The sequence below is a fragment of the Bubalus kerabau genome, chromosome X (assembly GCF_029407905.1).
Source record: "Bubalus kerabau isolate K-KA32 ecotype Philippines breed swamp buffalo chromosome X, PCC_UOA_SB_1v2, whole genome shotgun sequence".
In the NCBI taxonomy this organism is placed as follows: Eukaryota; Metazoa; Chordata; class Mammalia; order Artiodactyla; family Bovidae; genus Bubalus; species Bubalus kerabau.
Genome location: NC_073647.1, coordinates 114,805,399 through 114,877,487, shown reverse-complemented (window position 1 = coordinate 114,877,487; position 72,089 = coordinate 114,805,399). Strand labels below are relative to the sequence as shown.

The window sequence follows — 72,089 nt, the reverse complement described above, 5'->3', positions numbered from 1 at the left end:
GCAGGCAGATTCTTTACCAGCTGAGCCACAAGGGAAGCCCAAGAATACTGGAGTAGGTAGCCTATCCCGTCTCCAGCGGATCCTCCCGACTGTTATAATTATATAGTGTATATATTTTCTCCACTTTTATTATGTGTTAACAATATACTCAAAATTAGAGACATATATTGACATCATTTTGAAACACTCATGTTTATTATCACTATTCTTTAAATTTTTTTTGCTAAAAGCAGATTCATATCTTGGCTTACCAGCCAGATCTCAGTACTCTGTAAAATGAGGGCAATGTTCTCTATCTGTGAGCTGCTGGCATCTCTGTAACTTGAAAAGGTAGTATTTTTAAAGAAGAAATTACAAAATATGCTTTAAAGCTAATTTTCTAATTTTTTAGTTTCTTCCCAGCTAAGAGGTTGTTTTGAAAATTGGACCTTAAAATAAACAGAGAAACCAACAAAACTGGGTCCTTGTAACATTGGAAAGTAGCCCAAAGACTTTAAACATATCTTAAGCATGCATAATGCAGAACAGAGGGCATGTTGATTGTCAAATTCCTGTAGAGGGATTTTTTTTTTAGCTATAACTCTTTCCACAAGTGGCATTAGGATTTGGATTTTAAAACACTCCATATTTGCCCTTTCATTCAAGTGTTTTCTTAATGTGATGTACAACTTAAGAAATGCATAACATCAACTAAGACATATATATTACAGGTTAAAAATTTTCTTCAATTCTATGTTTAGTTTTGGGACTGATTAAAATGTGAATACTAATGAACCATGGGCTGTATGTAGATTCAGTCCTTGAAAGGGGAGAGGACATTTGTACAAGAGATCAAGCATATGCCCAAATGGTAACTTTGACCAGAGGCCATGTAAGCCACGTAACAAACATCTCCCCCTCCAAAAAAAAAAAATCTTCTTACATTCCCAAACAGCAGAAAGTGTAGCTTATGTGTTTGTTATCTTTTAAAAGTCTGAAGAAATGAATTTGAGGGTATTTTCTTACATTTCTGATCCAGAATCCTAAAATATACAATATTATTACCAAAGAAAGAATTCTATTAACTTAATAACAGCCATGCTGTAGGAAAGGACAAAATGGGAATGAACTTTGCTTACTCCTTAATATGAGGACTCAGACTCAGACCAAACTCCTTGCATGTGAGCTGAGTTCAAATGAGAAAAATCCATTTTGCCAAAAGGACTAAATACCAAAGAAGAACTCGTAAAACTGATGATTTTTTTTTTTTAACTTCAACTCAACTGCCAAAAATGCAGGACATTTAAACTTGCTAAAGGCATTTTCAGGGCAAGGAGTAAAATTTGGGGCATATGAGCTAAGCCTTCCTTGGCTTATGGGTGAAAATCCTCTTTGGTGGCAGCTATCATAATAGCTAGAGCTCACCAGTTCTGCTGGGTAAAAGTTTCTGAGTTTGATTCGTCTGTACCCACAAAAGTCTTCGTTTAAACAGCAATTTGGAGTGGCAGCTTAAAAATGGAGAATATTCAGGTTACTCCTTTTGGTCACATATTATATTTTACAAATGAATTATTTAGTTATTTATACCTTGATGACACGCTATCACTCTGTTTCCAGTTATTCATCTTTTGAACTCAGTTATGTTTGCCATTTAGAGGCTAAAAAAGTATTCTCTACAAACAGACTTGCACCAAGCACTATGGTCCTTGTAGCATCCAGCACAAGGCTACATGAAGGTCTTGAGCACCTTATAAGTCTTTAAAGCTCCTATAACTAAACCAACCTACACTATACGGACTCCTATTGTGTTCCATTCAATGGACGTGAGTCTGAGTGAACTCCGGGAGTTGGTGATGGACAGGGAGGCCTGGCGTGCTGCGATTCATGGGGTCACAAAGAGTCGGACACGACTGAGCAACTGAACTGAACTGAACTGAACAAAGAAACAAAATGTATTACTGGGAGAAAGGCCATATGCAAAGTGAGAGGACAAACTCTCTAAAATTGCAAGTTTCTGTATCATTTATGCAGATCAGGAATTGCTTAGAACTAAAAAGGTGTGATGTTAACAATAATATTACTGGTTGCAAGAGTAATAAATGGCTTTTGCTTAAAAAGACTCATTTGGACATTAACATTGCTGTATTCCACAAACACTAAAGTCAGACATTTGGGAGATTGTTTTAAAATTTAATGCTGGATGATCTTTTGACCAAACATAGGATCAGAGCCACTCCAGCAAAAGGAGTATTTTACTGAAGCCCGGGGACAGACTGTAGGGAAACAGGCTTTCCAGGAGCCTGGGAAGATGGATACAGAGAATGTCCATGGAAACCTTCACACTCTGTATTTTCCTTTAAATGAGCATAGGATCTTGCTGATGCTGAGTTTCCTCAAGAATCACTTGCCCATCTACCCTACAGGTTGTCTTTTAATGGTCTAGGATTGTTGTTGTTCCTTCACTAAGTTGTACCTGACTTTTTGCTACCCTATGGACTGCAGCACTCCAGGCTTCCCTCCCCTTCACTATCTCCCAAAGTTTGCTCAAACTCATGTCCATTGAGTTGGTGATGCTATCTAACCACCTCGTCCTCTATCTCCCCCTTCTCCTCCTGCCTTCCATCTTTCCCAGCATCAGTGTTTTTTCCAATGAGTCGACTCTTCACATCAAGTGGTCAAGGTATTGGAGCTTCAGCATCAGTCCTTCCAAAGAATATTCAGGGTTGATTTCCTTTAGGTTTGACTGGTTTGAGCTCCTTGCTGTCCAAGGGACTCTCAAGAGTCTTCTCCAGCACAATTCGAAAGCATCAATTCTTTGGGGACACAGCCTTCTTTATGGTCCAACTCTTATATCTGTACATGATTACTGGAAAAACTGTAGTTTTGACCATACAGACCTTTGTTGGCTAAGTGTTGTCTCTGCTTTTCCTAGGATAGCTCTAAATATTTTCCTCTAAAAGCATAAAGTCTTCTTCAATGGTACTGTGGTGTGGTTTATTAAAAAATGAGTTTCTCAAGTCAAAAAAGATATCAAACTAAATACTTCAATTTTGCATGTTCAGTGTCACCTGCAGCTTCCAAGAGGTGCTGGGGTGGAGACTGGAAGGACAGAGTTACAACATATCTGAACTGCCTTTGTCCTGTTTGGCCAACTTGCTTCCAAGATGATTCTATGTTCTTCCCTAAATACAATAGGTGTTTAACCTAATCATATTGTGTGTGTGTCTGCATATACCCATGTACACTCAAACACATTTGGTTTCTTCCAACAGTTGCACTGAAATATGCAACTGCCCTTCAGAACCTTATGCGTGCAGCATAAATGAGGTCTAACATTCGAACATATGGCGAGATTGAGGGGAGAGAGGGATGATGGGATCAATGTGAGGAAATGTATCAGAAAAGCACAAGAATATTATACTGAATTTTACTAAAAGGAGGGTTCTGTTTTGAATAATGATGACCAACCAAACCAACATTATTGACCAACATTATTACATCTGCCATAGAGCCATGAGAACAAAGAAAAGAGAGAGAAGACAACAGCAATAAAATGAAGGAAGGTGGATAACAAATGGATAAATGGTAACTGACTTAAGAGGCTCACTTTAGCTGAATTCTAAGCCAGCAGTGGGAAGGCCAAGAAAAAACCCATTTTGCACCCCAGAATTTCCTAAGAGCTCAGGGATTTGTGGCATATGTAGATGAGGCAGATAAGGTAAGGCTAAAAACAGGAGGTTTCATTAGAAATCTGTGTAAGAAGTTAGATCCTAAACTGTCCCTCCACTGCAAACAGAAAAGAGACAGATCTTACCTCATCCTAGCAGAAGACTGAAGTTTTATTCATTTTAGTAGATGAGAAGGACAGCAAGTTTCTGAACTTGGGGACATCAAATACAGCAGATGAAAGAGATACTATAATGCACATAAGGAGAATAAAGGATACTTTACACACTAAATGCCAGCTTTCTTTTCGCAATCAGATTTCCAAATGCTGGAAAGAGGGGATAGGGTCCTTTCTTGGGAATCTGACCAGTTCAAGGGGAAAATATATTATCACTGGGGATTTCCTAATGAAACAGATCACATAGATCATCTTATATAATGCTTCCACAGTTGAAAAACCTAATCACATGAACACAGATTTATAATGTATTCAGACAGTCAAGGGCCATCAGATATGAGAAATATGAAACAAAGTAAACAAAAAAAAACAAAAAAAAAAGTAGGATACAAACTTTGCAGGGAGAGGAAAGCTTTTATAAAGGATATATAGTCACAGAGAGGTAAGATACTATATTCATAAAACAAGAATGCAATGATATGAGAAAAGAGCATTCAGAATACACGAAGAGTTGAAGAGTTATTGGAAATAAAATTAAAATTCAATAAAAGATTAGGAATATAAAGTTGAGAAAATCTCAGAAAAGAAAGCAAAATGTGTGAGATTAAAAATCAGAGAAAATAAGTAAAGGACCAGTTTCAGTTCAGTTCAGTTCAGTTCAATCGCTCAGTCATGTCTGACTCTTTGCCACCCCATGAATCGCAGCACGCCAGGCCTCCCTGTCCATCACCAACTCCCGGAGTTTACCCAAACTCATGTCCATTGAGTCAGTGATGCCATCCAGCCATCTCATCCTCTGTCGTCCCCTTCTTTCTTGCCCCCAATCCCTCCCAGCATCAGGATCTTTTTCAATAAGACAATTCTTCGCATGAGGTGGCCAAAGTATTGGAGTTTCAGCTTCAGCATCAGTCCTTCCAATGAACACCCAGGACTGATCTCCTTTAGGATGGACTGGTTGGATCTCCTTGCAGTCAGTCCAAGGGACTCTCAAGAGTCTTCTCCAACACCACAGTTCAAAAGCATTAATTCTTCAGCGCTCAGCTTTCTTCACAGTCCAACTCTCACAACCATACATGACCACTGGAAAAACCATAGCCTTGACTAGACAGACTTTTGTTGGCAAAGTAATGTCTCTGCTTTTTAAGATGCTATCTAGGTTAGAAGATCCAAATTTGAATAAGCTGAGTTACTTTTGTAGAAGGAAATTGAAGTAATTTAAATCATTTGCTGAGGTATTCTAATGAGTTCTTAAGTTTTACAAACTGTTCCTTTTAAAAGTTTTAGTTGTTTTTCATACTTATAGCTTAATTTTGTAAAAGTTGCAGAGGAATTGTACATAGTTTAAGAGGCAAATAGTTCTATAAGGCTTACAGAGAAGAGTAATAGCAGTCTCTCTTTTGCATTCCTGTCTTCCACAAACACAGGGCAAGGAAAAACAGACAAGAAGACATCATCAACAAAATAATTCCAGAACATTTCTCAAAATTGGAAGACTTGAATTTCCAGTTTAAAAAAGCTCATCACAAAAGAGAAAACTAGATCCACATCAAGGCACAGTTTTAATCACTTGAGACAAAGAAAACATCTCTCCAGAGAAAAAAAGAAGAAAAAAAAGTTCCTTCATATAAAGGATCATGAATCATTATGGCATTTTATTTTTCCACAGCAATGCTGGAAGCTACAAAACAATGGAACAATGCCATCAAAGCTTGAAAGAAAAAATAATTTTCCAACTAGAATTCTACATTCAGTGAAACTAGGAAATAAGTATGAGGGCAAAGTAAAACACCTATAGTCTTATAGTCTTAAGTTTTATCTCTCATGCCCTCTTTCTTGGTAAACTACTGGAGGATGTGCTCATCAAAAAAAAAAAAAAAGAAACAAAACAATGCAATACAAAAGAGGAAGATACAAGAAAAGGCAATAGGAGAACTAAGTCAAGAAGACAAAAAAGCATACCTAAGATGGTATGAAGGGAGATTCTAGGATGATGGTTTTCAGCAGATATAAGGAGCAAGCTGTCTATATTTAAGCAGATCGTGGGAGAGATTCCTCTGAAAAAAAAAATAAACTGAAAGAAGAGCTAATGTACTCAAACTTATTGAGAGGAAGGATAGAGAAGAGTCTGAGGGTGGTGTTCTTAGGTACATAGAAAACAAAACAAACAAAAGAGAGAGGAAAATTATTTATTCCGGGGGGGGGAAAAGTTATGCAGTAAGAAAAAAAAGTAGTTATTTATATACCTCATGGCTTGTCTGTGACTAGCTTTTATTACAAAGCCATAATTATTGAACACTGTATTTTGTTTCAGGTGAGATTTCTATTAATATAGGAATGGTAAAGAATCTGCCATCTCTAGAGATTTCTTTAAGAAAATCAGAGATACCACGGAAAGATTTCATGCAAAGATGGGCACATTAAAGGACAGAAATGGTATGGAACTAACAGAAGCAGAAGATATTAAGAAGAGGTGGCAACAATACACAGAAGAACTGTACAAAAAAGATCTTCATGACCCAGATAACCATGATGGTGTGATCACTCACCTAGAGTCAGATATCCTGGAATGTGAAGTCAAGTGGGCCTTAGGAAGCATCGCTATGAACAAGGCTAGTGGAGGTGATGGAATTCCAGTTGAGCTATTTCAAATCCTGAAAGATAATGCTGTGAAAGTGCTGCACTCAATATGCCAGCAAATCTGGAAAACTCAGCAGTGGGCATAGGACTGGAAAAGGTGTTTTCATTCCAATCCCAAAGAAAGGCAATGCCAAAGAACGCTCAAACTACTGCACAATTGCACGCATCTCACACGCTAGTAAAGTAATGCTCAAAATTCTCCAAGCCAGACTTCAACAATAAATGAACCCTAAACTTCCAGATGTTCAAGCTGGTTTTAGAAAGGCAGAGGAACCAGAGATCAAATTGCTAACATCCATTGGCTCATGAAAAAACAAGAGTTCCAGAAAAACATCTACTTCTGCTTTATTGACTATGCCAAAGCCTTTGATTGTGTGGATCACAACAGACTGTGGAAGATTCTGAAAGAGATGGGAATCCCAGACCACCTGACTTGCCTCTTGAGAAACCTGTATGCAGGTCAAGAAGCAACAGTTAGAACTGGACATGGAAGAACAGACTGGTTCTAAATAGGAAAAGAAGTATGTCAAGGCTGTATATTGTCACTGTGCTCATTTAACTTATATGCAGAGTAAATCATGAGAAATGCTGGGCTGGAAGAAGCACAAGCTGGAATCAAGATTGCAGGGAGAAATATCAATAACCTCAGATATGCAGATGACACCACCCTTATGGCAGAAAGTGAAGAGGAACTAAAAAGTCTCTTGATGAAAGTGAAAGAGGAGAGTGAAAAAGTTGGCTTAAAACTCAAAATTCAGAAAACTAAGATCATGGCATTCTGTTCCATCACTTCATGGCAAATAAACAGCAAAACAATGGAAACTGTGAGAGACTTTATGTTTTTGGACTCCAAAATCAATGCAGATGGTGACTGCAGCCATGAACTTAAAAGAAGCTTGCTCCTTGGAAGAAAAGTTATGACCATCCTAGGCAGCATATTAAAAAGCAGAGACATTACTTTGCTAACAAAGGTCCATCTAGTCAAGGCTATGGTTTTTCCAGTAGTCATGTATGGATGTGAGAGTTGGACTATAAAGAAAGCTGAGCGCCGAAGAATTGATGCTTTTGAACTGGTGTTGGAGAAGACGCTTGAGAGTCCCGTGGACTGCAAGGAGAACCAGTCCATCCTAAAGGAGATCAGTCCTGAATATTCATTGGAAGGACTGATGCTGAAGCTGAAGCTCCAATACTTTGGGCCCCTGATGCGAAGAACTGACTCACTGGAAAAGACTGTGATGCTGGGAAAGATTGAAAGCAGGAGGAGAAGGGGACGACAGAGGATGAGATGGTTGGATGGCATTGCTGATTCGATGGACATGAGTTTGTGCAAGCTCTGGTAGTTGGTGATGGACAGGGAAGCCTGACGTGCTGGAGTCCATGGGGTCACAAAGAGTTGTACAAGATCGAGTGACTGAACTAAACTATGAACTGAATATCTACATGATCTGCAGTGATGTCTCCTTTCATTTTTCATATAATTTGTGGCTTTATTTATTTTAATTGGAAGCTAATTACTTTACAATATTATTGAGGTTTTTGCCATACATTCACATGAATCAGCCATGGGTGTACATGTGTCCCCCATCCTGAACCCCCCCTCCCACCTCTCTCCCCATCCCATACCTCTGGGTCATCCCAGTGCACCAGCGCTGAGCGCCCTGTTTCATGTATGGTAATAGACATGTTTCAGTGCTATTCTCTCAAATCATCCCACCCTCGCCTTCTCCCACAGAGTCCAAAAGTCTGTTCTTTATATATGTGTCTCTTTTGTTGTCTCGCATATAGGGTCATCCTTACCATCTTTCTAAATTCCATATATATGTGTTAATATATTATATTGGTGTTTTTCTTCCTGACTTACTTCACTTTGTATAATAGGCTCCAGTTTCATCCACCTTATTAGAACTGACTCAAATGCATTCCTTTTAATAGCTGAGTGTATATGTACCATTGTGTATATGTACCACTGCTTTCTTATCCACTCATCTGCTGATAGACATCTAGGTTGCTTTCATGTCCTGGCTATTGTAAACAGTGCTGCGATGAACACTGGGGGACACGTGTCTCTTTCAATTCTGGTTTCCTCGGTGTGTATGCCCAGCAGTGGGATTGCTCAGTCATGTGGCAGTTCTATTTCCAGTTTTTTAAGGAATCTCCACACTGCTCTCCATAGTGGCTGTACTAGTTTGCATTCCCACAAACAGTGTAAGAGGGTTCCCTTTTCTCCACATCCGCTCCAGCATTTATTGTTTGTAGACTTTTTGATAGCAGCCATTCTGACTGGGAGTTGGTGATGGACAGGGAGGCCTGGCATGCTGCAATTCATGGGGTTGCAAAGAGTCGGACACAACTGAGCGACTGAACTGGACTGAACTGAACTGAACTGACTGATTCTGACTGGCATGAAATGGTACCTCATTGTGGTTTTGATTTGCATTTCTCTGATAATGAGAGATGTTGAGCATCTCTTCATGTGTTTGTTAGCCATCTGTATGTCTTCTTTGGCGAAATGTCTGTTTAGTTCTTTGGCCCATTTTTTGATTGGGTCGTTTATTTTTCTGGAATTGACCTGCATGAGCTGTTTGTATATTTTTGAGATTAATTCTTTGTCAGGTGCTTCATTTGCTACTATTTTCTCCCATTCTGAAGGCTGGCTTTTCACCTTGCTTATAGCTTCCTTCGTTGTGGAAAAGCTTTTAAGTTTAATTAGGTCCCATTTGTTTATTTTTGCTTTTATTTCCATTACTCTGGGAGATGGGTCATAGAAGATCCTGCTGTGATTTACGTCAGAGAGAGTTCTGCCTATGTTTTCCTCTAGGAGTTTTATAGTTTCTGGTCTTACGTTTAGATCTTTAATCCATTTTGAGTTTATTTTTTTGTATGGTGTTAGAAAGTGTCCTAGTTTCATTCTTTTACAAGTGGTTGACCAGTTTTCCCAGCACCACTTGTTAAAGAGATTGTCTTTTCTCCATTGTATATTCTTGCCTCCTTTGTCAAAGATAAGGTGTCCATAGGTGTGTGGATTTATCTCTGGGCTTTCTATTTTGTTCCATTGATCTATATTTCTGTCTTTGTGCCAGTACCATACTGTCTTGATGACTGTGGCTTTGTAGTAGAGCCTGAAGTCAGGCAGGTTGATTCCTCCAGTTTCATTCTTCTTTCTCAAGATTACTTTGGCTATTCGAGGTTTTTTATATTTCCATACAAATTGTGAAATTATTTGTTCTAGTTCTGTGAAAAATACCGTTGGTAGCTTGATAGGGATTGTACTGAATCTATGATTGCTTTGGGTAGTACACTAATTTTCACAATATCGATTCTTCCAATTCATGAACATGGTATATTTCTCCATCTATTTGTGTCATCTTTGATTTCTTTCATCAGTGTTTTATAGTTTTCTATATCTAGGTCTTTTGTTTCTTTAGGTAGATTTATTCATAAGTATTTTATTCTTTTCATTGCAATGGTGAATGGAATTATCTCCTTAATTCCTCTTTCTGCTTTCTTATTGTTAGTGTATAGAAATGCAAGGGATTTCTGTTTGTTAATTTTATATCCTGCAACTTTACTATATTCATTGATTAGCTTTAGTAATTTTCTGGTGGTGTCTTTGTTTAATCTATCTAGCTGGAGGTTTTCCCATTTTAGTGGTCTTTTCAAAAGCTAGATTTTGGTGTAATTGTATTACACCAAAATTTGATTCTTTGTATTGTTTGTCCATTTTCTATTGCCTTACCTTCTGCTCTTATTTTCATTTCTAGCCATCTACTTATTATGGATTTACTTTGCTCTTCTTTTTCTAGCTTCTTAGGTAGAATTTTAAGATAAACTGACATTGGACCATCATCTTTTCTAATATAAATATTTAAAACTATACATTTCTAACTCAACATTGCTTTTAACTGTATCCCACACTTTTAAAATATTTATTTACTTGGCTGCAACCAGTCTTAGTAGTGGCACATGGGATCTTTTTTGCAGCATGTATGAACTTTTGTTGCAGCATGGCATATCTTTCAATGCAGCGCACGGGATTTTTCATTGTGTTGTGCAGGTTTCTCTCCAGTTGTACCATGTGGGCTCTAGAGCATGCAGGTTCAGTATTTGTGGCATGCAGGCTTAGTTGCCCCGTGGCATGTGGAATCTTAGTTCCTCGACCAGAGATTGAACCCAGGTCCTCTGCATTGGAAGGGAGATTCTTAATCAGGGAAGTTCTCCCACAAATTTGATACATTATATTTTTATTTTTATTCATCTCAAAATATTTTCTAATTTCCTTTTTATCTATGGATTATTTAGATGAGTATTAATTTCCAAATACTTGGTGTTTTTCCAAATATCTCTTGTTTATTTCGAATGTAATTTTGTCATACCAGAAAACACACTCCATATGCTTTCAACCCTTTAAAATATATGGAAACATGTTTTATGGCCCAGAATATGGTCTATCTTGGTGAATGTTCCATGTGTATTTGGAAAGAATGTGTATTATATTGTCGAATGGAATATTCTACAAATGTCAATTAAGTTGGTTGATAGTGTTATCCAAGTTTTTTATATTCTCATTAATTTTTTGTATTCTCGTTCTATCAATTACTGAAAGAAAAATGTTGGAACAAAATCAAGAAAAAAAAGTGAAAAGACAAAAATTCTTTGGAATATACAAATATAAAAACTGACTCAAGAACACAGAAAATCTTGACTAGTATCTATTAAAGAAATTAACTTCTTAACTTAAAATCTTCCCTTAAAGAAAACTCCAGTCTCAGATTACTTTAGTAGTGAATTTTATTAAATATTTAAAAAAAGAAATAGTACTAATCTTATACAAACTATTTAAGAAATTAAAAGAAGAAATACTTCCCAACTCATTTTATGAGGTCAGCATAATCCTGATGTGAAAGTCAGAAAAAAAAAAAAAAAACTATAGACCAATATCCCTCATGAACATATCTGCAGACATTGCCAACAAAATACTAACAAGGATTATGCATTTTGACCATATAGAGTGTATATAGCAGGAATGCAAAGTTGATGTAATATTTGAAAAATCATTCAATGTAATTCATCTTACAGACTAAAAATGATAGGCCATATAATCATCTTAATACATGGAAAAAAAAGAGAAAAAGTATCGTTGTTCTCACAACATGTATTCAACATTGTACTTGAAGTCTTACACAGGGTAATAGGTCAAGAAATAAAGATATATATATATATATATATACACATATATAAAAGCAAAACTATCATCATGTGCTAACAACATGGTCATGCTTGTTATTTTAAAAAAATCCTGAGATTATCTACAAAAAGCTACAAGAATACTGAATTGAACTGAATGTCTGTGTCACCCACAACACCAAAATTCATACTGAAATCTTAATCCCCAATGTGATAGTATTAGAAGGTGGGACCTTTGGGAGGTGGTCAGGTCATGTGTGTAGAGCCTTGAGGAAGGAGATTAGTGCCCTTATAAAAGAGACCCTAGAAAGCTCCCTAATCCCCTTCTACCATGTGAAGACACAGCAAACAAGGAAGCAGACCTTCATCAGACACCAAATCTGCCAATGCCTTGATCTTGGATTTCTCAGCCTCTAGAACTGTAAGAAGTAAGAAATTGATTTCTTACATATGTATAGCTGAGTCACTTTGCTGTACAACAGAAATTAACATAACATTAAACCAACTATATATCAATAACATTTAAATATACATACACTATATATATATATGGAATAAATTTATTCTGTTTATAAACCACACAGTCTATGGTACTCTGTTATAGCAGCCCAGACAGACTAGGACAGATGTGTAAGTTTAGTAATGTCACAGGAAATGAGGTTAAATATACTAAAATAAATTGTATTTTATATATTTAGATAGTAGAATTGGAATCCAATATTAATAAGACCAATTTCAGGACTTCCCTGGTGGCACAGTGGTTAAGAATTTGCCTGCCAATGGACGGGCCATGGGTTCAATCCCTGGTCCAGGAAGATTCCACATGCTGTGAAGCAACTAGGCTCATGTACTACAACTGCTGAGCCTGCACTCTTGAGCCCATAAGCCACAACCACTGAAGCCCATATGCCCTAGAGCCCACATGCTGCAACTACTGAAGTCTGCATGCCAAGAGCCTGTAGAGCCTGTGCTCCATAATGAGAAGCCTGCAGACAAAAACAAATAGTACCTGCTCCTCACAACTAGAAAAAGCTCGTGCAGACAAGGACCCAGAGCAGCCAAAAACAATAAATAAAAATTATAAAAACATAGGTATTTTTATAAAAAAAAACCAGTTGCAATAGCACTGATAAAATATAAAATATTTGGAATAAATTTAACAAAAAATGGACAAGATCATTACTCTTGCAAAGTGTGAATCATTGCTGAGAAAAAATTTTAAAGCCCTAAAGGAGATATCTGTACCATGTTCATGCATCAAAAAAACTCAACATTGTTAAGATAACAATTCTCCCCAAATATATCTACAGATTTTATGAAATCTCAGTCAAAATTCCACTTGGTTGTTTTGTAGAAAACAAAAAAGATGATTCTAAAAGTTGTATGGAAATACAAAGGATCTAAAGTAACCAAATAAGATTTGAAGAAGAATAAAGTTGATGGACAAAAACTACTGATTTTAAGTCTTACAATAAAGCTTCTGCTCTCAAGACACAGTGGTATTGATGTGAAGATAGATATACTTAACAGAAAAGAATAGAAAGCATAGAAATATACCCACACATGTATGGTTAATTGATTATCTAAAACGTGGACAATGTAATTAAATAGGGATAAAATAGGCTTCTCAGCAAATGGTGCTCAAATAGTTGGAAATCTACATGGAAAAAGAACTGTTATCTTTACTACAAGCCATATATAAAAATTAACTTGAAAAGGATCATAAACCTAAATACAAAAGCTAAAATTATGAATATTCTGCAAGGAAATACAACAAAAACATTTTCCTAACTGTGGGGTAGGCAAAGATTTCTTCAATAAGCCATTAAAAGCACAGTAATTTTAAAAGGAAAATGTATAAATCAGATGTTACAATTAAAAATGTTCTTTCAACAATAATACTCTTAAGAAAATGAAAAGGCATGCAACAGAGTCAGACTGGGATAAAATATCAGCAAAACAGGTATCTAATAAAAGATATATACCTAGAATATATAAAGAACTCTTAAAACTCAATAATGAGAAGACAAATTAAATAAAAATGAGCAAAAGATAAATATTTAACCAAAGAATATATATGAATGGCAGATAAACACATGAAAATAAAGTCAACATTTTAGTCATTAGAAAAGTACAATTTATTTTTTATTTCATTTTTTTTTAATTTTATTTTATTTTTAAACCTGAAACACTGTATTAGTTTTGCCAAACATCAAAACGAATCCGCCACAGGTATACATGTGCTCCCCATCCTGAACCCTCCTCCCTCCTCCCTCCCCACACCATCCCTCTGGGTCGTCCCAGTGCACCAGCCCCAAGCATCCAGTATCGTGCATTGAACCTGGACTGGCAACTCGTTTCATGCATGATATTACACATGTTTCAATGCCATTCTCCCAAATCTTCCCGCCCTCTCCCTCTCCAACAGAGTCCATAAGACTGTTCTATACATCAGTGTCTCTTTTGCTGTCTCGTACACAGGGTTATTGTTACCATCTTTCTAAATTCCATATATATGCGTTAGTATACTGTATTGGTGTTTTTCTTTCTGGCTTACTTCACTCTGTATAATAGGCTCCAGTTTCATCCACCTCATTTGAACTGATTCAAATGTATTCTTTTTAATGGCTGAGTAATACTCCATTGTGTATATGTACCACAGCTTTCTTATCCATTCATCTGCTGATGGACATCTAGGTTGCTTCCATGTCCTGGCTATTATAAACAGTGCTGCGATGAACATTGGGGTACACGTGTCTCTTTCCCTTCTGGTTTCCTCAGTGTGTATGCCCAGCAGTGGGATTGCTGGATCATAAGGCAGTTCTATTTCCAGTTTTTTAAGGAATCTCCACACTGTTCTCCATAGTGGCTGTACTAGTTTGCATTCCCACCAACAGTGTAAGAGGGTTCCTTTTTCTCCGCACCCTCTCCAGCATTTATTGCTTGTAGACTTTTGGATCGCAGCCATTCTGACTGGTGTGAAATGGTATCTCATAGTGGTTTTGATTTGCATTTCTCTGATAATGAGTGATGTTGAGCATCTTTTCATGTGTTTGTTAGCCATCAGAAAAGTACAATTTAAAACCATAAAGAAATACTACTGTCAGTGTAACCATAATGAAATAAAAGCCATAAGTGTAGCTGAAATTAAAAAAGGACTGCCAACACTAAGGGTTAGCAAGGATATAAAGCTAATGCAACTCATAAATTGTAAAATTAAAAATACAACTACCTATGACATATAGCTATTTTCCCAAGAGAAAATATACATCCATACAAAGATTGAATATTCATAAAACTTTGTTTATAATGGTAAAAAAAACTGACAAGAACTCAAATGTCCATCTACAAGTAAATGGATAAATAAATGTGTGATATTCATACAATAGAATACTACTCAGCAATAAGGAGGAACAAATTACATATACGTGCAAAAAGCTTAACTCACGGGGCTACATATTGCATAATTCTATTTACATAAATCTTTAGGAAGGGCAACACAATGTACAGTGATAGAAAGCAGATCAGTGTGTGCCTTGTGTATGTGACAAAGATAGGAATTGACTTAAGTGAAGTACAAGGGGGATTTTGGAGGTAATAGGTTTTATGGGCTTCCCTGGTGGCTCAGACAGTAAAGAATCTGCCTGCAAGGGAGAAGATCCGGGTTCAATCCCTGGGTTGGGAAGATCCCCTGGAGAAAGGAATGGCAACCCACTCCAGTGTTCTTGCTTGGAGAATTCCACAGACAGAGGAGTCTGGTGGGCTACAGTCCATGGGGTCTCAGAGTCAGAAACAACTGAGCAACTTACACACACACACACACACACACACACACAGTGTGTGTACTCAACACAGAATACTTTGTATCTTGATTGTAACGGTTGTTAATGGGTATATATTTATCAAAATTCTTCAAAGTATATAATTAAGATGGCTTCATTTTAACATATGTAAATTAGACCTCATTAAAGGTGACTTTAAAAAAAATCAGTGTAATTCACCACATTAACTAAACGAAGAAGACAAAAATTAGGTAATCATCTCAATAAATGTAGAAAAAGCATTTGATAAAATTCACTACCTATTCATCATAAAAAAATTCTTAACCACCTTGGAAGAGAAGTAAACTGTCTTAAAAGATGCCCACTCTACAAAGAAACTAAATGTTGAAAGCCTTCCCTTTGAGACTAAGACAAGGGTGACCTCTATCTACTCTTCTATTCAACATTGTACTACATGTCCTGGCCAGTACAATTAATAAAAAAAAAAAGAAGTGTAAAGATTATAAAGAAAATTTATTCACAGATATATTTGTATGTATAGAAAACTTCAAAAGAATCTAGTTAATTTGGGGATTAACAACTAAATTTAGTAATGTTGCTGGATACAAAGCAAAAACAAAACAAAAAACCCTGCATTTTTATATACCAGCAATGATCCACTACAAAGTGAAATTTTAAGATGCCACTTATAATAGCCTCACAAAAGACCAGTTACCTCTGAATCTAATATATGATATACAGGAGGTCTATGTGGAAAACTATGAAACACTCTAAGAAAGTAAAGAAGCCCTGAACCAATGGAGAAATTCCAATATTCATGTATCAGAAGATTCAGTAAAGTATACCTGTCAATTCTCCCCAAACTAACTACAATTTCAATTAAAATCCTAAACTGTTTGTCAAACTTTACAATGGATTCTGAAATTGTATAATGCAAATGTGAAATGCCCAAAACAAATATCCTAAGCAATATCAAAGAACAACTCTAGTGGATATCAAAACTTACATAGCTTAGTAAAAACAGACAATGTGGTAAGGGAAAGATTTTAACCAGGTACACAAAACCCAGTAATTATTATGAAAGAAAAGATTTATAGCTTGAATAACATAAAAGATTTTTGTTTGAACCACTGAAAAAAATGAAAGAGAAACCAGAGTAAAATATATTTGTAATAAAATAACAAAAAACTCACATCCAGGATATATGAAGAACTCCTACAAGTCAACAAGAAACTCAACCCAACACAAAAATGAGCACAAGATTTGAACTTGTACCTTACCAAAATGGAGGTATAAATGGCCAATGAACATATAAAAATCTGCTCTCATTAATCATCATGTTAAATGCACTATAAATACCACTAAATACCTAGCAGAGTGGTTAAAATTAAGACTTACAATACTGTGTTGATGAGTATGTGGAGCAATAGAAATTCCCACATGGTTGGTTGAAATGTAAAGTCTAAGAATCACCACATAACACCGGCATTATCTACTAAAGCTGACTTATCCAAACTCCACAACCTAACACTTCTATTCCTAAGTATTCTCCAACAGAATGAGTGCACAGGTGTCATCAGGCTGTACGTAAAAGAACATTCATAGCAAGGTTACTGGATGCACAACTGGAAATATCCCAATGTTTACTAACATGGACTAAAACGCAGCAATGAAAATGAACAAACTACATCTACATAAAGCATGGTTAATCTCACACTTTTTGAGAAAATAAGTCAAACACAAAGATTATGTGCTAAAAATTCCACTTATAGAAACTTTATTAGCAAGCAAAACTAAGCTATACTTTTAGATTTTAGGATGTTTCCTTTGGGGAGGGGAAGGGATGGTGAGTGGGATGGACATATTGGAAGTGTTTCTGAGATACTGGCAATATTCCATTTCTTGACCTGGGTGATGGTTACACACATCTGTTCAATGAGTTGTTCACTTATTTTATGTGCATTTTCCCATAAGCATGCTGTATTTCAGAATTAAAAAATTTTTTAAATGGGAAAAGATATGAACAGGAAATTTATATTAAACTCCCAAAACTCAAATGCATATGAAAAGATGTTCATAATCATTAGTAACTAGAGAAATGCAAACTGAAACATGATCACTTTACACTTTTCAGCCTGGCAAAATATCTCCAGTGAATCAATTTTTGGCAGGGATATGCATAGAACGTCTCATTCATTGATGTAGGGAGCAGACTGATCAGGCCATTCTGAGGGGTGTGTTGTATGTACATGTGTGTGTGTGTCTGTCTCTGTATCTATTATGATCAAACAACTCCACTCACTATATATTTCAAATAATTTCCTACATCCACTCACTATATATTTCAAATAATTTCCTACACAGATCCAGAAGGAGACATGTATTAGAATGTTTATTATAATGTTATTTGTGGTGACAAGAAATTGGTTCCCATTTGGGGTCCATTACTGAAAATGGTATAGATATGTGTTAGTTGCAACATCATAAGAGTGTTATACAGAATTAGAAGCAACAAATTAGACAGCAAAATGGACTGACCTTAAAAACATAGTGCTCAATTTAAAAAAAGAAACAGAATGAGCTATAATATAGTACCACTCATGTAAATTAAAAATACCAGAATGCCAAAAAAGATATATTTTCAAGAATATATACAAATTAAATGATGTGTATTAAACATAGTTAACTTTGGTTGGGGAGTGAAGGAAAATGGGAGTACAGGATGGTGATAAAAGGAAAATTTTTTAAAGCAAGAAAGAAAAAATGCAAATAGCCAGGATCAGATACCAACTTAACCAAATTATCGAAGTTAACATCACCAGTAGTGGGACAAATTGACATAACGTGGCTTCTGATATGGTGCACCAAGGCCGCAATGTCACTTGTGTAGTATTCCTGCCGAACACACATAACTCAAATGTAAGCAGAAGGAACTATCAGAAAAATCCAAATTGAGGAACCATCTACAAAATAACAGGCTTGTACTCTTCAAAAGTGGCAAAGCCATGAAAGACAAAGGGGAGGCTGAGCAAGTGTCCTGACCTAAAGGAAACTAGAGACAGGACAACTAATCATGGCATCTTAGATTGGATCTCGAACCAGAAATAGGACAATGGTGAGATAAATTATGAAAGCTGAATAAGGTATCTGGTTATTTTATCATATTGATGTTATTTTACTGATTTTTATAACTGTAGTTACATGAGATATTAACACTTGGGAAATTGAAAAGGAGTATGTGAGTGTCTATATTTTTGAGATTTACATACCATAAAACTCATCCTTCAGTATATTTACAAAGTTGTGCAACCATTACTTGGACATGAATTTGAGAAGTTTCATCACTCCAAAGATAAACCCTCTACCCATTAGAAGTCACTCCCCACGCCCTTCTTCCTCTAGCCCCTGGCAACCATTCGCCTACTGTCCGTCTCTCTAAACTTGCCTGTTCTAGAAATTTCATACAATGGATTCATACAATATTCAGCTTGTTTTTTTTTTTTGAGGGGGGGCTTCTTTCACTTAGTGTAATGTTTTTAAGTTTCATTCAATATTGTAGCAGCTATCAGTACTTCATTTCTTTTTATGGCTGAATAATATTCCATTGTATGGATAGACCACCTTTTGTTGATCCATTCATCAGCTGATGGGCATTTGGGTTATTCCCATCTTTTGGCTATTATGAATAGGAATAGTGCTGCCATCAACGTGCGTTTATGTAAGTATCTGTCTTCAATTCTGCGTATGTACCTAGGAGTGGACAGGCTTGGTCATATGTATGGTGACTGTTTTAACTTTTTTGAGCATCTGTGAAACTTTTCCAAAACAGCTGCACCATTTTAAACTCCCACCAGCACTGTCTTTACATTTTTTAGACTTTCTTAAAGTGTGAAATTGTTTCAAAATGGAAAGTTAAAAATAATCATATAGTGGGTGCTATGCCTTCTCTAGGAAGAGCCAACATACCAATGTCCATCCTTTCTTGGGTCCCAGAGTAAAAGCTGAGAAAAAATGAGAAAACAAGTTCTTGGTTATTTGCACTTTTATTCTTGCTTTGGGGATCAATTTGATACTGGTCCATCAAACTTGAGAAGGAAATGAAAACTTAACCATGTAACTAGGGAGTTCTTCTTCACAATAGGCTCCACTGTCAACATTGTCTTGTTTAAGGATAGTTAAAGGGACTCAGAACATCATAAGTATAAGAGTGAAGAGAGGAGAAAGAAAACTGTCTCCTTGACAATTATAATTTAATAAACATAATCATGTGTCCCAGAGACTTTTCTCACTCTTCAAAGGCTGTCAAGTAGCTCAAGTAGAATGACTTTCTCTTAGCAGGGTACAAAGGCCAGTGACTTAGGTACAAAATAGACAATGGATTGGAAGTCAAAAGATACACACACATACACTATATTTTAAAAGCTCCAAGTCATTGACTTTATTTTTACTGATTCAGCACAGGGTGAAAAAAATACATTATATCATTACAATTGACTATTACATACAGACATTTATCTTTGTGTTCCTTATATTCACTTTCTGCTTTAAATCTGTTAACTTGTATTCATTTAAAATTCATATTTTCTTACTAAAAGTATCCAGTTCATCTAACCAAGGGTTAAAATTTATATTCCTTTATTACTGAGAATTTAATGGTTTATCTATTTTTTAACACTGAGAGATTTAAATTTATTTACCAGGAACAGACAAACAAAACATAATGGGAAAAAGTTTTCCAGAAGCTATTTCCAACATTCTTTTCTTCTTTTTCTCCTGAAAACTGGTGGTTTATCTTTACAAGTTCTTTTTCATTCCATAAGAAAGCTGTTCTTCTTCTGGTTTCATAAGAGATGGTGAATAGTGGCAAAAAAACAAAAACAAAAAATCCATTTTAGAGTTCACGTCAGAGAGCAAATGATGGGGTGGGATGTTGGGGCAGAGAGATACAGATTCTGGTGAGACTGAAAGTCATTCAAAAAAAATTATGGGGCTGTGGAAAAAGAACAGAAAGAAACTGGGCTCCCGCAGGTGGTCAAGAAGCCAAAACGAGGAGGAATGGTGAGGTAGCAGGGCAGAGTGATGAAGCCCATAAAGGCTATGCCTTCTGATAGTAAATGGGAATAGAAATCAAATACTACTGCTAATAACATGTAGGTGACCAATCCTTGAGAGCTGAGGCAGAGAGAAGGAAGGGTAGCATTACACCTGGTCTCTGGTTCACTGAGCTTCCCAGGCTGATGTGTGCCCATCTTGGTGAAATCATAACAAAATCATGTTTTGCTAAAACGATCAGCTTTCATGGGGTCCTTTCACTGCACTCTGTCCAATGATTAAGCCCAATGGCTTATGCTGCCTGCAAAAGTTAATCCAAAACAGTATAGGTGAAGCATTGATGAAAACAGCCATGAAGAACGTGTTTCCAGGTAGCCTGAAACCCAGCAGACAATGTAGCTGTTGCTCAACAAACACAGAAATCTACATTGTATGCCAGGTTCATGCCCTAGACCTGGATGTTGGGCCTGTAAGACTTCCCACATATGATTTCAATAGAATTGCCTGCTGCATTCAAGATTTCTGGCATTTATCTTCTCTAACAAAGGGAAAAGACAGCCACAAGTCACAAATGCTCTGCTGGGATGTATCTACTACAGGTGAAACTTTCTTAAAATAAAATTACCATGTTATTTTGAGAATGTTATTTAAAAGTCAAGAAAGGAAATGGATGGATGGATGGATGGATGGATGGATAAGCTAGATGGATAGGTAAGATAGGTAGTAGGTAGATGGATGATAGATAGATAGATTGATTTATAACCAAATGCTTGATAGTCTTGTGACCAAATGATGGAAGGACATGGGGGAGAGAGAAAAAAAGATCTATAAACAATCTATGGATAAACTATCCAGATTCCTCCCCTTTGTGGTGTTGAATTTCAAAAGACATTATCATTCATGAAAGCTTGATGGTTCCCACACTCCAGCTAATAAGGGAAGACTTAACAGTCACCCCAGAACTTAACTCTGTGTGTATACTTATGTATAAATCAAGGTAAAGCTTTATTATTGAGGACTTCTCAATAATCTCATTCAGGACACAGTAACTGAAGGTAGAAGATGCCATCAGAGACCCAGTAGCCAGATGTAGCTACTGATTACAAAAGACAGGATCTACACTGGCTACTGAGCCATTGAGGGTACCTACACATTCCAGCAGCTAGATGATATGCAGCCTTCAGGGTGGGGCTCTGTGGAAGGAAAGAGAAGAGATCAGTTCTGGAAACTTATGTGGAAATGGTATCAGGAGGTTTCAATTGCATATTTTCTTTATTGGCAGTCTGACTGACACTAATTCCACGCATGCAATTTAACAGTCTCTAGATTTATTTACTTACTCAACATATATTGAGTGATATTGAGGAAAGTGCCAGATAGTCTCTTAAGTGTTAGAGAGTCAGCAACAAACAAAATACAAGATGAAACTCCCTGCCCTTTTAGAGCAGGCATGATTGCTTGGGATGATACACTTGATTATGTGGCACGTTTTTGAAGTAAAATGTATATGTGTTTGTATGTAAATGTGAAATATTTACACATATAAAATGGAAAAATATACATATGCATATATGAAAAACAAATGAATTAATAAACAAAAACTCAATCCACCATTTCATTGTGGCCTTGGAGAATTTTCATTTGCCTTACAGCACTTTAATATACCAATGATGCACATACATACAATAAATTACAGGAAAAATCATATCATTTCCTCTATTATAGGATGATAGTTATTTCCACCAAACACCTAAAACACCAATGAAAACTGCAAAGAAGATACGTTACAAAGTATTCAAAGGAGCAGCTCACTAGTATGTCAGTTCCCAGCTTTCCTCCCATAATGAAAGAGTTACTCAGTAGTGTCCAATTCTTTGTGACCCCATGGGCTGTAGCCAGGGTCCTCTGTCCATGGGATTTCCCAGGTAAGAATACTGGAGTGGGTAGCCATCCCCTTCTCCAGGGGATCTTCCCGACCCAGGGATTGAACCCAAGTCTCCTGCATTGCAGGCAGATTCTTAACCATCTGAGCCACCAGAGAAGCCCCTCCTGCAATAATACCATGTAGGTTTAAACAGTTAGAGGACAGGTGTCCTCCTCATTGATTCATTCATTCATTCATTCATTCACCCCAGAAATGCCTACTCATTAATTTCTTCCAGGCACTGAGGATGTGACACTGAACCAAGATCCTGCATTCATGGTACTGAGAGCTGAATATTTAGGGTCAGGAAGACAAAAGAAACTCAACAGGTATGGATGATCATTTCCATAAAGTAAAGCAACAGAGCAAAGAGGAATGTTCAGAAGGTAGTCACAGAAAACCTCATTGTGGGTATGACATTTGAGCACATTCTTGAAAGAAAACTGTGTACACACCTGCAGTGAGATAACATCACAGAGAGAGGCAAGATTCAGAACAAAGGCCCTAAAGTGGGAAGAAGCCTGGTGTCTTGGGGAAGGTGTTCTTATATCAGCACATGACCACTGGTAGCCAATTATTATTTCCGACTTTTGGATTTTTATAGAAAGTAAATAACTGTGCAGCTTTGGTCCAAGTACACGTTTTAGAATCTAACCTTCTTATGAATTTAAAATGCTTTGGCTATCACTTGGAAAAGATTTAGGAAAGTTATCATCAACTGGAAAAAAGGCTATACTTAGAACTTTACATTAGTACAATTTGAGTGGACATGCAGCTAGATGCAAATATTTATTGCCTAAAAAAGGTAGCTTTAAAAAATGGAGAAGGCAATGGCACCCCCACTCCAGTACTCTTGCCTGGAAAATCCCATGGACGGAGGAGCCTGGTAGGCTGCACTCCATGGGGTCGCTAAGAGTTGGACACGACTGAGCGACTTCACTTTCACTTTTCACTTTCATGCATTGGAGAAGGAAATGGCAACCCACTCCAGTGTTCTTGCCTGGAGAATCCCAGGGACGGGGGAGCCTGGTGGGCTGCCGTCTCTGGGGTCACACAGAGTCGGACACGACTGAAGTGACTTAGCAGCTTAGCAGCAAAAATGTTAGGCAACATTGTAAATTAACTCTACTCCAATATAAAATAAAAATCAAAAAATAAAAAATGTGTTAGGTATAAGATGACTGGTTTTCTGAGAGCTCTAAATATGTCAGTTTCAAGGGAATGATTTAACTATATAATCACAGATGTCTAATTTTAAGAGCGAACCCACTTGCCAAGTTATAATGATAGTGTTTCACCAGGTGGTTAGCTCTTAGGAAAGAAGGATGGAATTTATAAAGTGAAGTAGGTTTTTGTTTTGATTGTTTTGTTTTCTTTTTAAATAAATTAAAAACAACTCCATCTATGAAGTATATTTTGTCATTACCTAAAAAGCCAGGGCATACATACCAAAGTAAGAAAAACAAATTGCTTGTACAAGTTTGGCTGAATCTTACCTTCAATATAAAATAAAGCATTTATAGAACACACTAACTTACATTTCATAAACCACTAAAACTAAATGTTAATAACTATCTTTATGAATAAGAAGACTAACAATTAAAATGAGGCAAGTTTGGTTAGTTTTAGCACCAAAATTCAAAGGATTATCTTTTATAAATTTTGGTGTATATTTAGATTAGAAGAATGGTATTTTTAATTCCCAAAGCTCACACTATTCTCCAAATCTTCCTAGGTCTAAAGAACTACAAAGTTAAGACAGTCTTTTCCCTCAACTTTTAAATTTATCTGGGTAATACAAAAAGGAAAAACTGTAGATAAAATTTTATGGTAGGCTACTCTATAGATTAGAAATGAAGTGAAGTGAAGTCACTCAGTTTGCGAACCCATGGTCTGCAGCCTGCCAGGCTCCTCTGTCCATGGAATTTTCCAGGCAAGAATACTCAAGTGGGTTGCCATTTCCTTATCCAGGGGATCTTCTCCCAACCCAGGGATCAAACCAGGATCTCCCACACTGAAGGCAGATGCTTTACTGTCTGAGCCACTAGGGAAGCTCTATAGATTAGTGTCTACTGCTAACCAATAATACACATTTTAAAGACTATTAAAATACAGGGACTAGAATATATAAGGAATATACTATAGCATAGACTATCAACCAATAATACATTTTATAAGTTTATGAATAAGTCAAACTAATAATGGCAAATTATACAATTCTATTATCTAAAATTAAGAAGACAACTAAACCCCAGGGATGAGTAACAGAACTATAACCAAGTTAGTCACTGTTCAAGTCCTATTCACAGTGCAAAAAAAATAAAACAAAGACAGTCATAAACAACAACCTATCCATCCTGGCTGAAGACCATTTATTGAGGTACACATAATGGGAAAGAGAGTTAAAAGGGAGGAAAAGACTTATTAAAAGTTAAGCCTGCCACCTGCTGTTGGAAAGCCTGCCTGGAACAGGGATAAAGACCATTTCTTGAAATGTTAACCTAGGATTTGAGACCAGGGGCAACCTGTAAATCCAACCAAGAGGTAGACACCCACTGATGTTTAATGCCAAGCTGACATTCTCATCAAAGTTTCCCTGGAAACGAATGAAATGCTGCTTCATGGGTTATTCAACAAAAAGAAGAATAGACTTCCCTGTTTTTTGAGGGATTATCTGGATGATTCTACTTTGCCTCCCCAAAGTATCCCTAAGTTTACAAATTACAATTTGGGGAAAGAAATTTTGACCCCAAGCACTGTATGTACAGGTAGTAAATGAAGAGGGATGAACAATTTCATAGCACTGCTAGAATATTAGCTTTACCAAGTCAAAAACTGTAAAGTTTGGCTCTAAGATGGTGGGGACCAATCCTCATCCATGATTTTTCACATATTTTAGCACATGCACTAACAGCTTTCTGGAACTAAATAGGAAGATAGTCAATTCAGTTCAGTTCAGTTCAGTTCAGTCGCTCAGTCGTGTCCGACTCTTTGTGACCCCATGAATCGCAGCACACCAGGCCCCCCTGTCCATCACCATCTCCCAGAGTTCATTCAAACTCATGTCCATCGAGTCAGTGATGCCATCCAGCCACCTCATCCTCTGTCGTCCCCTTTTCCTCCTGCCTCAATCCCTCCCAGCATCAGAGTCTTTTCCAATGAGTCAACTCTTTGCATGAGGTGGCCAAAGTACTGGAGTTTCAGCTTTAGCATCATTCCTTCCAAAGAACACCCAGGGCTGATCTCCTTTAGAATGGACTGGTTGGATCTCCTTGCACTCCAAGGGACTCTCAAGAGTCTTCTCCAACACCACAGTTCAAAAGCATCAATTCTTTGGTGCTCAGCTTTCTTCACAGTCCAACTCTCGCATCCATACATGACCACTGGAAAAACCACAGCCTTGACTAAACGGACCTTTGTTGGCAAAGTAATGTCTCTGCTTTTGAATATGCTATCTAGGTTGGTCATAACTTTCCTTCCAAGGAGTAAGCGTCTTTTAATTTCATGGCTGCAGTCACCATCTGCAGTGATTTTGGAGCCCCAGAAAATAAAGTCTGACACTGTTTCCACTGTTTCCCCATCTATTTCCCATGAGGTGATGGGACCAGATCCCATGATCTTCGTTTTCTGAATGTTGAGCTTTAAGCCAACTTTTTCACTCTCCTCTTTCACTTTCATTACCATGAGATCTACTCCATGGGAGGCAATTTTTGTTTACTTTTGAAGTAAACTCTGTTCGAGTAACATACTGGAGTGTGCTTTGTCACTCGAACAGAGTTACTCGAACAGAGTTTACTTCAAAAGTAAACAAAAATTGCCTCCCATGGATTAGATCCCGTGGTAAGTGTTCTTACCACTCATACATTTAAAAAAGACAGAAGGCAGCTATGTTAGGTGTTAGATACGTCTCTTACCTGGATTGTGGTGATGGTAATGGGTGTTTGCATATGTAAACTCATCAAGCTGCATGCATTACGTATGTGTGGTTCTCTGTATATCAATGAAGCTGTTTACAAAAAACAGACAAACTGCCTCCCACGTGGTTAAGAACAAAAAGTCAAATTAACTCTAACTGTAACCCAGGAAAGAAAGGCACAGGGTGAAACTACGCCTGAGGAAAATCCCAACCTTTTAAATACAGGTGTCTAATTAAAGTATGTTTTTGTGAACTCGAATTCCTTTTGTGTTACATTTGAGGACTGAAGCCAGGGTCTCACCATAACCAGCACATGGTTGCAGCCCGTCCAAGTCTTGCATACCTGAGGTCTTGTGACTACACCGACCAAAAACATTTAGACCAGCTGATGGTCACTTGATTTTCATATCTCTTATTTAGTAAATTGCTCAGCAAGTCAACTTGGCGATTGCAGTGAACATTTTCTGATGTTCCTGCTCAAGACATAAAAAAATTCCCTGCCAGATAATTCTAGTCTGAACAGGCCTGTTCTGGCACGAGATCCTAAAACAAGCTTCTAAAGATGAAACCACTCACAGCCCATAAAGACAGACTCAGACGAGTTTTTTAAAAATAATATTTAGCAATTAGGCACATGCCTTTAATCCTTCTCAACGAAAACCAAATTCTTTTAAACAACCATTCGATGAAAACATAAATCATTTTACTCATTAGAAGCACTCAGAGGAAAAGAATAGTTTTCACCAAAGTAACTGCCTTTTTAAGGACAAGTTCCAGAAATTAATTGCTCTAAAGCCATGTGCAAATATCTCTCTCTTTGTCACTCTCCCTCTCTTTGAAAGAAACTTCTAAATTCTCTTCATACAATTGTTGGTGGGGTGCAATAATGGTGAGGAATTCTTACCGCTGAAAAAAAAAAGGAAGTTAAATAATTTGCACCCTATCAATGGTAAGTTAAAAAAAACAGTATCGAAGTAAGGTGACTGTTTTCTGAACCTGTAAATAATAGAGAAAAGTTCTCTTGTTTTTCAGAATCCCTGACAGAGACTTTTAATCATAATTAACTCATCACTATTCTATACCATTACTGGAGTCTTCCTAAATTTGCCCTCATTTCTAAGCCTTGTGATATTTTATAAAGGCATCAATATCACATATACCTAATAATTCATTTATAATCAAATCTCCACCAAGCCTCTGCTTTCACCATTATACAGAACTCCTTTTGCCACGGAAGTTCTCATGGCACAAAATTCTTCATTTGGTCTTCCTTGACCATTCCCATCAAGTTTCACTCAGTTCAGATGGAGTAAGGAGAAGCAAATCCTTGACCTCTGCATACTGCTTGCCCAGCTCCTCTTCTCCCTCCGCTGGCCCAGCTCAAAGAGATTCTCGAAGAGTCTAGAAGAATTCTAAAAGGCTTTCCTGGAGTCTTCTGCAAAGTTAGCTACATGTTACTCAGGGCCAGCTCCCTCATCACTCAGTCTGTGTCTCAGGCAGAAACACAAGCCAAATGGTTCCTTATTTATTTAGAAATATGTTTCCTCATTAGAATATGAGTTCTATGAGGGTAATACTTCTGAGATTCTGAAGTATTAGCAGATGCACTGGATTATAGTCATCTTTCAATAAATATTTGTCAAATAAAGAAATCCGAGTGAAATGTCTGGCACCTGTACTGATGCGATTCAAAAAACAAAAGGAGACCATCTTCATTTCAGGAAAACTCTTCTATTTCTTTATCCTTTAAACATCATTCACTTCCTAACTTAGTTTTATGGTACTTTTCTATAATATTTGTGGGTGCCTATAGGATCTAGCTCTTTGTAAAGGAGGATATTTTCTGAAGAGAAGTGTGAACTAGTGAAGGGTGTGCCTCAAGGTGCATGTTTCTATACAATCCCTTGTGTTTGTGTTAGTTGCTCAGTTGGGTCTGACTCCTGTAACCCTGGACAGGGTCCTCTGTCCATGGACTTCTCCAGGCAAGAATACTGGAGTGGGTTGCCATTCCCTTCTCCAGAGGATCTTCCCCACCCAGGGACCAAACCCAGGTCTCCTGTATTGCAGGCAGATTGTTTACCATCTGAGCCCCCAGAGAAGCCACAACCTCTTGTAGCACAAGAATAACCTTGTAGCACAGAAGAGTCCTTGGGGCTCAGGAATGCTATTCTGTCTTCATTCCATAGGACAAGCAAACTCCGATGAAATGGAAAAATTGAGACAATTGAATAGGTAATGGCAGAGGATGGGAGAAGAGGATAGAAGGAAGAACAAAGGGAACATCCAGAGGTGTCAATTTCTTTTGCTTGTGAAGGCTATGAAATGACGTATACTGTTAGCAAATGAAGCCTCTTTCAAAAATCATACATGTCTATCAGCAGCTAACACTGAGCTTCGATTATTATGAGGTGTATGGTGGCACGTTGATTTTTAAAATTATGTGGTTTGTATAAATGGTTCATACCACAAAGGAAGAGAAGGGGAGACAGATAAGTGTGAAGATGTGGAAGGGCTAATACAAATGATTAGAAAATGGTGGAGTGCAACTAGAGATTATCATGCTAAGTGAAGTCAGTCAGAAAAAGACAAAAACCATATGGTATCATTTATATGTGGAATCTAAAATATGACACAAATGAACCTATCTACGAAACAGAAACAGACTCACAGACATAGAGAACAGGGGGAGAGGGGAATGGAGAGACTGGGAGTTTGGGATTAGCAGATGCAAACTACTATACATAGAATCCACAAACAACAAGGTCCTACTGTGTAGCACAGGGAACTATATTCAATATCCTGAGATAAACCATAATGGAAAGGAGTATTAAAAAGAATGTATATATGTATAACTGAGTCACCTTGCTGTACAGCAGAAATTAACACAACACTATAAATCTGTTATACTTCAATTAGAAAAAATAAATAAAAAAATATTTTTTAAAATCCAATGTGTTGACCAAAAAAAGAAAGAAAGAAAGAAAATAGGAGGAAGACTAAATGTACCATATATCACACTGATACTATCTAATGACCAAGCAGCTTACAACACCCAGGAGACATTCAGCAAAAAAGAACAGGATGAAAATGTGAATGCTACTTGTGCAACAAAGAGAAAATGGGAACGTGCAGATTTATAAAGACTGCTTTGATATGTGTTAAATAAAGGAAAAGGGAGTAATTGGCTATTTTCAAACTTCTAGAGAAGGGAAGAAAGATAGCTGTATAAAGTCCAAACCTACACTTCAAGTATTTGCTCAGAGTGGTCACCACCCAGTATGACCAGTTTCTCCAACTGGTGGTTAGGAAACCAAAAGTGCTTCAGTGGTAATAACTCAGTACAAACAAAGGGCCTATAAAAGTCTTGCTGACAACATTTTTTCTCCCCCATTCTTCTCTTCTTATCAGTTGATGCTCCATGAAGGGTTTTTGTCAGGGCCTTTGACAGTATTGTAGAGCAAATGAAGGTGTTCAGAGAAACACTGTCGATCTAATTAAAAGTCAGATCAAAAAAATAACAGAGGAAAATATCAACAGATCAAGCTCTCAGATGACAATTGGAGTTGGATTTTTTGAGATGGTCACAGAAATAGTCTGGAGCGGAAGAAGACAAAGGGATACCAAAGAAGTAGGGCCACTGAGAGGAAACAGACATAGAGGAAAGATGTAGGTCAATACAGCTAAAAGATGGGTAAAGGAGAAGCCCAACACTGACCTACAACACTGAGACACCAATCAATGGGACAACAGCTTCATAGGCGTCCTTGATGAACTAGGTAGAAGAGGAAGTTTATCAGATGGAGAAAACCGGAAGGATTCAGGAGGAGTGACTCTCAGGCGTTTTTCTTTTTCTTTTTTTTTTTAAAAAAAAGAAAAGGTGAGCATCTGGAGTCCAAGAGAAAGGGAAGATTATTTATAGGCCTGGGCAAAGTCAAGCAATGACGGAAGGAAGTCTTTCTTCCTGTGTCGGGTGGAGAGAGCAACAGTGGCAAACTTTATTGCTAGGTTGAAAGGGGAAATAACAGAAACAAAACTACTGTTTATATTGATGGTAAGTAACGCAGGGGGAATCTGGTTCCTTTTTCTATGAGTGGAGAAAGAGACCAGGAGAGGTACTTAGCACGGAAGGGTAGTACAGCTTTGAAAGGACTGCTCAAAGAGGACACGAGAATGTGTGTATGTTGTGGGGTACCGGGGACATGGTAATCTGGGTAAGTATAGGTGGCGATGTGCTATAGAAGTCATTTTCAGTCAAAAAGGAATAGCAAAGGCCTCTCATTTAGAGAAGAGGTGGGGTAAAAGGAGCTCAGAAATGAAGGGAAACCCTTGAGGTCTAATGAGAACACACTAGATGCAACATGGCAATTCTAAAAGAGTGGTCAACCTCAGAGTCCGATGAGCAATCCAAACCACAAGCCCAAGCTTTCCTGGAGTGTCTAGCCTGTAGCTATATATCCTATGGACATGTTGTTGTTGTTGTTTAGTCACTAAGTTGTGTCCAACTATTTTGTGACCCCATGGACTGTAGCCTACCAAGCTCCTCTGTCCCTGGGATTCTCCAGGCAAGAATACTGGAGTGGGTTGCCATTCCCTTCTCCAGGGGATTTTCCTGACCCAGGGATCGAACCCTCATCTCCTGCATTGCAGGCAGATTCTTTACCACTGAGCCACCTGAGAAGCACCACATACATACTACAAGCCAGAAATGAACCCCATTTACTTGTTCCCTTTCCTGACTCCATGTCCCTAGCCCCGTGTTCATTCTCCTGCCTCCCATTCCTTGCTGGTAGGCCATAGCATTGAACTCATTCAAATTTCTCGCTGAAAATTGCTATTCATTCTGACACTCTCTTTTAAGTCCTAGTCTGATTATTGTACTTTCTATAGTCTGGGGAACAAACTGTAAAAGAATACATCCATATCACGATAATCTTTTTCATGCTGATAATTAAAGTCATCCTACTACTGGGAACACTAAAAGTTAATGCAAACCCTATGCTGATAGAAGAGAATTGTTAGGTACATACATCACCACTTTTCTTTCATGTCTGTTCCTATGGAAGCCAGGATGGGCCACGGAATTAGGGATGAAATAAATGGAGGGACTTAAAAGGGCAGAATCTAGAGGATTTGGTGAAAAAAATTAGAACAAAAAAGGTATTTCCTGGATTGAGTTTCATTATTAGACAAAACCTTACAGTCTTTGTGTGCTCTTTTATCTCCAGTTTTTCTAAGGTTAAATGAACCTCAATGAATTTTAAAATCATGAATAGAAAATTGAGAAACTAGAATTCTCGAGACTCAGTCAAGAAAACATGTCTATGTTTTGTTTTAGATATGCCAGTAGGGACAGTCAGAAAACTCTTAAGAAAATTGTCATTTTACCAATATATCAAATAACAGGTTACAAAACAGCATTACTCAAAGTGTGTTCTTTGGAGTATTAAACCAAGAGATGATTCACAAAAACCCCCAGAGTTCCTGGAATCAGATTTGGGAAATGTTGATGTACCATATGCCCCTTCTTGAAGTTTCGATACTAACATGAAAGGTTCTGAAAAGTCCTACCAGAAAGGAACCTATTTAATGTTGTTCAACCCAGTTTTCCTGAACTTATTGGACCACAGAATTTTTTTCCCGATCTCCTGAAAATCTGTTTTGTGAAATGCCATCCAAGACAGTACTAAAGCCTATATTGGTTGCCTCACAGTTTATCACTGGCTTCCCCAGAGGCTCAGCAGTAAAGAATCTGTCTACAATGCAGGAGACGTGGGTTCAATCCTTGGGTTGGGAAGATACCTGGAGGAGGGTATAGCACCCACCCCAGTATTCTTGCCTGGGAAATCCCATGGGCAGAGAACCCAGTGGGCTACGGTCCATGGGGTTGCAAAGAGTCAGACACGACTGAAGCGACTGAGCACGCATGCACACAATTTATCACTTACTCTGGGGAGAAGTCTGTCAAGAATTGTGCCAAGGCAGCTGCTCCCAAACCAGGAATATGAAAAGGAAGAGGGATACTGAAGAGAGAGGGCCACTGAAAGTGACAGAGAGCAAGGAGAGATGTCAGTCAACACAAACAAGGGGAAAGGGGGTACCAGGCATGTGCCAACCTTCCTGGCTAAGTCAACCCTCATGTGCTGTATACTTAGTCACTCAGTCGTGTCCAGCTCTTTGTGACCCCATGGACTGTAGCCTGCCTGCCTTTAGCTCTGTATTGTCTCCTTTCAAAGCTACCAGTTTCTGTGGCTGGGACAAAAAGAATGCTTTTTGAGACCTTGGAAAGAAGAATTTAAAATTAAAGTAATCCAGTGTACCAGATTTCATTTATTATGAAACATGGCAATCTGGATGGAAGGCATGGTGCAAATAAAGGAATTAAGCTCTTGTGTTTCCCTGATAGTTTTACAAAGCCACTTGCTCAGTACTGTGTCCTCAGTAATCAGGCCAGATGAAGGCAATCACGTAGTAAACGTCAACACCCGCTGTGTGTACAGTACTGTCTGACTATCACAGCTCTTTCACATCTGAGTCTTTGACTCTTATAACAACCTTGTGAGGCCAGTGACTGTGTTATTATCTATTTATAGATAGGGAAACAGGATTAGATGGGATCACAGCCATGAACACCTCATATACAAATAGATGGGACTCTCCTAACTGCCTGACAAATTGATGAGCAAAAAGTCCTGGCCAAATACTCAAAGACATGAGTTTGGGAAAGCAGCAAAGTGCCACGGGGAGAATGGTGACCTCGGCCTAAGAAGATGGGGGCTCTGTGATCCAGGTAAACAGCTTGGCTTCATTGGGTCTCAGTATGCCTCCCAAGCAAATGGGGATAATACTTATCCTCCCCATAATGGGATTATTGCGATGACCCCAAAAAATGAAATTTATGAAAGTACTTTACAGATTTTCATGCATGATGCAGATAGAAGAGATTTTATGTCTCTCACAAAGGTAGAATACGAAGGTAGCACTTTCCTGTCTTCACAATCTGAACCCTGCTTCCGATGCTTTAGCCCTCATCATAAAGTGAGTGCTATAGTACTTGTGTTTAAGTCCAAATGCTGATAAACCAAACATGCAGCTGTCCCCACAGGGCTGGACCAGATACCTTCTGAACCACTTCTTTCAATACCTTGTAAACAGGAGGAACTAAAGCGATGGCAACTATTATGTTCACAGTTTAACTTTGGTTTCTCATCTGTACTAAAAGGTTGTATTTCTATACCCAAATCATTAAAACTTCATCAGTTTTTTTTCCTCCTAAGAGATGCCAAGTTTTTATTTTACCAAGTAAGGGGCATCTTTAAATCCCTCCATAAAGATTGCTCTTTTTAATTGAGGAAGAATTAGCACACAATAAACTGCACATATTTAAAGCATACAATTTGGTAAGTTTTGGTATATATCTACACTCATGAAATGATCTCCATCATCAAGAGACTGAAATTATCCACCAGCCTCAAAGTTTCTTTGCGTCCTTTTGTAATCACTCCCACTTGCCCCCACCAACTCCCCTACTCTAATCAACTACTGATCTGTGTTGTCATTAGAGATTGCTTTGCACGTTCTAGAATTTTATATACATGGAATTACGCAGTATGTACTTCCTTGGGGGCTCTGTTTGTCTCATTTCTCAGTCTACTTTTCTCGTGTGAGGTCATTTGTGTTGTTCACTATATCAATAGCTCACTTCTTTCATTATTGAGTATAATCTACCATACAGATATACCACAATTGGTTGATCCATTCATCTGCTGGTGTATGTTAAGGTTGTTTCCAGTTTTAGCCATTATTTATAAAACTGCTGTAAACATTCATGTGCAAGTCTTCATAGAGACATATTCTTTATTTTTTCTATGAGTAGAATATCTGGATGGAATGGTAGGTGTATGTTTAACCTTTTAAGAAATTATCAAACTGTCTTCTAAGACTTTTGTACAGTTTTACATTTTGACCTACATGTATTATAAGGATTCTAGATCCTCCAAAACCTTGCCAAGACTCGGTATGATCAGCCTTTTTAACTGCAGCCATTCAAACAGGTGTGTAGTATCTCATTTTCTTCATTTGCAAGTTCCTAATGACTAATGCTGAAACTCCACAACTTTGGCCACCTAATGCGAAGAGCTGACTCATTTGAAAAGACCCTGATGTTGTGAAAGGCGGGAGGAGAAGGGGATGACAGAAGATGAGACGGTTGGATGGCATCACCGGCTCAATGGACATGAGTTTGGGTAAACTCCGGGAGTTGGTGATGGACAGGGAGGCCTGGCGTGCTGCGGTTCATGCAGTTGCAAAGAGTTGGACATGACTGAGCGACTGAACTGAACTGAACTGAATGACTAATGCAACATTTCATGCAATGACTAATGAACTAATGACTAATAAATATTTCATGCAAAGATGGGCTCAATAAAGGACAGAAATGGTATGGACCTAACAGAAGCAGAAGATATTAAGAGAGGTGGCAAGAATACACAGAAGAATTGTACAAAAAAGATCTTCATGACCCAGATAATCACGATGGTGTCATCACTCACCTAGAGCCAGACATCCTGGAATGTGAAGTCAAGTGGGCCTTAGGAAGCATCACTATGAACAAAGCTAGTGGAGGTGATGGAATTCCTATTGAACTATTTCAAATCCTAAAAGATGATGCTGTGAAAGTGCTGCACTCAATATGCCAGCAAATTTGGAAAACTCAGCAGTGGCCACAGGACTGGGAAAGGTCAGTTTTCATTCCAATCCCAAAGAAAGGCAATGCCAAAGAATGTTCAAACTACCGCACAATTGCACTCATCTCACACGCTAGTAAAGTAATGCTTAAAATTCTCCAAGCCAGGTTTCAGCAATACGTGAACCATGAACCTCCAGATGTTCAAGCTGGTTTTAGAAAAGGCAGAGGAACCAGAGATCAAATTGCCAACATCTGCTAGATCATCAAAAAAGCAAGAGAGTTCCAGAAAAACATCTCTTTCTGCTTTATTGACTATGCCAAAGCCTCTGACTGTGTGGATCACAATAAACTGTGGAAAATTCTGAAAGAGATGGGAATACCAGACCACCTGACCTGCCTCTTGAGAAACCTGTATGCAGGTCTAGAAGCAACAGAACTGGACATGGAACAACAGACTGGTTTCAAGTAGGAAAAGGAGTATGTCAAGGCTGTATATTGTCACCCTGCTTATTTAACTTATATGCAGAGTACATCATGAGAAACGCTGGGCTGGAGGAAGCACAAGCTGGAATCAAGATTGTAGGGAGAAATATCAGTAACTTCAGATATGCAGATGACACCACCCTTATGGCAGAAAGTGAAGAAGAACTAAAGAGCCTCTTGATGAAAGTGAAAGAGGAGAGTGAAAAAGTTGGCTTAAAGCTCAACATTCAGAAAACTAAGATCATGGCATCCAGCCCCATCACTTCATGGCAAATAGATGGGGAAACAGTGGAAACAGTGGCTGACTTTATTTCTTCCGGCTCCAAAATCACTGCAGATGGTGATTGCAGCCATGAAATTAAAATAAAGACGCTTACTCCTTGGAAGGAAAGTTATGACCAACCTAGACAGCATATTAAAAAGCAGAGACATTACTTTGTCAACAAAGGTCCGTCTAGTCAAAGCTTTGGTTTTTCCAGTAGTAATGTTGGATGTTAAGTGTTGGACTATAAAGAAAGCTGAAGGCTGAAGAACTGATGCTTTTGAACTATGGTGTTGGAGAAGACTCTTGAGAGTCCCATGGACTGCAAGAAGATCCAACCAGTCCATCCTAAAGGAGATCAGTCCTGGGTGTTCATTGGAAGGACAGATGTTGAAGCTGAAACTCCAATAATTTGGCCACCTGATGCAAAGAGCTGACTCACTGGAAAAGACCCTGATGCTAGGAAAGATTGAGGGCAGGAGGAGAAGGGGACGACAGAAGATGAGATGGTTGGATGGCATCACCGACTCAATGGACATGAGTTTGGGTAAACTCCCTGAGTTGGTGATGGACAGGGAGGCCTGGCGTGCTGTGGTTCATGGGGCTGCAAAGAGTCGGACAGGACTGAGTGACTGAACCAAACAACTGAATGACTAATGCACGCAGGTAGCATGGCCGAACAATCTAAAGTGCTGGATTTAGGCTCCAGTCTCTTCAGAGGTTATTTTTTGGGGCTTCCCTCGTGGCTCAGTTGGTCAAGAATCTGCCTTCAATATGGGAAACCAGGGTTCAATCTCTGGGTTGGGAAGATCCCCTTGAGGAGGGCATGGCAACCCACTCCAGTATTCTTGCCTGGAGAACCCCCATGGACAGAGGAGCCTTGGTGGACTACAGTCCATGGGGTTGCTAACAGTCAGACACGACTGAGTGACTAAGCACAGCACAGTGACTAATGATGCTGAATGTCTTTTCATGTGTTATTTGTCATTTTTGTATCTTCTTTAGTGAAGTGTTTGTTTGAGCCATTTGCCCATTTTTTCTACGTTGTTTGTTTCCTTATTATTAAAAACTCCAGTTTTGTTTTGTTTTTTTACAGTTGGTACAAGATTGGTAACTAAGAATTCAATCAAAATTTTACATAGTTCATGGGTACCCAAGAGAGTAAAAACTTCACAATGATTACTTCCTAAAGCCTATGCTGAAGTAAAACATTCTCTAAATGTTAGGGCAAACTTGAAATTCTTCTAAAGCTTGAAAAGAACTTAATTATTCTTTTAATCAGTATTGCTGCTAAGTCTACACAGGTTCAACTTAGTAAAAAAAAAAAAATTGCATTTCCATGTACTCTACTAGTACCCAAACCATCTTAGTTCTTCCTTCGTACATTAGCTGAAAATCACCAAATTTTGTCTTGAAGCCACATTTCATACTTTGTACTAATTATGTTCTAATATCATAAGATTCTACTTTTCAGAAATAATGTTTTTATGTCAAATGTGTGCCTACATTCAAAAAGTGACAAAGACCAAAACCTCTGTCACACTATGCCAGCAGCCACAGCTGAAATGTAATTTGCAAGCATGAAGATGAATTCTCCTTTAAGGTCTGTAGAACAGGCTAGATTTGAGGGCTGCTACCGGCTTTCCTTTGAGGAAAAGCAAGCCCAATTCTGCTGTGCAGGGCATCGGTTCGCAGCTCAATTGTTACAGTTGATGTGGGTTTCCTTTTAGATGCCTGGAAAATGACTCTGCTGACCACATCCACATTCTGAAATACTTTTTGAGAACTTGTAACCAAACTGCAGGAACTGACTCATTTTGCAGTGCCCAGCTACCACACAATCGTACCAGAATAGACTCCAGTCAAAAGCAGAAATAGGGAGGTCTCAGAACACAGGCAACAAATTGTCTCTTTACATGGGGGGAGAGAGGGGGAAATCCCAGGGCACATGGGATGAAATGGCTCAAGCCCTAGGAGACCATCAAGATGGCCTGAGGGGAAAGACTAAACAAAACTTATGACTTCGTGGGCAATATAGGTGTTACCCGCAAAGCTTAAAGTCAGAGGCTGGTGAAAAAAGGACCTGAATGTCTAGCTCTCTATAGTGCACCTAGAAAGTAGATTCAGTTAAGAGAGATATGTGCGGGAGAATCTGCAGGAAGATAGTGTCTTGAATGCCCATTCTGGAATTCCTTGCTCAGGAAGTTAGGAGCCTGCCCCTCGTCTCTAAGTAGATGAGCAGGAATGGAATCCTAGCAGGGATGCCAGAAAGAAGTCAGGCCAGGGCCCAAGGACACCAGCGCTTAGGACCAGAGATTTGCTGGTACTCTAAGGTTCCCCTCCATCCTTCGTTATTTATTTCTACTTCTTTCTCTCTCAGCTCCCAATGTGGTCCATCCAACTGGGTCAGCTTCCTCGTGATCTGCGAATTCTCACTCCCTCTCTCACTGCAGTTCCTACTTAATGGGCAGGATGGAAAGGAGCACACTAGGCCCTCCTCCACAAAACACTCTATGTTCCCAAATTACTGACTTCTCCTCCCCACAAGGGAAACTGTCATTCTCTCAGTCAGTTTAAGCCAGAGGCAGTAAGGAAATCCAGTCCAGTTGAACTAAACTATAAATGACAGTAACTCTTTCCTGCAGGTGGGTCCTTGGCTACAAGAATACGAATGATAACCTAGACGCATAACTAACTAGTAGGGCTAGGGGATAAAATTTAGATGTGAAATCTCAGGTGGTGTAAAGTAAGATAAACCTGGACAATACCTCCAAATAGCTACCAAGTGCATCTGCTAAGCCCTGGGAGTTATCAGGCCTGGTGACATGGTCCAATGTTGATAAGGCGACCTCTATACATACTTTATGTCTCATCTCACTTCACGCCTCTTAACATATACAGTCCCAGAAAACAGAAATTGTGTCTACCTTATGCGAAAGGTAGAACTTTAGTATCAGATGATGAAAATAAAAGAATGACAAGCGGATGCAACTCATTTACAGCAGTCAACACTATTTTAAAGAAACTACAAGTGTTTTTAACACAAATTTAAAGAAAAAAATGTAGACAGAATCCCCTTCTTCTCAACTGGTCAACTGGTATGATTTTCCCACAATCCCTTTCTGTCTCCAATTGTAAAATGAACACGTGTGACATGACTTTTTAACCTAAGTCAAACGGTAAATTTTCATATAGATTTCTAAGAGGTAAACTATCAATTGGTTGAACTGAAAACTAGGAGCTATATATAAAAATCACTTTGAAGGTAGAATTCATTAAAAACCACACAGTTCAAAAGTCTAAACTATTTATCACTGAGTGAAAAATCAGCAAAGATAGGTCCCTTGGAAAAGTGAGTTTGGGCTAAGTGTAAATGGAATTGAAACATCTCACTGCTAGAAAACTGAATACTCCATGCCTCTGAGGAATAGATGTGACAGGAAAAAATTACCCACTTTTGGATCTTTAGCTGATAAGAGGTTGATAGCTCAACTTTATCTTTCTTTACAAGGTTTTCATATCATCATAACTTAAATGACAAAAGTAGCATTTCCCAAAAGAGTGCCCTACACAACTTCTACACACTCTGGTTATGAGGCACAAGGCTAGACTCTCCAGGATCTTTACAGAAGTCACCTGTCCCTTTGGAACACCATCTTCCTTCTCTTCAGTTACCATTTCCTATCTGGTAGCTTCCCAAGTGGCTTAGTGGTAAAGAATCCACCTGCCAAGCAGGAGACGTGGGTTCAATTCCTGGGTCAGAAAGATCCCCTGGGGAAGGGAATGGCAACCTACTCCAGTATTCTTGCCTGGGAAACTCATGGACAGAGGTAACCCAGTGGGCTACCGTCCATGGGGTCGCAGAGTCAGACACGACTCAGCAACTAAACAACAAGAACAACTTTCTCGCAGCTTCTTACTACAGCCAACGGGGCCCTACGTGATCTGCAACTTACTACCTCCCACTCCTCATCTACTACTTTCCCCCTTGCTTGCTGCTCCACACTGACCTCTTTATTGTCCTTTGAACACACCAAGCTTGCGCCCTCCTCCAATGCAACAGTTTTGTTTTCTCTGCCTAGAATCCTCTTCTCCCAGATTCACACATGGCTGTCTCCTCGCTTCCCACAGATAAGTCTGCACAAATATTGCAACATCAGAAAGAACTTTCCTGTCAGCTCTGGATAAAGTAGCTCTTCCTTAGACTCCTGGGTACTCTCTATCTGTTGGAGCAAGCTTTGTTTTTTCTCTCTAGCACCTTTTAACGCCTGGCATCTACTTATTTGTTCAATCACTGTCAGCCTGCCCCATCCATGCAATCAGGGAGCTTGTTCACTGCTATATTCCCAGACCAGGAACACCATCTGATATATAGTAGGTGTGCAATACATTTTGGTAAAATGAACGTTTCCCACCTGACAGCTTTGTCAACTGTTCTGCTACAAGCCTTACAGGGTCTGGTTGGCACCTGGGGCCATTTTTGTTAACATCTTACCAAATACCCCATACTTCAAGGACCAGGTGGATAGGAGCTATAGGAAAGTTTTTTTCCCAGCCTGAAGAGAAATTGTGCAGAGGTTGTGGGAGAAAGAACAGTTTCTTTATAGTCCGCCTGCCATCCAAGGGTAGAAGATTCGTGAAAATCTTTTCGAGTATCACTGCCAAACAGGATGGAGGAAAAGGTAGAAATTTACTATCTTTACCAACTTAACTTGTCCCAAACAGTCCTTAGTTGATCTAGTTCAGAGAGAAGAGCCCTGAGATCATGAGCCATCCTTTTAGAGGCTGAATGATTTCTGTTTTTAAATTTACATTAAACATTTCCTTCCATTGGGCCATATATACCTGCTGTTGATGTAGACTTCGCATGTCATGCGTTACCTTTCTTGCTATAGTCACACCTGTATCAGAAAACAAAGTTTGCACTATTACAAATAATTTGAATGGTTATGTGTGTTTCGAAAACTATGGAAAATAACACTCAGGTTTAAAGCACAAGTAAACATAATGACTGCCTTGAGAAAGAGTATTCCTAACTGTAGCACAGTGACAAGTACACTTCTTTAAGCGTTGGTAGTTTAAGCCCTCTTCCCTATCCTCATCTCCCCCAGAGAGAGCGAGTGTCCCTCATTTTTCCCACTTTCACTTACAGATATTTTCAAAAATTCCTAATATATTTAATTGAGGGCAGGACAGGACTTCTGACCTCAAAATTGATTTAAATTCTATTTTTAAATTATTTTCCAAGACACCATTGTGGAATCCTTTGTTGTCTCATAATTTTCTTCAGAGAAATTAGTCAAAAACTCAGGGGAACTCTTAGACTGGATTTACTGATGGATTTCCTACTATGAGTCCTTTTCCCACCACCATTAAAGAAGGAAAGAAAAATCATTTCTCTGCAGTATTTTCCTGTCAGGAGCCCCTTCTTCCCCTTACTTTAAAAAAGAAGTCCAGCTGCCAAAGGAAGAGGCTTAGAGATTTTGATGAATGTCAGTCTGTGAAATGTGCCTTGTCTCCAAGATGGCAAAGGATCAAATAAAAGATGTAGTCATTGAGGTGAAAGGAATAAAGACTGAGTTTGTAGTTACTCCTCTTCCTTCTCCTAATGGACCTCACCCTGTCCTTTCTTTCATCTGTCTGCAGGTAGGGACTGAATGAGTTAGATGAGAACACAGGTAAATGAATGAATGAATGAATGAACAAATGAAAGAATAAAGACAGGTATGCTTTAATATATCCTCTTACACGCAGGCTCAGACCAAGGCCAGGATAATTTTTAAAGACATTTCTAAGCATGCTGAACCCAACAGGGTAGGGCAGCCTGCCCTTGCCTTCTAAACCACATTCTCAACCTACATTTGAAGGAGGAAATTCTCAAGGTGAAACTCCTTTCCCATATTCTGAAAATTAACTCCTCATCCAAACATGGGGTTTTATGCACACAGATGGCTTCTTATAAATCTTTACTTAGAAATTTTGCCCCTCTAGATCATTCCCAGAATGAGATGAAGATAAAAGAGAAAATACTAGTAATTACTGATTCTTACTCATTTTATTTTCTATGGATGAATGCTATACCGGATAAAAGAGTCTCCAGAAAGGTTGACGAAAAGTGCATCCTGAGGACCCAAATGCTCACACACTTCTCCCTTCCACCCCCACTTTCAAGTGAAAACATTAGAGAAAAAAATAGGGGAAGTTACATGAGTAAGTGTGTTAGTGCATGAGATCAACTGAAAACAAGGAATTCCCCTCTTGGACTTCAGTGGCCTAATTAAAACTCATAAAACACAAATGACTAAAACTGCTCCATCGATTTGCAAAATAAGCAGCAGAAAAAGTCAATTTTGTATTTCAATATTGAGAGGGCCAGGCCTGGAAGATATGACACTTTGCAGAACAGAGATGAGAAGACCATTTCTGAGACTTTCAGGTTCAGTCAACTTTTATTCTGCTTTCTGTCTGAAGTACTTACCATCTATACTAGTGACACCATTTGGATATAGATTTTGGTCCCACAGCTTATCAGCTGAGTGGTCCTAAGCACATTCCTTTACCTCTCTGTGCCTTAGTGTCCTCATCTATGAAATGGTCATAAGAATTGCACCAATGGGTGGTAAAGAGAACTAAACAGGTCAATGTGGGCAGAGTCCTCAAAACTGTGCCTACCCCAAACATTGGAAGTGTGCCAGAAATGGCAGCCACCAATATCAACACTGTTTCACTTCATGTGATGTGAAGAAAAACATATCATTTAGAATGGATCCATAGGCTTTGAGACTAAACTGAAGTCTGGTCCTAAAAGGATCTGGGAAGGAACTCAAGTGTGTGAAGTACCATCATTTCAGGAACCACCACATGTGCTTTATGTGTGTTCTCTTATGTCACAGTCCTGGGAGCTAAATCCACTCTCTGGGGCTTAGGGACAGAAATGGGAATCTGGCCCCTCACTCAGCCAGCAAGGGGCCAAGTAAGCTTAAAGCACAAGTCTATTTGCTTCCAAAACCTGGGTCGCTTAGGGAGCAAACACATCAATGGCTGCTGTGAACAGGTACCTTCTTGGGGTTATGGGAACCACCGTCACGTACTTGATATCCACTGGAAAGTGTATGGATGCATGGAGATTTTTTTTCAGGTAACCAGAACTTTGAAAGAATCTTGTAACATTTCACTGGGCCTGCACAAAATCACTCAGTTTCTCTCATTGTTACGAACTCTAATCTCGCTTTATATATCTCACACAAATCCTAATTGAGAGAAGTCAACGGGTTCTCACTTGAAAAGTCTGTGTCCATTTGCTTTAAGAAAGGTGGGAAGTCTCCACCCATATCAGCCTGAAGGTGCCCGATCTCGTCTGATCTCAGAAGAAAGGTGGGAAAACTAAGCTTTCTTCCACTACCACCAGCCATGGGCTTTCAGTAGAACAGGTGCTAAAGGAGAATTAAACTCTTCCAAGACAGAAAGGGAAGATGATTTAAAATAAAATCTTAGCTTGCTTTCCATAATCAATGACTCCATCTTCTACCTTAATCAGTTATATTTTGCTTTTACGCAAGTTATTACTTTGGTAGATTAACCATTTAAAAGAAAGCAACTAGCAACTGTTTTGCTATTAAAATATAGCTAAGAAAAACAAAAGGTCTTAATTATATTGACTTACAAGAGTATTTTATATTCAACTTTTATAAACATCTAATCTGTACCTTTAAGAATTTAAAGAAAAAAATTTAATAAAATCAACTCCATGAGAGCTCTAATGGTATATATATATATGACAACATTACTTACAGTTAATAATATCTATGTATTTTTTAATTTTATATTTTAGACTATCCTAAATACTTTGGCACATATAAACTAGAATAAATATAAGATTGAAAGACAATAGGTTACACAGTTGAGAATTTAAGAACTTGAGGCGGGAAGTGTCCAAAATTAAATCATTTACATCTTTTAATATGTAGAATGATTATTCTATATTAATTAAGAAAATTTTTTCAAAGAATAGCAAGTAGGCAAGTTTAAGATGTTCTCACTGGAATACATACAGTTCTCCAGTTCCTTATCTAAATTAAAAGTAGTTCATAAAATATAAAAGTAAAGTAATTACTTCTCCTTAGTAATTTAAAATTGTCTTGAGTTTTTAAATACTCAATGATTATATTCAAATTTGGCTAAGTTTCCTCTCTTGAATGAAGACACGGGTTCTCCAAATTTTGATTGCACAATCAAAACAGTTTAAGAAAAAGAAATTCTCATGGTTGCGAATATAAAAATGGTAACAGTAAGAAAAATCCAATGAGCAGAAAAAATTCCACTATTTCTAACAGTCTGAGACTGATAGGAGGAATGAGTTTGAGTAAGGACATCAAAGAGAAATAAATCTAGGACCCTTAGATTTGTTTCAACATAAGATAATTGCTAGTGCTTGACTGAAAGGCCAAACCAATAAATAAGCACAAATATAGCATGTCAGAGGTAAGTGCTCAGAGGGAAATTAAGCAAGCCAGTGGGATAGGGAAGTTGGGAAGTAGAGGGGGAGGTTGTTATCACCTTGGAATGAATTTTTAACACTAGAAACACAGAGGTATTGGAAGACACCTTTCTTTGAGAAGTATTGTTCAAAGCATCCTTTTGTGGATACAGGATCCTGCAGCTCAAGGTCCATAGGGACCCGTGCTGTGTCCAGTGTGGCTCCCATGCTAAGGAGCTCATTCCCTCTGAGGTGATCCATGCCCTTCTCAGAGCCCAGACCTCCTGCTGGATTAAGGGCCCAAGAAATGTCTCCAAAAAGACTTTTCCCACTATTCAAGATCATTTCCTTGGGGGTGGAGGAAAGAGTTATTCTGTGCATCTCCATTTTTCAAGATAAAGAAGTCAGGCTGACTGCTGATGGAGCACCTATTGGGAAGCCTGTAATGAGATGAAGAGCCTCTCAGAGCCCTGGAATGCCCACCCTCCCACCCAGGAAAACCATTCCACAGCAGGCCCTTGGTAATGACCATGATGGTGATGTCATCAGCTGCCAATGATACCAGGCGCGGGGTGACCAGGAATAAACAGCTGAAACGCCCCTGTAACTCACTGGAGAGGTCCAGTGCCATATCTTTAGGCCTCCCACATACCTGAAGTAGATTCATTAAGAGCAGACTGCAGCTAGACTGCTTGCTTTCCGATCTTGGCTCTAATCACTTCCTGGCTGGGACACTTTGGGTAAGTTGCTTCCCCTTGTTTCTCCACGTAAAGTGGGAATAACAGCCCTATCGGCTCTCTTCAGTTTTTGTGAGGATTACATTAGTTAATAGGTGAAAGCATTTTACACCAAGACACATCTACTGAGCATCTGCCATGTGCCAGACACTGTTCTAGATGCCAGTGCCTGGCATATAATGTGAGCTCAATGTATACCAGTAATGAGAAGTCTACAAACTCTTATCTGACTCTCAGACTGATTATGATGATGGTGAATTTAAACCCCAGTACTTCACGACCAAACACATTAATAATTTCTACAGTAAAACATACAAACATTATACTAAATAAGATAAATAAAGACTATAAATAGCTTCATGCCAGTTTAGGTCAGGATTTGCTACCAAAATTTTTACATTCAAATTTTGTGCTTGTCAGATGTTTTTGGATTTCAGAAGCAACGGTGGACCTATATAGTAAGTAAGGGGCAAAACCCATTGAAGTCTGCTTTTCCTTTCTAACTTCTGGATATGCTGTGTGTGAAAGTGTTAGTTGTTCAGTCATCTCTGACACTGTTCAACCCTATGGACTGTAGCTCACCAAGCTCCATTTAGAAACAAAGACCTGGGAACTAGGTATGCTCATTGCTACCAAGGGGTCACTGCTTCTGTGTTCTGTCAGTAGATAAAGCTGGGCCATATGTGTTTGCATGCACTGTGCTGTGCTTAGTCACTCAGTCGTGACCGACTCTTTGTGATCCCATGGACTGTAGCCCACCAGGCTCCTTTGTCCCTGGGATTCTCCAGGCAAGAATACTGGAGTGGGTTGCCATTCCATTTTCCAGGGGATCTTCCCAACCCAAGGATCGAACCCAGGTCTGGACATGCTAATGACCGAATAAATAGTCAAAACCATTTAGGAGCAGAAAATAGGAAGCCCTTCAGGCATGGGAAATCCACAACTGCACAATTAATCTATGCTAAATATAATTCAGGAAATCAGTCCAGAATATTCATTGGAAGGACTGATGCTGAAGCTGAAACTCCAATACTTTGGCCACCTGATGCGAAGAACTGACTCATTTGAAAAGACCCTGATGCTGGGAAAGATTGAGGGCAGGAGGAGAAGGGGATGACAGAAGATGAGATGGTTGGATGGCATCAACGACTCAACAGTCCTGAGTTTGAGTGGACTCTGGGAGTTGGTGATGGACAGGGAGGCCTGGTGTGCTGCGATTCATGGGGCTGCAGAGAGTTGGACATGACTGAGTGACTGAACTGAACTGAACTGAAATATAATCTAAACAATCCTTCACCCCTCCAATAGAGTGTGCCATAAACTTCTCTGTCAACCAATTTATTTCCACAAACGACATGTCTTGGGTTTAGGTTAATATACTTAAATTGTACACTATTTTAATAGTACAACCCTATCTTTCCTATGGAAAAAGGACAAGCTATTAAATGATTTTAAAAACTGACTTAAAAACATAGACCTTCAAAGAATACAGGATGCTCTGTAGTTAGTCTAGGGGAAACGAATAAATGTTACACCAAAGAGGTAAACTATCTTGCTACCAAAAGAATTTTCTCCACATTGCACTTGAAGAAATATTTGCAGCTCTTGAAGAGCTATACAATAACTGGTTCAAGATGTTCGCACTGCTGGTCAGCACTGGATAAAGGATTTGCACAAATGCATGGAAACCAGCTTCTCTTGCCTCTTTGTTACCCCCATATGTTGTTATTTATCCTCCCCAACTTCTCTGACCCCTTTCCACTTATTTTATACTCAAGTATTGCTTTGTTCAAGACTTCTGTTTACCACTCCCATGGCGATCGGTACACAAAGGCAAGTCAGGAAGACATGGAACGAACGGAGATACTTATGTTGCTTCATGGTTTTTTCCCCTTCTCATTATCCTCCTACTCAGTGAGACTGTAGTGGGAGGTCTGAATGACATTTGCAAACCGAGAACCTAAAGTTACATTTCAACACCCAGCCCCTCAGTTGTCATAGGAACACTATGAGGCTTATCTAGGTTCTGACAAACAGTCACTTGTTCTGCTAGTGATTAAAGTTCCCCCTTCCAATCAAATATATACACACATACATATCCATACCTCAAAACATTTAGTTGGGTAGAACTGTATACCACACCAAAAATGTAAAATACAAGCCCAAAGGGAAAGAGCTTATATCCTGGATTTGCAAATATCAATACTATTTGAGAGAAACTATTTCGAAGTCTGTCCCTTGACCTGAGTCCCTTCAGTTTACAACTTTACATACCCAGACATGTGTGTACCATTAATATCTTTTAACAAGATATACAAAAATTTTAATACTCTCCATAATTCCAGCAGAGAATTCAGGGCAATGCTGTTATTTATTTTACATGTATTTTTTTAAATTAATAAATGCTAACAGAGAAGAGCACACAGAACTAAAAAACATGAAGATTTAAAGAAATGCTTCTGAATACACTTTCTAGCATTTACTGTTTCAACCTGCTTCTGTCATATTTTTGTCATTCAAAACAATGGCTTCTAAATGAATGAGTAAAACCTAAAAATTATATAGAAGCTTTCTTTCCATTAAGCACAGCAGTATTTAGACAGATTATTAAATCATCATGTTTCTCCCAAGTATTTACATGAAATACAGAGCTGAAAATAATTGTGAATCACTAAACACAAGCTAGCAGTCAGATATAAATTACCTGTAAATATCTTACTGTCTTGTCACCACTCCTCTGGCTCCAAGACTTTGAAACCTACAAATCCATGTACTTCAAGAAAAAAAGTAGCATTTTTCCATATCCTCAACCACACTTTAATTAAGTCAAGTAAGCTGTAATATTAACAAGTTTGGATCACCAGTCTGATTTATTGGAAGACCTGTCCTTAATGACCATGCTTACCTTGCTTTTTATCTATTTCTTTGAAAATAAATACTTCTACAGAAGTCTTGAGAGCTGCTAGTCTGAGAAAAATGATCTTAAAAACTCTTAAAGTATAAGCAGGAAAAAAAAAGACCAATTAACAGATCCCACTAGATTCATCTTTCTCCCTTCCACTCTCACCTCACTCTAGTGCCAACAAGAGAAACTGTAGAACTGCTATCCTGCTTTTTATTATACATTTTCCTCCTTTGAGTTAAAGATTTCAAAATTTTGAAAGTGAAAACCCAAAGTCAGAAATGCAGATTCAATTTTCATTTTGAAATAAGGTATTTTTGAGAAGTAAATTAATAATATTGTATTCTCTATAACCCCAAACTTACAATTCTGTCACTAATAGTTTTATTGTACATATTCGGATTCATAAAGGGAGATCACCAAAATAACCTACACGTTTACTGGCAGTTAAAGGACAAAATATTTTTCCACCTGATTCTATAAGTGGACATCACATGATTACTTCTATTGACCAATAAGAAACTGGTAAAATCAGAGAGCCACCAACCATTCTGGATTTATTTTCTTATTTTATTCAACTTTTCCAACAGTCATCCTTAAGAAGCCAAATCAAGAAATCAGACATTCATGCTTAATGTAAAATTGTGTTTCCTTATGGTTCATGAACAAGAAACTATTGTATATAATACAGTTATTCAAAGTATTATTGTATTTCTCTGGAAACTTAAACATAAGGGCCACTCAGGTTTAAGATTAGAAAAGTGAATTTAAGGTTTCAGAGGGAGACACAGGCACACCAGTAAGAACTGCTAATCATGATTTCTCAAAACGTCTCTCAAAAATAAACCATATAGAAATAACCACCCTTTCACTGTATTAATGTAATCAAATGGAACAGTCTTAAAATTCATGACACAAATGTAAAAAAAAAAAATCTATTACCATCTGCCCTTCATAATCGGTAGGAAATTTTTTGAATGCATTACTTAAACTTTAATTTTATAGAATTCTAACTAAATTCTGGACATCCTGGGGTAGAAGGAGGAAAAGGAGGGCAAGTTGACTAATTGTGAAAGCATCTCTTCAAGTATCTATCACATATAGTGTTCAGACTAAATGGAAATCTATATCCATGGAATGCTAATGCCACAATTCTACCAAAGAACTCGTTTTTATTTTCTTTTCCCTCATATTTGGCTAAACTGGTAATACTCAGCTCATCTTTGTTAATTACCTGGCTTCTTCTCAGTCTTTATGCTATATTCTCGAGCTGTTCCTTTTTAGAATTCCTCACTCTGTTTATATGTTCTTTAGTTCAACACAGTTGTTAGGGGTCTGTGAACAATTTTACAATTCCCACACACAGCATATGATATCTATTAGGGAGCAATGCCACTTTTCACTTACCAATTCTGGATAAAGCAGTATTTCCTGGTGACAGAATGCTGCTGCTTCCGTTCGCTAAAACTCCCTCTTCACAGCTTGATAAATCTGATTAGAAAATGTCTTTGTTCCAGATCACACGAGGCGCTTTTTTCCTATGAAAGTTTTCTAAAGAGTTATCTGCATTTCATTCCTGTGACAAAACGAATAAGAACAAGGGGGTGGGGGTTGGGGGGGAACAGGGAGTAAGTCCACACAAGTTCCTGGCAAAGATTTTTTTAGCTGCATTTTTCTGAGTTTAATCAGTAAGCTACATTAAAGTGACAGTTACCAGTTCAGGGAGCCAGAGTTTGATCAAGGCAGCCACAACCAATTTGGGTGTCTTCCAATGATGTACAGACCCCAAGGAAGTGGTCCCTTGGTCATCTATCATATGTGGCTGAATCACTGGACACCCATTGCCACCCCCTCTCCTCCCTTCCCACCCCGGCCCCTGTTGAACAGCAGCCCAGGCAGGAGAGTGACTGGTCGCCCAAAGCGGGACTTCTTATAGGGACCCGCCAATTAGCTGCTGACCAATCGCAGGCAGCACCTAGTACCTAAGTCACATGACAGGGCAGTCCCTATGACTGCAGGATTTCTGAATTACTGGGGTTACACAAAGGACACTCATTCAGGAAAAGAGGGGGAAAAAAAAAGCCATAAGCCGAAACAGAAAACGCCCAGGCTGTGACAACTCCGGCTTTAAAATAGGGAACACCCGAGCCTCACACAGACAGACAAAAAGCCACCACCAAGCCAGGATGGAAATCAGAGGAGTGCCTGGCACATATTAAAAAATAATCCTGAAGCCGAGGCTGAGTTTACAAACCCACTTCAGCTATAAATCTACTCCTCCTTTCCCCTTCCTCTTCAGTCTCCCCAACAATTTTGCATTCTTAACTTCTTTATTCTGAAAAGCTCCGGTGAGCCTCCACACAGCGGCTGGAGGAAAAATGGGTGAGACACGAGAGCCCCCGCTCTTTTCAGCCCTTCCAAATACCACTAAAGGAGATTCAAAGTCTGCTGTGAAAAAGTTTCTTCAACGAAATACATTTATCTCAAAATGGTTGCATAGTTCAGACAAAATTAAACACAGTCAGGACCAATTTGTACCGTAACAACCAAATCATCAGTCTCCCCCCACCCCTTTCTTTCTCCACTCTCTCTCATGTAATCATTTTGGACTGTTCACATTGAGAACATTCTCGTTAAGTAAATGAGCCCCCCGCTTAGTGAGCCAGCTACTAATTTATCTAACACCCCCAATGTAGTTCTCAATTATTTTTTATATCCTGGGAAACATTCAACTGTGGACACCCTACCATTTCATTATCCCCCACCCAAAATGGTACTTACATTTGTTCTTTGTTTGGGTCTGTCCGATTTCTCCCTCTCCCCTAGACATCTGAAGCCAAAATATGGACATAGCTTCAACCTTCAAACCTAAAAGGCCCTATTTTGATCATGCAAGGCTGCAAGAGCTCCGTCTCCGAGGCAAGCCGGGAACACTGTGCTGCTTGCCATTCCCAATTTATGGAAGGAAGCGTATGTCAAACAAACCAGGTGATGACTCAGACTGCCTCCCCCAGCCACGTTTTCCCTAGAATGGGAGGGTAGCGTAAGTGCAGCCCATTTGGATGTGACTCAGTTTTATTAGACTGGTGATTGTAGTTAATCTGACAAGCTCACATTTTTTTTCTTTTATAACTTGTACATTTCAGGACCACAAGGCAGATTATAAATGGTTTCAAAGAACTGGATCATGTAAAGGAAAAAGCTGCAAGATTATTTTGAAGGTATGGTGAGGCTCTGGTTCTAGTCCCAAATATTTAAACCATCCTAATTATTTGTTGAAAATTTTGCAACTGAGGCAACTGAATGTTTGAGTTCACACGAACAGCAGTAAACAGGTTTTATAATTTTATTCTACTGGAGGCTTTTATCATGGAGGACTAGGACTCTTTTGTCCTGTGGATCCAAGTTTAAGTCTGTAAGTCTGCAGCCCACGTGGCATGTTCTTTCGGAAGTGGTCAGGGGCATGGGAGCCATGTTGCAACTTTCACTTTTGCCTTTACTACAGTTCACATTCTAATCTGAGCCACTCACACACAAGCACATATGCAATATAACCACATCTCTCTCTCTCTCACACACACACACAAGCATCTGTACTGTTCTTAAATCCCAACCTGCCTACAAGCTGCAAAATAAAAACCCGAAAATCTTCCAATGTCATCTGAGAAAATACTGATTAAATACATTGGCATGCCTGAAAGTCTTCCTCTTCAGCAAAAAAAAAAAAAAAGTTTACTACCAAGATGGGGGTGGGATTACATGGAATAAATTGTTCCCAGGTATTACACAGACAGGAAGAATGCAGTAATAAGGAGTCCAAGTCCCCACACAAAAAATCTGGAAGCCTTGGTCTGAGCAGTTTAACTTCAGTTATCTCCTTTCAGCATACTTCCTTTAACCCTGACAGAGTTAGCAACTGCTCTGACCAAGGCTTGACATGCATTGCTGAGTATGCCTTGATGGAGAACTAATTTTGTTTTAATATAAAAAAAATACAGTCTATTTCTATAATATATCAAAATGTTCAAATATCTCATTTTCAGATTGGTAGAGGAAGGCAGAGAAAAGGTATGTACCCTGTAAATCCAGTTGATTTAGGAGCTGACTATTCGCATTACAGAAAGAGTCCCTGTACTCTTTTACTGGAATAAATCCCACACTAAATGTATAGATAGAACTGACTTTCTGAAGTTAAATCCACACAAAACAATTTAGAAGTACATTTCCAAATTGTACTTTTGAAACCTTTCTGTTTTAACTATGTGCACATATTTCTCATTTGGTTCTTAAAACTTACATTTCCATAGGGATGTATTAATCTAGCCACTGACTTTTTTTTGAGTAAAATTTTATTGGTTTAAAGAAAGTTATCTTCCTACAATATATAAAGACCATAAAATCTATAATTACATGGTTTTCAATGGAAATAAACACAGACTATGAAAACAGCATATTAATAGAATCGAATGCCTAAAATTTGTGCATCTAAAAGAATTCATAACATATTTTTAAAGCTAGAGCCAGACTTGCTAAGGTTTGAATGCTGGCTCTGCTGATACCTAGCTGTGATACCTGGGTTAAAAATACATGTACAAGCGGAGGACAGTGCCTGACAGATAGTATGTACTATGTAAGGATTGGCTGTTTTGTTATCATTGTCATCCAATCTCTACACTTTAACAGCCCTCTACGCACCATCATTTTACAGTAATACATAGTCATTTTAACATTTCTGCATGAGAAAAATACAATTCCATAACTTTTCTTAAAAGAATCACTTGACAAACACCTAGCCAATCCATATTTTCCTCCCAAAGTTTCAGTGATTTTAATACTTGTCTGGTTTTACATTTGACATCTGCTGGGGCCTTTCTGTCCAAACTTCTTGGCGTTTCCAAAAGCCAGTGCAGAATCGGGCTAGGATCTGCTGGGGAGGACATTCAAGAAGAATTTCCATTCCAGTCAGCCCAGATGGGTCAAGACATGGAAACTCATCGGTCGGCCAGGAAAGAAGGTGAATGGGTCAAAGACTGGGGGAAATACTACAGTCCTGTGGGCGTGGAGCACCACCCTTGGCATCAAAAAGGGGCCCCCAAACAGAGGCATAAGGAAGTGGTTTCAGACCCAGGAAAAAGAGATTCACTGTTTATTCTCTCCACAGGGTCATGACATAAGACTCCACCATAGTTACCCTCAGGGAAAACCAAGGAGTGAGGGTGTGTGGGGGGTTCAAAAAGAAACCTCAGCATGCACTCTCTCCCATGCTGTCTTTTATTAAGAAATTTCATTTCTTAAAGGAGAAAACTACATGGATTTCCATCTGAAAACTCTGTTAAGAAATTTAAGCATCCCACAAACCCTCCAGTAACAAAGCTAATCGTTTCCAGCCAGCATAGAACATATTTGAAGAATGATAAAATGGACAGCAACCAGACATCGCTGAGATGCAGGCAAGTTTTATAAATATGGAACTCCTCAAATATGGTGCTCGGCACTGCTCTGGGGGAAAAGAGAAATAATTCTATGTTTTGTTGGAGGGCGAGCAACTGCTTAGACTTGTCTTTATCCAGGCAGTGTTTCTGAGACAGATGGTAACAGAATGGGGGGAAAGCCAGCAAAAATGGAGAGAAGGTGATTAGGATTACAAATGAGTGTTTGGGGGAAGGCTTGATTCCATTCCCCTCCATGCAGGAAGACACACAGAGACCTGATTCAACAGTTTAGTTAAAGCCAGGTTTGGAGCTCGGGCACAGAGCTTCCTCTTGGTCACCGCTCCTGTCTCCAGGCAATCTCTGAAATACCAAATGATCCAACTGTGTCAGATTCCCACAAACCGGAACTACAGGTCAGGATGCAGTCAGACAGCCTGAGTTCTAATACTGGATCTGGGACTATAACCTGTGGGGACTTAGGAAAGTGACTTCCTTTTTCTCACAGCTTTGGTTTCATCTGGAGAATGGGAATAACTGAGAAAATATGAGGAAGGAACAGAAATCACTGCATCCATAATATGTGCCATAATCATCAGCTCACTAAAGGGGAGCTTATCACCCCCAGCACCAATCTTCCAACTCCTCCGGGATGGGAGGGAACTCAACAATCTTAAGGCTTCTAAGTCACACTGTTCATTTGAAGGCTGACAAAATGACTTTCTCACTTATGTTTTACAATGATCAAACATCTTTAGATTCATGTTGATATCTGGCAGAAACCAACACAATACTGTAAAGCAATTATCCTTCAATTAAAAATAAGTAAGAAATTAAAAATAAATATTTGGGATGAATAACAAGGACCTACTGGATAGCACAGGGAACTATATATTCTATATCCTGTGATAAGCCATAATGGAAAAGAATATAAAAAAAGAATGTATATATACGTGCATAACTGAATCACTTTACAGCAGAAATTAATACAACCTTGTAAATGAACTACTTCAATTTAGAAAAATCTTTGGATAATGGCTAGATTCACTTTCTGATTATAGCAAAGTAATATACTTCAAGATGAGAAGATCAGTTTTATATCCAGTGTATATAAAATTCCCAAAATAAGATGTTCATAGATGCCTGTCTATGTGGCTATGTGTCTACCTCTACTAACATGCACGTGAACTATGTCTAGAATTATATAAGACACTCTTAACATTTCTTTATGAGAGTTGCCCTTTGTTCCATGCTTCTCCTATTATATAAGCAGCCACTCTGCCCATCTTCCTGCAATGATTTCAGATCTAAGCAGTACACTTTGCTCAGAAAAGTTTTCATTAGTTGTCTTCTTTTCCCCACCCATTTTAAAGAATGAACTGACTCAGTTTTTGATGGCAACGCCACTGGGTGGGAGTGAATATGGGAGTGGGCAGGGTGGGAGAAAGGGGGGAGGAGGAGGGGGAGGTGGGGGTAAGAGCCAAGAGCTGAATCACAGCCATGTGAGTAATCTTAGGCTTTTTTTTCCTCTTCCTAAGGGTATGAATCAAATTAAGCTTGTTTTGCTGTGGGTGAAGGAAGAGGAATATAATAGCATGAATCAGAGCAATTATCAAATATGTGGCACTCACTAAAAATTAATTACAATCACTGCTTTCTCTCACATGTCTACCAGAAGATGCCGGAGAGCTTTTGCTAATCAATATATTCCTTTACAAAATTTCTCAAGAGTTTGAACTAGATTCTCACCCTCTTCCCTTGAAAAATTTCCTTTTACACATGCATTGCAGACACAGGAATTATTTCGGAGCTTCTGTGAGATAATCTTTGGCCCTTAGAGATAAGTGTGAAAAAAACGTGGCTAATACTGGGTAGAGACCAGGTTACACACTATCGAGCCATGAGGGCTGGAAGCAAAATTCTGAGTTTATGAAAACAATCGCTCAGACGTGAGTTTAACCTTTCAAGAGCACACCGATGGGAAGGCTGTAAGCAACAACAAACCTGTGGAGCAAAGTGGGCATTCCTTTCATAATACTAGTTTTTGGTGAGAAAAGAGTTGTCATATGAAACTTCCAAACTGTACTATGCTGGAATAAGTGGATCCTCATCCTTGTAAGAATTTATTAGGAGTGATATGGAGAAGAAGGCGGATAGAAACATATGAAATCAGGTTGCTTTTTTTAAAAATTTACATGGAGAGTAAGGACATAGCTCAGCTATTTACAGTCAGGGTGCATATCTAACCAGACTTACAGGAAAGGCACTTCCTTTTCTGCCATATTTTTAACCCAATCTGTTTAGTAATTTGTGGAATATAAATATTACCATGGGGAAAATTGCCTACTTAAAAAAAAAGGCTCCAGTGATCGAATATGTCCTATTCCAGGGCAGGTCTATGCTTTAGGAAATCAAGAGGGCATATTTTGAACTTTCCTGACAAATTTACATATTTTCCTACACCAATGAGCTAAAATGCATTGTCCCTTTGGGTTATCTATCCATGGTGGGTTTATTTTTTTCCCTTTTAAACATAGGTATGGACATTCTGTAGATAGGCAAATGTTCCCAATGGATTTAGGACCTTTACAGAATATTCCACACACAGGAGCTCAAGGAGAGCAGTGTCTTTATCACACTGTCAAGTTTTCCAAAGTTCATTTCTATTTATGGGACAGTGTTTTTGTTCTAGCACAACCTTTCATAAGGTCACCAAATAAAATTTTTCAGGACCACTCTGAATAGGCAAAAGCTTTTATTAATAACTTTGCCATGTCTACGTGTTTCTCAATTTGGAAATTTTCATCTATAATGACAAGCTCTTTAGGGATCACAGTTGGTATGCCCAGTTTTACATATCTCCAAATCTGCTTATATAAAGGAACATTTTAGAGATTTTATTCAAGGTTTATTTACATATCTACAAAAATGTATCAACACTGGGTCAATATAAACTGAGCTAGATTGGTTTTCAGACTTGGTGACTCGGCTCTCTACTCCCCCACCTTCAAGTTCCTTGCCACCTGACTCCAGTCAAACTCACTATGTCGCAGTATTTGACTTTCAAGTCAGTACTGTTCCTAATTAAAAGCTTTAGTTTCTTATGTAGTAGAAATAATATTCCCAAATCTAGTTTTCTCACACCCTGACCTGTGTCTATTGCAAGGGAAAAAGTGTCCATAAACTGCCAAGTCATATTTTAGTCCTCTCTCTTTAAATGATCTAAATAGTAACTGATCAAGGCTTCTCTGATGGCTCAAGTGGTAAAGACTGCCTGCAATGCAGGAGACCCTTGAGACACAGGTTCGATCCCTGAGACAGGAAGATCCCCTGGAGGAGTAAACAGTAACCCACTCCAGTATTCTTGCCTGGAGAATCCCATGGACAGAGGAGCCTGGCAGGCTATAATCCATGGGGTCACAAAAAGTCAGACATGACTGAGCGACTGAACACACACAGTAATTGCAGGAGAAGACACTGAAAATAGGTCTTATTAATTCTCAGAGTTTCAGTCCTCTGAAAAGAAGAGTCCTTGAAGTACTCTGCATGGGTTTTTTCTGCTTCCTAATATACCAAAATGTTTGGGGGTGAGACTGGGATGGGGTGGTTACCATTCTGATGTTTTCCATGGAAAGAAACAGAATTTTCAAAGGCATAATTGATGCTAAGTGTAAGTGAACTTAAGACTTTGTAAATCAATCACCAACTATACTGACGTGACCTGGTTCTCATCTAACAATAGGGAAGAAAAACGAAAAACAGCACTGAAATAAACTTGGAAGTCAGGCATCCTGGCAAGGTCAGGGGTGGGGGTGGAGGTGGAGGTGAAGGTGCTGGTGGTGGTCTTGGCTGGGAGGTGATAAGGTCACGGAGTCAGTGAGGCAGAAAACAGGAAGTGAGTAGGAGGCTCAGGCTGGGGAGAAGGAGGTGTTGGGACCCCTTAAAATGCAGACCACCCCCTCTAGCTTGTGAAAGAGGAACAAATAATAGACATGGGAAAGAGAAACAAGGAGGACACCATTTCATGTGAAAAGCATGATTTTAATAGTGAGCTTTTGTTTCCAATCTAGTACTAAATCCTCTTTGTCATTATTTTTCCAAAAATGTATCTCTCAGCTCTCTCTAATTTATCTGATCCATCATCATCCTCTCTGCAGGATGTGGCCAAGCTCTCAAAAAACTGCAGCCTGTGAAGGAGCTGTAAGCAGGGTAATGAGGGAAACTGCTTAAACTACTCCAGTATTAAAGGATTGAGGCTGATTAAGCGGAAGGAAGGAGAGAAAGCACTAAAGTAACTGTCTGTGGTGTGATGTGTCCGTAAAAAAAAAAAAAAAAGCCTTACCATATGGAAACTGGAAGGAAGCCCTAAGCAGAAAGAGGCCTTCAGAAGAGTGGACTAGGAACCTATCAGGGATGGTAAAGGGGAAGTCACCTTACTTAACCAGTGGTTGACCAGAAGTCCCTTCCGACTGATTCTAGAACTCCAAGTTGTTCTTTTAAGAGTTTTACAGAGCATTTTTAATTGCTTTAAAACAATCTCCGTAAAAGTAACCTTGCACTGAAGATAAAGCAAATTGATGATGACCTTCTCTGTTGGAGAGTTTTAGCTCACAAATTAATTTAACCTGATGACTTCCTCTACGAGGTAACCATCAATGTGTGACTCTCTCTAGAACATTGCTCCTCCGATCTCACCTCCTGTGACCAGGAACACTCCTTAAGTGGTTGTACAGTATGACAAAGCTACTTTTCCTCTTTTCCTTCCCCAGCAGGTCATTGGAAGAGTGCAAGATGATCCATTAAAAACTGTGGCTGTGCATTAAAAAGAATTGAAATAATGCCATTTACAGCAACATTGATGGACCTGGAGATTCTCATAGTAAATAAAGTAAGTCAGACAGAGAAAGACAAATATCACATGATCTCACTTATATGCAGAATCTAAAACAATGACACAAATGAATTTATTTACAAAACAGAAACAGACTCACAGACTTAAAAGAATGAACTTATGGTTCTGGGGCTGGGGGGAAGGTTAAGAGGAAGGAATAGATTGGGAGTTTGGGACTGACGTGTACACACAGATATACTTAAATAATCAACGAGGACCTACTGTATAGCACAGGGAACTCTACTCAATATTCTGTAAATGTCTAAATGGGAAAAGAATTTGAAAAAAATGGGTACATGTATATGTATAACTGAATCACTTTGCTGTACACTTGAAAAATAACACAACACTGTTAATTAACTATACTCCAATATAAAATAAAAACAAATTTTTTAAACTGTAGCTATGCTATAGTTATGATAACTGAGATGTCACCATGGTGGGAAGTTAGGTGATAGTCACTCAGAACCCTCTCTCTATTATTTTTCTATCTTCTTGGGAGCTTGTAATTAATTCAAATGAAAAAGCTGAAAACCAGAAACATGCAAGTGTCTGAAAAAATTTATCTTCAAACCAATCATAACCAACCAAAGTCAAATTTCATTTCTGGATAATTGTTCCCAATGATGCTAGCTCTCTACTTAATGCTGGAGAAAAAACATTCAGGGGGAAAATCAAGAAACCAAAACACAAGTTTCTAGCCAAGCTTCTCCCTTTTTGTTTAATGTATATGGAAGAGTAAATTTGGCATCATAAAATCTAAAATGTAAACTAATAACTATAAATGACAAAAGAAAGAAAAATTGGTTTTGTAAATTTAAGATCTAGAAAACAGACCCACTCTATTTCATCCAACCTCACATGTCGTTGATTGTAAGACACTCAATTCTTCTATGCATTATTAGGTAAGAAACAAGCTTTGTCAATTAACTATGACACAATCCCTTAAACATAGTCCTGAGTGACAGTCAAACTAGCTTTTCATTGCTTTGTTCTGTGAGGTTTGGCGATTTCTCTTGCCTTCAGTTACACTGCTTGGCGTGTAACTGGCAGTCCTCCTGCATGTATCTCAGCAACAAATAACACAGCTTCAACTACTTGTATTTTCCTAGTTGTTGCTTTGAAAGAAAATGTGGGATTTCAGTCATTTATCCAACAATGAACATTTGCTTCACTAATATCAAATTTACTCCCTGCTGTTCTGGGTACACAATAACGTTTTGTTTCAGTGCCAATAACATTTTATTTTATTAAGTGTAACCTCCCTTTTGAGGCATGGTTGATGTGTAAGTTTCTGGTGTACAGCACAGTGATTCACAATATTAAAGGTTATACTTCATTTTAGTTATTTTAAAATACTGGCCATATTCCCTGTGCTGTACAATGTATCCCTGTAGCTTATTTATTTTATACAAAGTAGTTTTTACCTCCTAATTCTCTACCTCTATGTTGCCCCTCTCCCCTGTCCTTCTCGCCACTAGTAAACACTAGTCCTCTATATTGGTGAGTCTATTTCCTTTTGTTATACTCACTAGTTTGTTGTATTTTTTAGATTCCACATATATCACTGTATGTGATAACAAACAGCATTTGTCTTCCTCTGACTTACTTCTTTTAGTATGATAATCTCTAGGTCCATCCATGTTGCTACAGATGGCACTATCTCATTCTTTTTTATGACTGAGCAGTATTCCATTGTACATCTTTATCCATTCATCTGAAGGACAATAAGTGTACTCTTATTGAAAGTGCATCAAATGATAGGTACCCTCAGCCATATATAGAGCCAATAATATACAAGACAACTCAACTAAGCTGTTGGCCATGTGAACAGCTATGGCCAAATTTGTAAATGCGTGGGCAACAGCAACTGCATCATAACCACTGCATGGCAGATGGCACGTGGGACAGACCGTCCATTCTAATAAGTATCCCAGTTTTAGAAACAGTCAAATATGAAGGATAGGTAGAGGTGGTCTCTTAGAACACATAAAATTTCGTAGATGCTGTAGGTCTCCATCCAGCCTGGGAAAATCCTCATTTCCCATAGCCTGTTTCTGACCACCTTGTTCAAATGATTAATTCACTTGCTCATTAAAAAAAAAACTTATTGAGTACTCAACTTCCAGGTACTGGGCTAGGTTCAAGGGACAGCAATTAACATGAGACAAAGTCTCCGACATCGTGGAGTTTCCAGTCCAGAGAAGGACAGACAATCAAATAAATGCAAAATATGCCAGTAGGTGATGAGATCTCTGGTAGGATACAGAAGACCAACAATCTTGGGATGCAGGTGGGGGTGGGAGTGTGTGGGTGACTCTTATTTTGTTTAGGGTGATCGGTGAATAAAGTCCTCTCGGATCAAGCAGGCATTTGAACAAAGTTCTGAGGAAAGGGAGGAAGTGGGTTCCATGGAGACCTAGGCAACAAACGAGAGGGCAAGGCAGAGGAGATATAGGATTATACCTGGTCAGTTAAGGGATAGCAAAGAGGCCATGGCGCTACAGCAGAATGGGCAAGGGAGAAAGAAGGAGATGACACTGATTGGGTTGAGCAGGAATGAGGGGAGCAGATGACATAGCGCTTTCTAGGCCATTATCTTTCAAGGACTGTCTTTACTCTAAGAAAAATAAATACCTAGGAGGCTTTTGATCGGGAAGAGTGGAAAGATCGAAGAGGTACCACCTGAGGCAAGGATGGAACAGAATGCTTAGTTGATTAACCCAGATGAGATGCCAGTGGCCTGGCCTAAAAGTGATATTGGTGGGAGATAAAGGTGACTGGTCAGATTCTGGATACATTTTAAAGGAAGAGCAGACAGGGGAGTGCATGCTAAGTCACTTCAGTCATGTCTGACTCTTTGCGACCCTATGGACTGTAGCCCACCAGATTCCTCTGTCCATGGCATTCTCCAAGAACGCTGGAGTGGGTTGCCATGCCCTCCTCCAGAGGGTCTTCCCGATCTAGGGATTGAATCCAGGTCTCTCACATTGCGGGAGGATCCTTTACTGTTTGAGCCACCAGGGAAGCCCACTGATGGGGGATATAAGCTAAAGAAAGAAGTCACTGACTACTCCAGGGTTTCTGGCCTGGACAGCTGAAAGAACAAAACTGCTATTTCCCCAAAAGAGGCAGGCTGGGTATGGCTGGGGTTATGGAGGTGTGTAGAGGAAGATGAAGAGTTGGGTTTTAGATATGCTAGGTTTGAGATGCCAAGTAGACATCCAAGCATAAATGAATCTGAAATTGAGTGAAGAGTTCCAAGATGAAATCATTAGCGTTTAAGTGGTATTGAAAGCCAAGAGATTAATTTGACTTTGGGAGTGAGGACAGATAGAGAAGTGGTAGGAGAACTGAGGCACTTGAATAAGAAGAGGTTGGAGTGATGCCAGGAGGATTCAGCAAGGAAGACTGGCAAGGAGCACCCTCTGGGAAGGCAGAGCATCAAGTGTGGCCTCAAGGAAGCCAAGGGAAGGAAACAATTTCAAGGAAGATGGCAGGAGCAGCTGGGTCAAATCCTGCTGGCAGGCTGAATAAGATAAGGACTGGGGACTCACCAGTGAATTTGAAATGCAGAGGTCTGGGAGTGCTTGATGGGAGCCATTTTGGGGGTACAGTGGGTAGGGACACGAAGTGTAACTGGAGTGGAGACAATGGAGCATGGAAAGAGAGGTATTTGCAGCAGTAAATAAAGACAACACTTTCAAAGAGAAATGGCACAGTGGCTGCAAGGGGATGTGTGCGTGTGTGCTCAGTTGTGTGCTCAGCAACACTGATCACCCCAATTAGAGGTACTAGCTGTGTAACATCTCTCAGGAGCTGATGAGTTGGTAGTTATCAGGTAAAGTCTCTGTGGCCATAAACTGAGGCTGACCAAGTTCTTGGTAACAGAAGACATTAAGCCCAACCATTGAACTTCTAGAGCTCTAGAAAAATTAGTTATCTGGAAATGACATTAAAGTTAATTGCAAAAAAGCTGTGAGTCAGGTAGTGGCTGTGAAAAGCAGCACCAAAATTCCATTATCAATTCCATTATCAACAACAAAAAATCAATTGGTTTACCTGAATTAACTGACTCTAGAGACAGACAGCAGAATAAGGTTAAAACCACAGACTTCGGAGCCAGACTGCCCAAGGCCAAGTCTCAGCTCCACCATTTACAGACTGGGTAACTTTGGGCAATTCATTGAACATCTCTATGTGTGCTTTCTTGTCTGTAAAACGAAGGGAACCAACAGTACCTGTTTCATAGGGTTACTGGGAGGGTAAAGTGAATTGCTACATGCAATGTTTACTATAGAGTCATCATCTCTATCTTGGAATTTAAAACTGAACAAAAAAAAAATTAGAAGTAATATGAGGACCCTCTCAGAAATTTGCAAAACCAGAGACATCAACTGTACTCCAAAATTTGAGGACAATAAATAATGTAACTCAGCAAAAATAATTTTTAAATTGTCTGAATTTGGGAACATAGACATCTAGTGAAGACTGGAATACAACCTTGACTTTTTAGGATAAGGCAGAGACTTAATCAATAAATTATATGTCTGTTCGCCTCAGTACTTTTCATCCTCCATGGTCTGAGTTTAGTATTCTCTTTTGAAACTTAAGGGGAACACTGGAGTGGGTTGCCATGGCCTCCCCCAGGGGATCTTCCCAACCCAGGAATCAAACTCACATCTCTTACATCTCCTGCACTGTCAGGCAAGTTCTTTAGTACTAGTACCACCTGGGAAGCCCATTTAATTCCTAACGCTAGACAAAACAGACCTGGAAAAGTTCAGTGACTGCTAAAGGTTAAAAAAATAGCAAGTGGTAAAGTTAACAAATAAATCAGGGTCCCCAACAGCCAGTTCAGCCATCCTTCCACCATGGGCTGGAATGTGGAGTCTCCCCTAAAGGGTACCTATTTGCCCAATGAGAGATGCCATGCTGTAGGCACAGTGTTTCTTGAAGGAGAGTCCGGGAATCCCCGGGGCATTTCTGAACTGTGGTCTCCACCTTGAATGCTGTCAAAGTGCCCATCCCTCCCTAGTTTCCCCACATCAGGTGGTCTGAGGCTCCAAGGTCTGTTCCCATGAGGCCTGTCACCACCTGTCCCCTACTTTTAGACTCAGACTTAAAGAGACAGAACCCAACAGATAAGGGAAATAAAGTGACGGTGGTATAGATGGATTCCATTTTTGAAACTATATATTAATACATTTTGAGAGGAGCAACGAATGGGTATGCCCTCAGAAGGAGAGGGGTCTCAGGGTATTAATATTTAAATTTGGATAATCTATAAACTGTACTCTGACGATCAGTAAATGAAATTATCTGCTTGTGCAACAAATATCTATTTTTGACTATGTACAGTCCCAGGCTGGGCTCTGGAACAGTAGAACTGAGTTGGACAGGAATCCTGTCATCTAGGATTTAAGATGCAATTGTAGAATCCAGGCATGCAGGTTAGGAATGATAATGAATACTATGAAGTAACAGATAGACTCTAAACAAATGAATAATATCTGAAGCTCTGGAATGCATTCTTCAAAGGAAATTAACAAGAAAGCCCAGTATGTAAAACAGATCAAAGTAAGTGATCTGGAAGAAGCCACAAGAGCCCCTACAGGCGGCTCTATTCCCTGCTGCCTAAACCTCACCAGTGTCCAGCCTTCAGAGCCTAGAGAAAACGAGGCAGGGTATGCTTTCAAAGGTGAGCAGCACCAATGAGCAGGTAGGAAAGGGCTGGCTAGGTAAGCAGAAGGGCAGAGACACAGGTGTGGAGGCGAAAACAACGCTGTAAGTGTATTTAGGGAAGAAAAAATAAAGAACCCAACGATCGGAAATGGAGGCTTCATGGATAGGAGGGTTAGAAAAAGCTGGAGCCATGATTTCCCCTTTCTGACTTAAAATTCTAATCCTGAAGAGTGCACAGCAACTGTGCAGCTATTTAAAAGTAAGCTGTGCAGCAGTGGCTTGGGAAGGCTTGGTTGGAGGGGGTAACTCCATCCATTACCCAAATGGTAGGGAGAGCAGCAGGAGCCACACCTCCCATCCCAACCTGGCTTCTCATTCCAGCTCTCACCCAAGCCTCCCCATCCCACAGTGTGATCCCTGTGAAAATGAGGAACATGACCACAGGAGATCCCAACCAAGATGTCCCCGGGGCTGAAGTACCAAAAACAAATGAGAGGTGGAGGCCAGGGCAAGTTGTGAAACCTCTGCCTCTGCTTACCATGGCAGGCATTTTTTTCATACTAACCCTCCCCAACTTCCCTGACTTTTACCACTTGAAGATATAGGTCCAGGAGGCCCAATCTCCCAGTTTTTTCAAAAGAAAGAAACACTGCAGTGTTTATAACACTGGTGAGCCAGAGAATATACCTACAGGCCATGGTGCATTCTTACATTAGAAGGAGTCTGAATCTATCTTGCCTACTTACTGCACTAGCCCCAGCATCTTGCCCAGCTGTGTTTATGTACATATGTGTTCAATATATATCTGTTGAGTAAATGAGAACTAAGTATTATATTAGGCAGCAGTTTGTAACCCAACTTCTTTTGTCTTTCCTCCATTAGAGAAACACCACAGCTTAGGGGAAGTATATGGGGTGACAGCTTCTACATAAAGGGCAATCTATGGATAAATTACTCACAGGTCACTATTGACAGAGCCAGTATTACTGGATTTGCCCTCCACACCTCAGTTCTTCAAAGTTTTCTGTTATGATGTTATGATTACCTCAATCCCAATCTAGTTCTTTCCTTCCTCTTTTCCCTTCTTTCTTCCAAGATTTCACTCAGGGTTTTAGGAAGAAAAAAAAAAAAATCAAAATCACTAAGAAAATGGGGAATATATGTGCAGTTCCATATGAGGGTGGCAGGTGGCGCTACATCTATCTCCAGCCTCAGCAGATAGATAAGACCTCTGAGGTGGGAGACCTCTGAATCTCTGCTCTTCAGTGCCCTGGTCCTTGCCAGAAAACTAGAATGATGTGTATGTAGTCATGGGGTTGTCAGGAACATCTCTGGAGCTCTTATATTAAAATGTATTTCTAGGGTTTTTGAGATATCTCAGGTCCGTATAGTCAAAGCTATGGTTTTTCCAGTACTCATGAATCTATGTATGTATGTATGTAAGAGTTGGACCATAAAAAAGGCTGAGAACCGAAGAATTGATGCTTTTGAATTGTGGTGTTGGAGAAGACTCTTGAGAGTCCCTTGGACAGCAAGATCAAACCAGTCAATTCTAAAAGGAAATCAATTCTGAATATTCATTGCAAGGACCCATGCTGAAGCTCCAATACTTGGGCCACCTGATGGATAGAGTAAACAAAAGACCCTGATGCTGGGAAAGATTAAGGGAAGGAGGAGAAGGGGATGACAGAGGGTGAGGTGGTTGTAGGGTATCACTGACTCAATGGACATGAGTTTCAGCAAACTCTGTGAGACAGTGAAGGACAGGGAAGCCTGGTGTGCTGCAGTCCATGGGGTCACCAAGAGTTGGACACGACTGAGTGACTGAACTACAACAACAAAGTCTCTGCTCTCAGTAGCTCTTGTTGGGATTCAACAGAAAGTCAAGTAAGTGTAAGATTTGAGGATCAGTGAGTTCCAAGATGGACAGGGAGAAAGTTCTACCTAATGTGTGTCCTGTACATCAGAATAAATATAACAACTCTTGCAAGGTAATAAGGAGATGGCTCCAGAAACCCAACCACTGAAGTGAGGCACTTAATCAGAGCTTCATGACAAAGACTAAAGTGTCCCAGAAACAAATGCACAGCTCCCAGAAGTGTTGAGACAGAAGAAACTCTTGATCATCTTGCTGAGGGCATGCAAGACTCGAGATGGCACCATATTTCTGCATTTATGAACATATAACATTGTTCAGGGCAATGGGAGGTTTGGACCAATTTATAGAGGAAAGGAGGGGAGAAATGGGGCTGAAGAGAATGAGCAGAGGACAGACTCCATTATGGTTAAGTTTATAAGAGCCAGGTCAGGATTCACTCATCACAGCTAAGAAATTTCAATCTACACCGCTCATCACTCATTTCATCTTCTCCCTTCATCTTCTACTGGTTCCAGACAGTCCTGAGCCAATCCCATACCACATATGCCTGCCTTTGAACCTGGCCTCTGGGTATGTTCAGATCTCCCCCAGACCTTTTAAGAGCACCAATGGTTGTTCTGGAACAAGATTTAGTATCATCTATTTCTGCTGCCTCCTTTAAAAATATTTTTATTGGGGAACTCTTAAAAGCATCTCCCAAAGTAGAGAGAATAGTATAATGAGTCCTTTAATTGACTGCAAAGGTTATTTTTGCCAAGCTTGTTTCATCTATCCCCATCCACCATTGTTTTTACCCCCTCATTTTAAAAGTTAATAAAATTGATATTAGAGAGGGAGTGCCTCACTCAAAGTGCCCTATAAAAAGAAGATATAAAATTATAGCTCAGGCCAAATTTTTTAAAAAATTATAAAAAGTTCTTCTGAGAGATTAAAACTGAGGAAGAACAAAACAAAAGATAAACCCAGCCCGAGTGAAAGTCACTTTCCACCCTTGTCAGTAGATCCTCTGACCTTGGCAAATTAAAAAGATCAGTTGTAAGATAGGTAAGCAATATAATATGTACACTTTTTCAGGCCAAGAGATGTATTTTTAAAATATGACTTAAAATGGTTAGGTTGCTTTCTAATTTTCTGTGGAGTTTAAACTTTTAGCAGATGAAAGGATAATGTTCAGTGAACCACCACAACAAAAATCTGCATGTCCATTGTTCAACATTTTTTAAAAAGGTAATATGGGGAAATATTTATATTTTTAAATTTCAATTCAATGTCTATCATTGAGAACATAGCTCTATTTGTGTATTATTTATACCCATATACACCTCTATTTTTTGAAGGGGTAGGTTTAGTGGCAGCATCTTTGTAAAATATGATTTTAAGAGGGCAAAGGTAATCCTTTTTAGATAACTATAGCACATTTCCTAATTAAAACCGAGAGGCAGACATCTGGTCTTCTCCTAGGACTATGAGAAAATGTTTTATTTTATAAAATCAGCAGTCTAGATTGTCATATTTGCTGTTCCTTCCATCAGCCCTTTCAGTTCTAGCTAAATCCCATCCCTTCTCTCTCTCCAGACTGCCACCAGTGCCTAAAGAACTCAGTTTTCTAGGTGCTCAAAAATATTTCAGATATTGCAGAATGAACCACTATTGGTTTATTTGACACTCTTCCCATTGTCCACAAACCTCACCTTTCTCAGCTTTCCAGCTCTCTTGTCCCAGCTCTATTCCATCTTTTCATTGATTGCAGTGTTCTGACATTTAAAACAGTGGTGCAAAGTAAAAAGAAAGGGAAACTCACTCACTCGTGTCCAATTCTTTGCGACCCCATGGACTGTAGTCTATGGAATTCTCCAGGCCAGAATACTGGAGTGGGTAGCCGTTCCCTTCTCCAGGGGATCTTCCCAACCCAGGGATCACATCCATGTCTCCCCCATTGCAGGAGGATTCTTTACCAGCTGAGCTACAAGGGAAGTCCAAGAATACTGGAGTGGGTAGCCTAGCCCTTCTCCAGGGGATCTTCACAACCCAGGAATCGAACCAGGGTCTCCTGCATTGCAGGCAATTCTTTACTAACTGAGCTATCAGGGAAGCCCAAAACAGTGGTAAGTGTTCCAAAATGTCTAAGAATGACGTCTTGCGTCAGATACTATGGGTATATCACCTTTTACAAATCTATGGTCACTTGAAACGGTGAAAAGGGGAAGGAACCTGCTTGGGTGGCAAAAGGGAGCAGAGGACCTCTGAATTGCTGAGGCTTTGAAACTCAGTTTCTGAGTCTCCAGGCACAAGCTGAACATCTAAAAATAGAACTTAAGTGTTTTATTAACAAGAACTACATATTACTGCCACTTGATGCTAACAAAGCCATATCCTTACAGTACATTATATTCCGACTTTGCAACCCCTACTATTTTTGATGCTTAGTAACAATTTGAACATAGCCAATATACACTGTAGCACTCTGTACTGGATGATGGTACCTGAAGCTCAGTTGAATATAATAGCAGCTTCTAAATACCTTGGACAAAAGAATACTTCATACAGAATGGCTGCCAACTGATTATTACCTCCATGATGGAGAGATCAGGTGGAAGTGGAAGAAGACAAAATTCTACTATGAGAAAAGCAGAATGGAGAAAAAGCAGTGTAACTTGAAAGTGAAATCCTAAAAAATAATGGGCCCCAAAAAGGACCTACTATATAGCACAGGGAACTATACTCAGTACTTTGTAATAACCTACATGGGGAAAGAACGTGAAAATTATATTTATATATATAAGAATATATAAACTCAGGAGACCTGGGTTTGATCCCTAGGTTGGGAAGATCCCCTGGAGAAGAGAATGGCTGGAGAAGAAAATGGCTAGCCACTCCAGTATTCTTGCCTGGAGAATTCCATGGACAGAAGAACCTGGCAGGCTACAGTTCATGGGGTCACAAAAGAGTTGGACATGACTTAGTGACTAAACAAACATATATATTGGAGAAGGCAATGGCACCCCCACTCCAGTACTCTTGCCTGGAAAATCCCATGGACGGAGGAGCCTGGAAGGCTGCAGTCCACAGGGTCGCTGAGGGTTGGACACGACTGAGCGACTTCACTTTCACTTTTCACTTTCATGCATTGGAGAAGGAAATGGCAACCCACTCCAGTGTTCTTGCCTGGAGAATCCCAGGGACGGGGGAGCCTGGTGGGCTGCTGTCTATGGGGTCGCACAGAGTTGGACACAACTGAAGTGACTTAGCAGCAGCATACATATATATATAACTGAATCACTTTGCTGTATACCTGAAACTATCACAACATTATAAATGAACTATACATTTAAAAAATGATTAAAATAATGGATCCCAGAGATCACATATAAATCCTTTTTGTTAGTAAGCTATGGTTTCTACTCATTGAGATATCTAGAAAAAGTATTTAGATATAACTCTTTGCTAAGGTGGGTGACTCAGGCTAACATTTCTTTGACACATTTCAGTGAGGCAGGGAGAATATTTAATTTCTTTTCTATTTCATTTCAAGTTATGGTTGCTCAAGACCAGTACTGTTGACATTCGGGGCCAGACCATTCATCGGTGTTGAGGCTAGGAGCGCTGTCCTGTGCATTGTAGGATGTTTAACAATATCCCTAGTGTCAACCCACTAGAGGCCAATAGCATCTGCACTCCCCAGATGGAACAACCAAAAGCCTACTCCAGATATTGCCAAATGTCCTGAAGGGGCAAAGTCATTCTCAGCTGTTTTAAGTCCCCAAACACACCCGTCTGTTTAGCTTCTCCTCCTTCTTAGCATCCCCTGTCCAACAAAGGCCAAACTCACCATCCTATGCATTGACTTTTTTTCAAGTCTATAGATTTACTTCAATGAACAGCTGTGAAAATTAAAAGAAAAAATCCATAAAAGGAATGGGTGACCGCTCAAAAAATGCTTGATTTCCACTCTCCCTTTCTATTAAAATAATTTGTAGCTTTTAAAGCAGACATCTGTCCCTTTCAGGCCCCTAATTTCGAAGGTAAGATCACATATTTTGAATATGGCATTACAATCAAAATAACATAACTCAAGATTATGATTTCTTCTACTTCTTCTACCTTTCTCTCTGTAGGAGGAATGCAAGTCTTAATTTTTAGGAAGAACATCACAACTAAGTAAATGCTTAGCACTTTAAAGGAAACTCATTTTCACTTCAGTGAATCCTTGCCAGGAGACACGATCTTAAAAACACAGGCTCTTCACCGTGATGCCTAAGGATAACAGCCCACAGTACTTACAGCCTCCTACCCAAGTTTCTATGGTGATGCTTGAAGGCAAAGGGTTTGAATTCAAACTGCCAAGTAATCTAAAGAAAACCCCTTGCCTCATTCCTCAAAGCAGTTTTAAAATAATTTGTTGAGGGAGGGAAAAGATTTATACTTTATGCTTTTTAATACAATTGGTTTTTTCCCTAAATTAAGACATTAATTTTCAAGTGAGACCTCCTTGGCTCCTAATAGGCTAAGGATAAGAATTCTAGACCAGTTTTCTAAGACCCATTTTCTTTTTGACAATCAGGAAATACTAGACATTGTTCAAGTAGAGGCTGAGTTTAAACTTGCCATGTAGCTGAAAAATCATCAGCAAAATATTAATCACAGCTGAAACCTGATATATACTCTCCCATGTTCCTTAGGTATAATACATTCCAGCGATTAAAAATACATTCCATTTCCTTTAAGTGCACATTCAATCTGTCAAACTGGATGACAACACCATAAAGCTGCTGAAATTCTGAAACCCAACCTGCTAAACATCCTGAATAGCCCTTTTCCAAAGAAAAGTTACAAGCAATGTACGTATCCTTTTCAGATGTGAAAACGTCTCAAAATTCCCTAAGAAGGATTTCAAAATAGTCCCCTATTAAACTGCTGACTATGAAGAGCATTTCAAATTTCCAGCTTAATTTAAAATTTCCATATTTGTTGTCAATGGTACTCAAAATTTTTCCTTGTGCTCCTAGGAATGCTGCAGGGTTTCAGATCCCTCTAGCAGACATAGGCAGAAATCCTTGCAAACCGTGGGTTGTATCTTTAAAAGGTGTCAAAGGAAAAGCAGAAGAAATGCTGTAATCTCCACCCACTGTCACTTAAAGACATAGCAGCCCACGCGCTCTGCACGCCTAGCCAGCATCCTGCATCCACCCTTTCTTTCAAACCCAGTGCATTAGACTATGGAAACTCAGGATGTGTGGCCACAGCGGCCCCTGCTCTGGCTCCAGCTGGCCCACCATGTGGCGTGGCCGTGACCTTAGTCACACTTCCCCCTAACATCCTGTGAGTGGGCTCAAGCTGGAGCCAGACCTTCCCACCGCACTGCCAGCCCTGCTCCTGGAAATGACAAACCCCCACTGCCTAAAACATTCCATTCTCCTCTAATACCAACAGAGTTTCCTGCTCCCCACCCCTCCTGAACAACAGGTCTTTGAAAATCATTCACCACCCTGGTAATACCTTTAACTGTTTAGCTATGGAGGGAGACATTTACAATTTCACTTCCAATCCTCATAGACGCTTGTTCTCAGATTTTTAACTCAACTATTTTAACTATTAGCACAATAATCACTTCTCCAGGAATTATAAGCCCAGCTAACATTCAGAATCTAAAACAGAGCACTGAAAAATCTGTACAACGAAGCTCTCTTCGTTTAAGAAGTATTTCATTGCCTCAAGAGGGTGCTTGCTGGATTCAAATTTATAGAAGCACTGTCTCCCTGGTCTTTTTCTAGTTGGATAAAAGGATTTCAGAAAGCTCTGAATTGTATGTATAACTCTTGTGCTTGAAAAAGAACTTCCATTGTAATAAATAGGTCAATGAGGAAAAAAAAAAAACTCTCCCCATTTAATTTTAGTTGTAGTGTCGAGAAAGAAGCAACTTTAATTTCATCGAATGATGGAAATAACACTACTGATTGGCAGTATTAATCCCACCTTCCTTCTAAAATGCACATCTAGATCCAAGGATGGTTTTTCAAGCAAAGATGTAAAGCTGGGTAGAGTAACACTAAGGAGACAGTTCACATATCCATTGTTTAAATTCATGCTATTCTAAATATTTGAAAACAGACATAGAGCTTCTGGGTCTGCTTAAGATGTTGACAGCACACTCCACCCTGTCTTTCCCAGGGAACACAAACTGTAAAACCTGGAAGGACTGCCTGGAGCAGCTCTTTGAGGACTGAGGAGTAAATAGTAGCAGGCAGATTAGGAAAGACTAGAATTCAAATACCACCAAAGTGCCAGCAAGTTTACCATGACTTTTTCCTCTAGTATGCCCCAAGACTGAACTCAACACATTG

General features: G+C 39.1%; 2 long non-coding RNA genes across 2 annotated transcripts; one reads left to right on the top strand and one right to left on the bottom strand.

Annotated features, from left to right (window-relative positions):
• Positions 1-19,277: 19,277 nt before the first annotated feature.
• LOC129639587 (uncharacterized) lies at positions 19,278-51,066 on the bottom strand. The gene is made up of 4 exons (XR_008708482.1): positions 50,646-51,066; positions 49,272-49,440; positions 21,629-21,671; positions 19,278-20,261 (listed from the first exon to the last, which is right to left on the bottom strand). It is a non-coding gene; the product is annotated as an uncharacterized LOC129639587 (long non-coding RNA).
• LOC129639588 (uncharacterized) lies at positions 50,892-53,305 on the top strand. The gene is made up of 4 exons (XR_008708483.1): positions 50,892-50,907; positions 51,011-51,085; positions 52,766-52,878; positions 53,162-53,305. It is a non-coding gene; the product is annotated as an uncharacterized LOC129639588 (long non-coding RNA).
• Positions 53,306-72,089: the final 18,784 nt, after the last annotated feature.